Source organism: Lynx canadensis, chromosome A2, assembly GCF_007474595.2.
Source record: "Lynx canadensis isolate LIC74 chromosome A2, mLynCan4.pri.v2, whole genome shotgun sequence".
In the NCBI taxonomy this organism is placed as follows: Eukaryota; Metazoa; Chordata; class Mammalia; order Carnivora; family Felidae; genus Lynx; species Lynx canadensis.
Genome location: NC_044304.2, coordinates 15,480,213 through 15,550,826, shown reverse-complemented (window position 1 = coordinate 15,550,826; position 70,614 = coordinate 15,480,213). Strand labels below are relative to the sequence as shown.

Genomic DNA, 70,614 nt, shown 5'->3' with positions numbered 1-70,614 from the left:
GTCTCCATCAAGGTGGTGTCTAAGGAGCCTTCGTGGGGTCCACTCTCTCCCCTGAGAGCAGGGCCTCCAGGGGCTTCTTCATAGACATCTGTGTCCTACTCACTAAGACCTACCCAAGACGTTAGGCCTTTAAATACAAAGGAGATGTGAAGAAAGGCTTTCATATCTCTTGAAGAATAGGGAAGGGTCTCTTTTTCCCTCGTGAACCATATCAGGGCCCCTTTCTAATTGGGAAGCTCGGCCAAGCTTGTAGCCCAGTTACAGTCACCAGACAAGACCCCTTAGGCCAGCTCTGCACAGTAGAAACGTACAGAAACCCCAGGCTAAGCTTGGTTAAAGAAGCAAAAAGAGGGGCGCCTGGGTGGCGCAGTCGGTTAAGCGTCCGACTTCAGCCAGGTCACGATCTCGCGGTCCGGGAGTTCGAGCCCCGCGTCAGGCTCTGGGCTGATGGCTCAGAGCCTGGAGCCTGTTTCCGATTCTGTGTCTCCCTCTCTCTCTGCTCCTCCCCCGTTCATGCTCTGTCTCTCTCTGTCCCAAAAATAAATAAACGTTGAAAAAAAAATTAAAAAAAAAAAAAGAAGCAAAAAGAGGGGCACCTGGGTGGCTCGGTCAGGTAAGCGTCCAACTTCGGCTCAGGTCATGATCTCACGGTTCATGAGTTCAAGCCCCACATCGGGGCTGTGCTCACAGCTCAGAGCCTGGAGCCTGCTTCTGATTCTGGGTCTCCCTCTCGCTCTGCCCCTCCCCTGCTTGCACTCTGTCTCTCAACAATAAATAAATGTTAAAAAAAAAAAATTTAAAAAAAAAGAAGAAGAAGAAGAAGCAGGGCCAAGCATCAAGGGCTAAGCATCTTCTGGGGCAGGAAGAAGGCCTCCAGATTTTCAGGAGCCTCCTGCATTGACTCAGGTTATCTCCGGAAGGCTGGAAGGCTTCTATCAGCCCCAGGCCCGTCGCCTGCACCTCTAGGCAGAGAACAGGGCCAAGGGCAAAGCCCGTGTCCTGCGAGGCCACATCCCTTATTTCTTCTCAGCACCAAAGTGGGCACCTGCGTGGGGGAAGGGGTGCGGGAGGGAAGATGGAGGGAGGGAGGGAGGGAGGGATGTGAGCTGGTCAGGAGGAGCGGGAATGGCCGGCCTCCGTCTCTAGGGCGCCCTGTCCCCACACTTGAGGAAGTAAGACTTCCAAACAGTAAGACCTGAATCTCAGCGCCTTTGACGATTGTCTACAGGGAGCACCCCGGGGATGCTGTGTGCACTGAGAGCATTCTGCAGGTCTCCTCCTCCAATTCGCCATGACCCTGACCCTTCCCCCACCCTCCCAGCCTCGGTTTCCTCATCCGCAAACATGGCTCTGCCTTCGCTGTGAGGTCGAAGGAAGGCGGCGTCCTGGGTACTGACCGGCGCACAGCCCTTCCTTGGAAGAGTGGCCACTGGGATGTCATGGGCTGTTTGCCAATAGCCATTAAGAGCCCCATCTTTTCCCCATTTAGATGCTGCTGGGCACCTCTTGACCATAAGAGGTCATCATCGGGGTGTATTTTTCTTCCTCTCTGGGCCTGCCTTGCAGGGTCTAGATAGCTTCCGAGATCCCAGACGACAAAACCGAATCGGGCTGAGACACAGCCCCGACTCGGCTGCCCCAACCTAGCTGTTTCCACCGCATCCGGGATGAAAGGCAAATTCTAACTACAGGAGAAACGAAGGGTCTGATTCTGGTCAGAAAAGTAGACTTACCTTGTTTACTTCAGCAGATCCAAGTTAATCGTCTCTTTTTTGTTAGGTATATGCAACAATACACGTGCAATACTAAACATCATTAGCGTGGCATCGCCGACTTGTCTAAGGTCAACAATTGTGACCACCAAGCTCCGTGGACCTTGGAACTCCTAGACCAGTGTACCTTGAAGGGCAGTCTGTTAGCCCCACTAAGAAGGCTTGATTTCAACCACCGACTTGTAAAACCCAGACTTTCTCTTTGAGAAAAGCAAAATTAAACCAGTTAGATATTTCTGTGAGGCGTTTATGAGGACGGCAAAAAACGGAGCAATTTGATGTGATTCTGTCCTTGATTACATTTGGCTACAAAATCCCAAATGACTCTCTGGATGATGGCTTTACCCAGTATTTTCGTTAGCCTCTTTGTCTCATTTAGAGAAATATAGGCTCTTATGTGGTTTTTGAAAAGCCTATGTCCTGTTGTGTAAGAGACAGAACTGATGTGCTCACCACAGGTTTATTCAAAACAAATGATGAGGGCACCTGGGTGGCTCAGTCGGTTAAGCGTCCGACTCTTGATCTTGGCTCAGGTCATGATCTCACGGTTTGTGAGTTCAAGCCCCGTGTCGACAGCAAGGAGCCTGCCTGGGATTCTCTCTCTCCCTCTCCCTCTCCCTGTCTCTCTCTCTCTCTCTCTGCCCCTTCCCTACTCATGCTCTCTCTCAAAAATAAATAAATAAATAACATTTAAAAAACCCCCACAAATTCAGGGTTGTCCCATATCCTCCTTTGTCTTAGTTTCAGAACAGACACATCCAATCATAAAAACTCTTACCAGTTAATGAGATCTAAAATAGTGTGTTCCTCTCACTTCACCACAAACCCTGAGGCTCTTCCGGTTTTTCAAGTTTGTAAAGCCCTCTGTGCTGGCATTGGCCGCCCATATGGGGCACTGCTCGGCAGAGACCTTACCCCTGGGAACCCACACAGAGAAATCTCTCCTCCACAGCAGGTTCCTTCCCACACTGCCGCCCCCCAAAAAAACAGGCAAGATGACAGTGCATTTCCACAAAAAAAAGGGTGGGGGGAAACTATTCCATGCTCATTGATTACAAGAACAAATATTGTTAAAATGTCGATACTACCCAAAGCAATCTACACATTCAATGCAATCCCTATCAAAATAACACCAACATTCTTCACAGAGCTGGAACAAATAAGCCTACAATTTGTATGGAACCAGAAAAGACCCCGAAGAGCCAAAGCAATCTTGAAAAAGAAAACCAAAGCAGGAGGCATCACAATCCCGGACTTCCGGCTATGCTACAAAGTTGTAATCATCAAGACAGTGTGGTATTGGCACAAAAACAGACACTCAGATCCACGGAACAGAATAGGGAACCCAGACATGGACCCACAAACGTATGGCCAACTCATCTCTGACAAAGCAGGAAAGAATATCCAATGGAATCAAGACAGTCTCTTCAGCAAGTGGTGCTGGGAAAACTGGACGGAGACACGCAGAAGAATGAACCTGGACCACTTTCTGACAGTGCATTTCGAGGAGCCTGAGGAACATGGCGATACTCACTGTGAGTTCTGTGGGCACCATGATGGGTCAGATGCAAGCTTGCTTCTAGGAAGAGAAGGCAAAAATCAAAAAGAGGTCTGTCTTATAAATGAACAGTAATAAACGCCTAACGATGGAGACTGGAGGTTATATCTGTTTGTCCTCGTGCAAAAAATATAAAAATCCCAGGCGAGAGTTACAGTCCATATTACATCGACACCAAGCCAAATATTCTAGATTCCAAAATGATCTTGGTTGTCAACATAGAAACGAGAGAAACCTCTCCCCTAAGAGCCCTTTTGGGGACTTCATGTTTTCCCAGCGTTCTTTTTACCTGAGTTCATTTGCTCTCGACTCCACTTCTCAGGATCTGTTTTGCTAAATGCCCCCTCCTTATTTTACCAACCAGGGGGCTCCTGAAGATCACAGGACAGAGGTTGGCTTGAGACCTCTCTGGGCCCCAGCACCTACCTACATGCTTCATTTGTAAGCCCAGGATGGGAAAAGGGGCCCTATTTCCTGGAAGTCCCAGATTTGGTTTAGCAAAAAAAAAAAAAAAGGTAGTTCCCTAATGCGAAGGGCCTCCAAGCTGACTTCCATAAATCTCGGCTGTTGTGCGTATGTGTTTTGAATCTCTGTAAACCCACCCCTGTATGACTAAGGGAACAATAGCTTACTTCACTCGAGGACGTGTCTCAGCCTGAGCCGGGCATTTCTTTTTATATTTTTAGCAAGGAAAAGTTCCCAAGAAACACGTCTAGTACCACACCCCAAGTTTTCAGAATAAAACAATTCTCCTTCATAGATTCAACCCTCACCTGTTGGTTTCCTTTCTACAACACAACATCGTGACTCATCCTCCTTTTCTGAGAGTGTGGTGGTTTTGAGCACCTAACGGTGGTACAACCACTTTGGAAAAACCGTTTGTCAGTTTCTTAAAAAGTTAAACATAAGGGCGCCTGGGTGGCTCAGTCGGTTAAGCGTCCGACTTTAGCTCATGTCATGAGGTCAGAGTTCGTGAGTTCAAGCCCCATGTCAGGCTCTGTGCTGACAGCTCAGAGCTTGGAGCCTGCTTGGGATTCTGTGTCTCCCTCTCTCTCTGCCCCTCCCTTGCTTGTGTTCTCTCTCTCTCTCAAAAATAAGTAAATAAACATTAAAAAAAAAAGTTATAGATACACCCAGCACGTGACCTAACCATCCCCCTGCGATGTCCTTCCTAAGAAAAAGGCAAGCATTGTCCACACAAAGACTGATGCAGGAATGTTCATAGCTGCTCTATTGCAATAGCAATTACTGGAAATAACCCAAATACTGGATACCCTATCCATTATCAGGAAGGGATACGTGGACCGTGGGCATAGCCACACAATGGAATCAGAATGAACAACTGATACTCACAGTCATACGAATGAATCTCAAAATAATTATGCTACATAAAGAAGCCAGACCAAAGCACGCATACAGCGTGATTCCACTTACATAAAATTCTAGAAAATGCAAACTAATCTAGCGTGAGAGAACACAGACCAGTGATTTCCTGGTGAGAGAGGGAGAAGAGGCGGGGAGGGTGTGAGGTGAGCGAGGGCACAAAGGCTCACCAGGAAGCCTTCGGGGGTGACACATATACTCATGATACTCATTACGTGCAAGTTTCACGGGTATACGTATGTCAGAGCTTGTAGTCTGCACTGTAAATGTAGTCTTTTGTAGTTGGACCTCAGTAAAATGATTCAAGTTAAGAAAAGAAAGTGAGTGAGAGCTAATGGAAATTTTCTGGCTTCTTCCCTCCTCAGAGTCCTATCTGGCCTTTAGCAGGTGGGGAGGAAGGCAGCCAGAACTTCTTCCTTGAAACCTTCTTGCCAGCTGCTTCTTGAAAATGCCTTGGAGTGCCTTGTGCCATTCTCACAGAACTGAGGGCTCAAGATGAACTCGGGTTTTCAAGCTTAGATTAGAGAGATAGACAGATAGATAGATGATAGACACATAGATGATAGATAGATAGATAGATAGATAATAGACAGACAGATAAATGATTGATAGATGATAGATGAGATAGATAGATAGATAGATAATAGACAGATAAATGATTGATAGATGATAGATGAGATAGATAGATAGATAGATAATAGATAGATAGATAATAGACATATTATAGACAGATACATAGATTGGTTGATTGATAGATTGATAGATGGCAGATACATAGATAGATGATAGATAGATAGATAGATAATAGGTGGATAGATAGATAATAGATTAGAGATAGATAAATAGATAGACTGATAGATTGATAGATGATAGACACATAGATGATAGATAGATAGATAGATAGATAATAGACAGATGATTGATAGATGATAGATGAGATAGATAGATAGATAATAGATAGATAATCGATTGTAGACAGATAGATTGATAGATTTATAGATGACAGATACATAGATGATAGATAAATAGATAGATAATAGGTGGAGAGATAGATAATAGACAGATTAGAGATAGATAAATAGATAGACTGATAGATTGATAGATGATAGATGGATAGATAGATGACAGATAGATGATAGATGAGATAGATATACAGATAGATAATAGATAATAGACATATTATAGACAGATACATAGATTGATTGATAGATTGATAGATGACAGATGATAGATTGATAGATAGATAGATAGATAATAGGTGGATAGATAGATAATAGACAGATTAGAGATAAATAGACTGACAGATTGATAGATGATAGATGATAGATGATAGAGACAGATAATTTATGTGTATATGCACATGTATTTGTGTTTCAACACACTTTCCTGGCACTGTCCCCCGAGGGCCCCAAAACACGACCCGCAACAAGCACCTAGTGCCCTGATCTTGGTCTCTAAATACCTTCTTCCACCGAAAGGAAGCAGGACTCTGGAGAAATGTCTGATTCACACAGCTAGGGCAATTGCAAGATGCACCCAGAACTGATTTTTGCATCAGGAAGCAAGCAGGTGTTCAAAGGACCAGGAGGACCCGCCAAAAGGACACAGCTGCCAACTCGATGGGGCTCCCGCCAGCCAAATCAGAGGCAACTTGGGCACCAAATTAAATCACGATGGCCATCCTCGTAGCACGCCCAACTACGTGAGGATCCAGGAGTCCGTACTAATGAAAATAAATGAAAACATGAACAAAGAGGTGAAAAACCTCTTCTCGCAGTGCCAACTAATACATATATAAAGGAATCCTGGGATTAGAAACTCGCCAATGGCTGCTGAAATTAGCGGGTGGATGTTTGATGAGGAAAGGGTGTTTACCTCCTCTCAGAGGGCGACTCCCCAAATTACATACGATCCCGTTGACTTTACCATCCTCTTTTTTTTCCTCCCTGAATCATGCTCTGAACCAATAAATCATTTTTTTGAAATGCCCAGTTAACTTTGGATCTTCCTCACTCAGCTCGTTTAATTTTATTACAGCTTGGGGAACAGAGAGATTGGTTTTCGAGACATTAATTAGCCAGAAAAAACCACATATATTTCTAGTAGCTGCATAAAAAGACTTGAATATTCGGGAGCCTGGGGGGCTCAGTCGGTTGAGCACCCAACTTCGGCTCAGGTCATGATGTCACTGTTCATGGGTTTGAGCCCTGCGTCCGGGCTCTGTGCTGACAGCTCAGAGCCTGGAGCCTGCTTCAGATTCTGTGTCTCCCTCTTTCTCCGCCCCTCCCCTGCTCATACTCTTGTCTCTCGGTCTCTCAAAAATGAATAAACGTTAAAAAAGAAATTTAAATAAAGACTTGAATATTCGCTGGATAACATCAACGAAAACAAGCTCCCAAGGAAAGAAGCCACATAAAGAAGAAAGAGTGGCTTTGGTTATGGTTCGTTATAGCTAGTTAGTTTTAGGTTGAAAATAAAGACTGATGATGATGATATTGGTAAGGGTTTGGGGAAGAGACCTCCACATTGCTGTGGGGAGTATAAATTGCGTGTCCCCGTGCTCTCCAGCCTTCAAGGGCCAGCAAAAAAAAAAAAAAAAAAAAAAAAGTCACCTCCTTAATGAAGCCCTCCTGGGTTTCCCCGATGCTGGAGACAGGATGGTTGACATTTGCACCTCTCCTGCCCTCTTGCCCTGTGCAACCTTCTCGGAGTATTAAGCTACATCTGTCAAATTTACAAAGCACAACAGCCCTGACTCAGCACTTCATCTGCTGGGAACATGTTCTATTGCTGTTTTCACAAAAGAGCCTAAATAAAGATACGTATATGGAGATGTATGTGGCAATTTTTTTGCAGAACAAAAAAAACCGGAAACAACCTAAATACCCAACAATTGGCAATATTCTGATACAGCTTTCAATAAAACACAAGGAGCCCGGGGGCGCCTGGGGGGCTCGGTCAGTTAAACGTCGGACTCTCGATCTCAGCTCAGGTCACGATCTCTCGGCTCGTGAGTTCGAGCCCCACCTCGAGCTCTGTGCTGACAGCGCGGAGCCTCCTCGAGATTTTCTCTCTCTCCCTCTCTCTCTGCTTCTCCCCTACTCACTCACTCTCTCTCAAACTAAATAAGTGAACATTAAAAAAAAAAAAACCTACAGAAGTCACCCATAAATGGAATAAAATAGACCTCACGCTGATATAAGGAGGTCACCAAGAGTATTAGGTAGAAAGGCAAGGTAGAAGACTGTGTTGCAACGGTCCTTAAGAAAAAAAAAATGGTAAAAGTTACACACTTCACTGCTCATCAGTACTGAAACATTTTCTGCAAGGAGCTTGAACAATTATGACCCGTGGAAAGTGAGACTTTCGTTTTTTTTTCCTTTAGGTTATGTAAACTATTTAAATATGTTCCTTTGTGCATGAAATTTTATTTTAAGAACTATCATAAAAATAACTTGCCAACCTTTTTTTTTTTTTTTTTTAAGAAGCCCCAGTTCTCTTCCCTTCCGTACACCTGTTTGCAGATCTCATCCCCAGGAGGTACCCGCAGCTGCCCCAGTGAAAGGACTGGAAGGCAGTCAGGACAAGTAATCAAATTCTCGGCAGCTTCGTTTGCAACTTTGAGAGCCTCCATCAGCTTTCCGTGAAGGTTTCTTTTTCTGCTATGATAAATGCGTTTCTGGCTCACGGAGACACTGCTAATAGGGGCCCCTGGGTGGCTCAGTCCGGTCAAAGCGTCCGACTTCACTCAGGTCATGATCTCATAGTTCGTGGGTTCAAACCCCGTGTCGGCTCTGCGCTGACAGCTCGGAGCCTGGAGCCTGCCTCAGATTCTGTGTCTCCCTCTCTCTGTGCCCCTCCCCGGCTTGTACTCTCTCTCTCTCTCTCAAGAATAAACGGATGTTAAAAAAAAATTTTTTTTTAAAAGAAAGACGCTGCTGACGGCTCTCCACGTATCCCCTCTCTCCTCCATCAGAATACTTTCCAAAGATTTCATTGCACCAGTTGCGAAGTCTCCAAGCTCGCTTTCATTTTCTCTTCGGCCCTGAGAAGGAGGCAAACACCCACACACAACAAAGCGTCCTGAAAGCAGGCCCCTCTCCGGTCTGCTGGGAGTGCTCTCTGGCGTCTGGCTCAGTGCGGCCCCAGTATCTCCCCGGTGGTGCTCCCGGTGGCCCCATTACGGTTCTGCAACCGCTGGGATCTGCGAAGCCTGCCCCTGTGCTGTAGCATAATGGGCTGAGGTGGGGGGAGCACGATGGACCCCCGTTTGAAAGCCCCCGTCTGTCCCTTGGTCCAGCCCTTTCTGCCTGGGAGACCTTGGCAAGAAGTGACATGCCTAGTTTCCTCAGCTGTAAAATGGAGGTGAGAGCCCAGCCTCCTGCAGGGCCCCGTGGCAAGGGTCAAGTGCAATGCTCTTTGCGGAATGCAGAGAGCTCTGTGGGAAGGAGAGGGAACATGCTTCATCCCCCCCACCCCGGCTCACCCCTGCAATGTGTCTTGACACCTGAAACACCTGCTGGCTTGAACTCTGTATGAGACATGATCCAAGTCGACCAGAAGCTCACATTCAAGGGTAATGAGCTCCTCATCGCTGCAAAATACCAGCAAGGCTAAATGCTAACGAGTCGCTTTGGGAATTAGGAGCAGAAGTCATGACTCCAGTGCAACTCGGGAGGGCTTCCCTGAGGGGGTGACATTTTTGCTGACCCCTTGAAGGCTGGAGAGCATGGAGACATGCAATGAGGGGAGGGAACCCTGCTCGAGGACAGGGAAATATATCAACAAAGGCATGAAGGCCAGAAAACAGGAAGTGTGTACAGGAACCTTGGTGGGGGTGGGGGGGAAGGGAAGGCTGCTAATTCATTTAAAAAAAAAAAAAAAAAAAGAACCTATGAGAAAAGTTAGGCTGGCATCCATTACTGCCCCCGGCCATGCGTTTTTGCTCCCTGCCGTCCTTAGATAATCACCACGAAGATCATCACGGAGGGGCACCTCTTTGGCTCCGTGGGTTGAGCCTCCGACTCTGGTTCGGGTCATGATCTCACAGTTCGTGAGTTTGAGCCCCGCATCGGGCTCACTGCTGTCAGCCTGTCAGCGCAGAGCCCGCTTTGGATCCTCTGTCTCTCTCTCTCTCTCTCTGCCCCTCCCCTGCTCGCTCGCTCTCCGTAAGTGAATAAATAAATAAAACAAAACCATCGCGGAGCGTCTGCGGCTGCAGCATTTTCCCGTCCCTGCTCCCTGTAGCCAGTGAATTGGATACAGATACTGACGGGAGTCAGGAATTCAGGTCTCATTTCCACGTTTGTCTGACTCGCTACACTGAGATTGAATCATCTATTTGTTGGTAGCTCTGCCCGCCACCCCACCCCGCCCCCCACCCCCCGCACGAAGTGGGGTCTCTGAGCCGTCTCTCGGGCCTGCCTGCTCGCCAAGCCTGGGTCGGGCGCCCGCCTCCCTGCCCCCCAGTAGACGCTGCAGCCTGTGAGTGGGGAGTCCTTGAACTTGGCTGGGAGGGGTGGGAGGGGGCGGGGGGGTGGTGTGGAGGAAGCCTTCAGAGCAGATAGACGGATATGGAGAAAAGAGGCTTCGAGCTCCAGGGGCTGAAAGGGCAGATGGACTTGGGGCCTGTCAGCAGGGGGAGGAGGAGACGGGCCCTGGGGGGCTGGTGGTTGCCCCACGTTTCCAGCTCCGGGCTCCTCGGTGGCCCTTCCGGCCAGGCAGCTACGGCAGGTGCAGAGCAATAGCGAACAGAGAACTGGAGAGTGTTGGGGTGTTTGGAAGGACACAGCCGTAGTCACGGATGGGTCACTGAAAACGAAGCAGCTTTGCTTTTCTTCCGATTATAAAGGACATTTTGCACGTTTCGTAATGTACCAGAAAAAACAAAAAAAAAAAAAAACCCAAAGCAAATGTATACGGGGAAGAAAATAAACACCACTCAAACACCCCTTGCTTGGGTCAGCCTCTGTTCACTTTCTTTGCACTTTTTCCCACACATGCACCCTTAGTGGGAAGGGAATCGGACCACACAACCCATTTTCTATCTTACGTTCTCTTTCTGGTCCACGTTTCACGCCAGTGACCGCGGGGCTGTCATCGGACTGGATGGCTGGGGGGTGTTCTGTTGTCTGGCGATGCCACACTTCACTTAACCAGTCACCGCTTAGAGCGGAGTTTGCTTGTTTCCGATTTTTCCCTGCTACGGAGAAGGCTGCCCCAAACATCCGTCCCGCGGGGCTGCCTCTCGGACCCGAGGACCTCCTGGGGGCTTCGCTTTCCCAGTCCTGACCCCCTTCTTGTCACCTGTCCCGAGCACCTGCTTCTCCCTCCTGTAAGTCACAAATCACAGAATTCACTGCCTCGAACCTTTACTTCACACGTGTGGGTGGGAGGGAGTCTTCTGACTCATCCCTGGAAACCTGGGCAGGCCACTACCGGACTCGCCTTTGCCTTCCTGGAAGCTTCTAGCAAAGTGCCTGGGGCTCACGACCACTGAACAAATGAGTGAGAGCCTGGGTTTTAGAAGCCATCGAGGAAACACAAGAGTGGGGGGCACAGGAGACACCGAGAAGGGTGATACTCACTGTGGAGGGCAGCGGGAGATGCTCCGGGAGAAGGTGGGTCCCACCAGCTCCGTCGGGGGGCAAGGGCTGGCCTGCTCTCTGCCTGGGATGAGGGGCAAGGCTTCTACGAGTGTTGTGCAGGCAATATCGGTAAAAACACCAGAGAGGAAGTCAGGCCACCCCTACCTGCGTTGTCACTGGTGGGGTGGCCTGGGAGGGTGGGGAGCAGGGAGTCACCAGCTGCAACCTCAGCAATCAGCAGAATCGATGATTTGCAACCAGAAGTGAAAAGCCAAGACGTGCTGGGCTAAGGGAAACCATCTTCTCTGAAGACGCACACGCAGACCGATGGTCTACACAAAGGTCTTTTCCTAGACAGCACAGCCACACTCCAGGGAAAAGGGGAAAGGAGGGGCTGTGGAAAAACAAGCCTTGCCAGGCTACCGGTGTGGGTGTGCAAGGTTTGCTCGGGCGGTGTTGCCTGGGCAGGCCGATGTGGGACCGTCACCCCCAGCTCCATCTACTACCACGTAACCCCCTTTTGGCCTTGACAGGTGGACCTCAACCCGCAGAGCTGGGCCAGCCGATGCGGTAGCTACTGGCCACGTGTGCCTTTTTCAGTTCAAACTAATTGAAATGAAACTAGTCCCATAGTCGCACCAACCACATTATAAGATCTGGATAGCCACCCGTAGCTGGTGGCTTCCATGGCAGGCAGCACAGATGTCTAAAAATCCTGTTGAACGGTGGCACTCCTTTAGAAAATCATGGATGTGATACACACCCAGGAACACGGGGAATGCTGGAGGGTCACAAACACCTTAAAACTGGGGTCAGATACGGTAAGATTTTATTTTCACGTAACTACCATACATCAGGTACGTAGACCCTGACAACACGTTTCATCTGATTAAGGTTGGGTGTTTCGATGACATCTGTTTAAAAAACCTAAGCACACACAGGGGCAGCCGGGTGGCTCGGTCGGTTGAGCGTCCGACTGCAGCTCAAGTCATGATCTCACAGTTGGTGAGTTCGAACCCCACGTCAGGCTCTGTGCGGACGGCTCGGAGCCCGGAGCCTGCTTCGGATTCCGTGTCTCCCTCTCGCTCTGCCCCTCCCCCACTTGCACCTTGTCTCTCTCTCTCTCAAAAATAAAATAAAACATTAAAAAAGCATTTAAAAAAAAAAGCCTAAGCATACATGAAGTTCTATTCTTAATGAAGCTCACAGGTGAAGTTTTCCGGCCCACCGCTATGGTAGGGCCCTCCGTCACAACACGGTCACACCCCCTTCTGGGCCCCAGGGTCAGGTGCTGTGCCTGGTAGTTGAAGGGTGTTTAGGGGATGATCATGGCCTGGAAGCCACAGCCCGTAACTTCTACTGTCTGTAACAGAGAAAAGACCCCAGTCCGTTCCTTGTCGTTATCGCAACAGAGGCCTCTGTCTCATTTTTGTTGCGGGGTACAATCACGAGTGAAGACCGATTTCCTCTTTGCGGTACTTTTCTCGTCCTGCGGACCCACCGGTGCCCTCTGGCAGAGTGGGTCTCCCCGGACGCGTGGCCCCTCCATCACCGTCCATTCATACAGAATAAAGTGACGCATTCGATGCATCTGGACTGATTATCTAAATGGGAAAGGCCAATGAACAGCACATCCGAAAGTTACAGACCGTGAGCTGTAAGAACGAAAGCAATGGTTGATTCAGCAGCCTCGAGGGAGCCGTGAGTTCCCTGCTCTTGGCCCATATTCGTTGAACGTCAGGCCTAAAAGGGTAGACCAGCCAAGGGCTCTGGCTCTCTCACTTCTACATTGGCAATTGTTGATGGAAAAGGAAGGGGCAATGGAGAGGGGAAAATGCTCCCTGGGCTGATCTTTGGCTGTCTTTCGGGCAGGCGGAGCAGGGCACTTGCTTGTCCCCAGGGTGGGACCGGGGCCTGGGGGAGTCCCAGGAGGCTGAGACACTGCTATAGATGCAAGAGCCTCCCGGGGCGAAGAAGATGTCGTGTTTCCACGTCCTCCCGACTCAAGCTGTCTCTTCGCCAGGTAAGGGCATCCCGGGTAGACACGGCCGGCCACCAGGCAGATGGGCGGGGTGAGGCTGGCGAGAGGAAGGGAAGTCGGGGAGGGGGTTCAGGGAAGAAGAGAGGGCTAAACGTGCCGTCGTGGGGAGACGTCCTCCTCTGTGTGGACCCTCGTGGTCCAGGTGTGGTAGGGAGGCTCGGGCAGCACCAAGGCGCGGCCGAGAGGAGGCCAGAGGCTGGGAAGGCAGGGAGGCGTGAAGAAGGAGAAGAGAGAGCCGACTTCTCAAAGGAGCCAAGACCAACGTGATTCTTTTGGCCGCCAGCCAGCGTGGGTGTATTCCTTGCAGGGAGCACCCCTGACTTTTCTGTTCCCTCTCCCTGTTTCGCCACGTGCAGCTAGAATTCAGAGCTGGGTGCTTCTGAGGTTGCCGACTCCCTTTCACGGCGGGCATTTCTCTCTTTGTCTGCTAACTCCGTGAGGACGGGGCCCGTGCCATCTTGCCCGTGGTGCATCTAGGGGCTTACTAATCATCTTTTGACTACATTAATGGAAAAGACAAGCCTCACGGAAGTGCTGGGGGTGTCGAACAGTGGCATCCAATGATCGAGCTTTTCCACGGTGGCGGGAACGTTCTAGATCTCTACCGTTCAGCGGGCAGCCGCCAGCCACAGGTGGCTGATGCGGTCTAAACGGCAGTCAGCGTGCCTAAGAAACTGATATGTTGCATTGCACTGTATTTACTTTATTGCCGTGGGTTTAAATTTAAATTCAAATAACTCCACAGGGCTAGTGGCCACCATAGCGGCCAGGACAGGACAGGTCGACGCTGCAGCTAGTATCTGTACCTTGGGATGGCTCAGTCTGATACAAGACGGGGGCAGCCGGCCCAGGGCAGACCACTCTCCTCTCCTAGAGCACAGAGGGGCTTGAAGGGGAGTCCCTTCTGCCCCAGCAGCCTTAAATCCAGCACAGGCTTTCACACCATTGGTTTTGCAGGACACCTGTAGATTCTTTAAACTGTTCATGTTTGGAGAGAGAGACACAGAGAGACGAAGGAAGGGGGAGAGGGAGTGGGGGGGAGAAGGTGTGGGGTCCACACCACGCAGCAGCAGAAGGAAAGAGAGGGAGGGAGAGACGTGTGACCCACAGGAGCTGGCGAACGATGGGATGTTGCAGGGTTGGGGGAGCAAGGTCATGGGGAGTCCCTGGAAACACGCAGATGCCTCTGACGGAGAGGGCACGTGAGCGGAAACGTGGGTTTGAGCAGACAGCGACGCACATGGCGTGGCGTGTAAAATGGCAGAAACGCGGGAGTGGTGAGGGGTGATGAGGTAGGGCTCACTAAGGAGGCGACATTTAAGACCCGAATCCCAGGGCATTCCCATGAAGGTGGGGATTGGGTTGGCCATTCCCAGCGGGGGGGAACAGGTGGCAGGAAGTGTCTGTAGCCAGAGAAGCAGGAAGGGCCCGATCTTGTGGGGACTGGAGGCCAAGAGGCCGTAGTTTTGATCTGATGCCCGGGGTGACGGAAAGTCCCCGAAGGGATTCACGTAGGCCACGTCGCGACCCAAGTTCCACTTCTAACAGATCACAGGCTGTTGTGTGGGAAACCTCAGGAGAAACGGCGAGGCCAGGTTTGTGTGGGGGCCGTCGGCTGAGCACCCCCGGCCAGAGGCATCACAGCTTCCCCTTAGCTGGGCCACTGCAGGAGCCAGAACCCCCCGGCCCTGCCACCACTGTCCCTCCACCGACTTCCGCCTCCGGGGAGGCATCTGGGTGAATTCAGAGTCCTCACCTCCTCCCTCCCTCCCCACACCCCAGATGCAGGGAGGGCCGATCTGTGCAATAAACGATGACAACTTCTACAGCCAGATGTGCTGGAGGCGCTTTTTCTTTTTTATAAAAAAGACTATTTTTTGCAGCACTTTTAAGTTCACGGCAAAATCGAACGGAAGGTACAGAGAGTCCCCACGTATCCCCTCTTCCACAGAGGAGCCCCAGAGGGTACGTTTACTGCAGTCAATGAACCCACATGGACATATCATGATCACTCTACATCTGTAGTTTACTTTAGCGTCCCCCTGGTGTTGCACACTCTATGGGTTTGGACAAATGAACCCTGTGATGATACGTAAGCGCCTTTACGGTATCGTCCAGAACAGTCTCACTGTCCTAAAAATCCTCTGTGCTCCCCCTGTTCATCCCTCCCTCCCCACGAGCCCTGGCAAACCCTGATCCCTTCGTGGTCTCCCTAATGTGCCTTTTCCACAGTGTCCTACAGTTGGAAGCCTCCCTCGTGTCGCCTTTGCAGATTGGCTTCTTTCGCTGAGTAAAATATATTTAAGTGCCCCACCCGTCTTTTCAAGGCTTCCCGGCTCCTTTCTCTTTAGCACTGAAAAATACTCCACCATCTGGATGGACCGCAGCTCGTTTACCCGTTCACCTACACCAAAGGACATCGTGGTTCCTTCCACGTTTGGGCAGTTACGAGCAAAGCGGTCGTAAGCGTCCATGCACTGGGTTCTGGGTGGACACAATCTCCAGCTCCTCTGGGTAAATACCAAAGAGCTCGACGGCCGGAGGAGACGTTAAGAACACGTTTAGCTTTTTAAGAAACCCCCAAACTGTCTTCCAAAGCGGCTGTACCCATCTTGCATTCCCGTCAGCCACGAGCAAGCGTTCCTGTCGCCGTGTGGTAATGCCGCGTCGTTTTTATTGACAGTTTGCCGACGACCCATGATTATTTGCTATTTGACTGTATTTATGGGGGTCTCATCACCGGGCTCTCTACTGTGTTCCGTTGATCTATTCGTTTATTCTTCCCACCAATACCACACGGTCTGGATTACTGACAGGCTTTATAAACTTGGGGGCTTTTGGGTGACCCTAAAAAAAAAATCAGACCATTAAACTTTTAACTTGTTTTCCTTATAAGAAATGTGAATAAAAGTGGGCCCCCCCCATCCCACAGCTTCATCCTGTCCCCTGTTTTCTCCATGATGTCGACTCTCGCCCTGTCCCTGACCCCATGATGCACTGATACGTGATACATTTTTGAACGTTCAAAATGGCTGGTGTTTTTTAAAAGTCAGAAAATTTCCAGGGCATTAAAATAGCTGTGTCAAAATGTCCTCAGTTTCAAAATGGCCACATCAAAACAACCACATGAAAAGATCAGGTCCCTGCAACGGAGCCCAAAGTAGACCTTCTTGGGGGTGGGGGGGGGCCGTTGGCCTGAGGCCTCCGGGCCCCCGTTTCCCTCTCAGCAGCACACCTGTCAAGCACGCAGTCCCTTATTGAGCCTCCGGCGGGAAACCACGAATTAAGTCGCCATCCTGGGCCTCAGATTATTTGCAGGGTTCCATCTAAGAAACAGTCATCCAGTGTTTGCTGCGAACCACATTTCGAAAAAGTATGTCCCAGAACAACCTATCGGAGTCCGACGGCCCAGAGTGTGGGTAGGTGCTCAGCAAAATGTGAAACGGTTTGCAGAACGGGCAAAGCAGCATTTTGAAGGTTCGGAGGAGCCCTGCAGAAAAGAAACCTGCTTGACAGTTTTTAAACTCGCAACTTGCTTTTCAGTAGTGTTGAGTGGTTTCTTCAGCGTATCTCATGCTGTAGGACTTTGGGACCCCTAGTCTCGTCTCCCTCTCTGACGTGTATTGATGAAGCCTTTTCCCCTGTACGCCAGACGACACGAGAGGGAGACGTCTGCTGTCCACCAACCAGGGAGCTCTGAGGAGAGGCTGGGGGACAGGTCCCCTTCTCCTCCTCGGTCCTGCCGCTACCACTGAGACGACCCGTTCTTCCTTCCTGCTGCCTTCAAAGACTTTGCTCATTTCTCGTTCCTTTCTAAGGCTCCTACTGCCTACCTAGTTTCTCGAGCCAACCCCCAACCTTCCCCCAGATGGCCCAGAAAGAGAGTGAAAGGTCCACACTTAGCAGAGCAGTGCTGGGCGACGGCCGTGGACCGTGTGTCCCGGGAAGTACTTTCCTTATCCGTAAAATGTGGGGCTAGCAGCCCCTGGGAGGGTTGCCGTCGGGGCAAAAAGAGCTAACTCGGGCAAGAGCCCAGCCGGGGCCCCTGGCCCATGCTCCGCTAGCAGTAACTGCTGCTGAACGCTGTCGTCACAGCGTTACCGTTATATCTGGGTCTGTCCCACGCTGCGCTTACTCACAGCGTGTTCTTTGTCTCAGAGCCGCAGTTTACTCTTTTGTAAAACAGGACATTGGTATCTATGCCCTAGGGTTGCTCTAGGGGGCTCCCGGCATTCTTCAGGTGCCAAGCAATAGTGCTGGCTGTTTTTCTGTTAAGAGACTTCATTTCTAAACACTACAGAGAAATCCCATAAATGACAATACAGGAACATCACTCAAATTCAACGGAATTAGCAGGCCTTGGGCTCCCCTTTCTCCTCCCCCCACCCCCGCCCAGCTCTCTTTCACCCATCATGTCCAACCCCCCCACCCCCTTCCTTCCGGCAACCATCACCTTCCTCTGTACTTATGGGCCTCTTTCTGCTTTTTGTTTGTTTGTCTGGCCTCCCCTTTCCAACAACCTTTCTTCCTGTGGCTCCAAGGTCTCTCGGGCTTTCTTGGGGCTTTCTCTCCTGTTCTTGGGGGAGAACGGGTCAGGCTTCCTCTTGCCTGTGATCTCGGCTCTTTTCCAGGAAAAGAGAAAATAAACAAATGTCCTGGGCACCTAGTTTGTGCAGGAGCTTTACAAACATCATCCCATGGAATCCCATAACAATTCTACAAGAAAGAGTGCGTCCTTTATAAAGATGAGGACGCAGAGTCTTTGAGCGGCTAGCTGAATTTCCTGAGGAGTGCTCTAAAGGAAATAAACAAGGTGTATCAGTTGGTTATTGCTGAATAACCACTCCGCAGTTTAGGGGCTTACCACAATGTTTATTATTTAGCTCTTGATTCTGTAAGTTACAGTTTAAACCTGGGCTCAGCTGGACAGTTCTGGTCTCAACCACCCTCAACTGACCAAAGCCAGGACGGCTCATATGTCTGTGTCCACTAACAAGCTGACCAGGGCTGGCTGTACAGGATGGCCTGAGGTCTCATCCACGTGGTCCCCCATCCTGCGGCCGGCCAGCCTGGGTCTGTCCACACGCTGATGCTGAGGTCCTAAGAGAAAGAGTTAGACGTGCACAAGGCCTCTCAAGGTCTGGGTTCAGAACTGGCCACTGTCACCTCTGTCACATCCTAATGGCCAAAGTCACAAGTTTAGCCCAGATTCAAGTAGTGAGGAAGGAGACTCTACCTCTGGATGCAGAGAGCTGCAAAGTCCATTCCAAAGGGCAGGTAGGCATGAAGAGACACTACTGATTGGGGACATCAATGAAATTAACCTACCACACAGGCTGATGTGCGAGAGTGTGGCTGGCTGATGGGAAAGGGAGAGGATAGGGCTACTTTGGGATAGAGGGCAGGACAGAGAAGCCTTCTCCAAGGTGATGATATTTATGCTGAAGTATGAAAACAAGAGCCATTCTAAGATTCAGGGACGGGGCACCCGGGTGGCTCAGTCGGTTAAGCATCCGACTTCAGCTCAGGTCACGATCTCGCGGTCCATGAGTTCGAGGCCCGTGTCGGGCTCTGGGCTGATGGCTCAGAGCCTGGAGCCTGCTTCCGATTCTGTGTCTCCCTCTCTCTCTGTCCCTCCCCAGTTCATGCTCTGTCTCGCTCTGCCTCAAAAATAAATAAACGTTAAAAAAATTTTTTTAAAAAATAAGATGCAGGGAGGACCTTCCTCTAAGAAGTTATTATGAAAGATACAATCCCTACAGCCAAGTGTCCGTATCCTGCACACAGATCTACTGGGAAGACATATACTAGATGAAGGACCGAACAGCGGGCTCGCAGGTGAGCAGCATAGCATAAACATGGCATCATCACGTTCCCTTCACCTCCCTCCTCCGCCACCTGGCTACTGAAAGCCTGAAGGTTTTTTTCAGTGGCTTTTATTTTCATAAGTTAGCTTTGGTTCCAAAGAAAAAGATGTCTCTTAAAATAGGGACATGCAAGAAAGAACGAAGCAAAAAAAGTGCCTTCATGAAGAATGCAGACAGGGGAGAATGATAACAAGAAAGGGGGAAGAGCCAGAAGGAGAAGGGTAGAAACAACCCTGACATGCAGTAAGCCGTTGGTAGATTCTTGAAGAATCCATGAATGGATGGGGTCACTGTCTACTGCGTGAGAAAAAGCAGATGCCAAATAATTAACCTAAGACAGAATAGGAAACCATCATGAGGTATGCGCATATATGTATACACACATGTATGTATGCAAATATACTGGTGTGTGTGCCTAAGCACATACACACGCAGATGCACAATGGAGGAATAAGGGAGATAAAGAAAAGCACAGAGACACATTTCTACTGATAGGGGTAAAAAAGTTAAATGGCTTTGGAAGATTGTGTTACGATTGAGCAACGAGTTGCACATGGGAGACTGTAGGCAGGGGGATGATTTTCTAGGAGGCATGAATGACTTGAGGACTGCTCAGAGGTAGGAAGGATTTGTTTTTGAGTTTGGGGAAGAATTAAAGTGAGTGGAGGTAGGGACGTCTTCAAGAGAAAAGCGGACTTCATAGAGTGTCTGTTACTGTGAGCTTTTGGAAGAGAAACAGAGGATGATTATGAGCAAGATGTTGTATGAAGAAAAGAAAGACAATCCAAAACTCTGGGCAAAACAAAAGGCTTTTTAAGAAACGAAATGGGGGCATCTGGGTGGTTCAGTCGGTTAAATGTCCGACTTCGGCTCAGATCATGATCTCACAGTTTGTGAGTTCAAGCCCCTCGTCGGGCTCTGTGCTGACACTCAGAGCCTGGAACCTGCTTCGGATTCTGTGTCTCCCTCTCTCTCTGCCTCTCCTCCCCTATCAAAAAAAAAATGAATAAACGTTAAAAAAAAATTAATAAATACCTAGGTAGAATGTGGTCTCTTTCTCACTAATATTTATTCTCCATCCCGGCTTAATCTAATCCTGGCCCTGGCCTTCACCTAGGGAGATCCTTCTAAGGCATCACAGCCCCACAGCCGGTACCACCAAGGACTTGAACCTCACTTGCCTTTAGAAGCTTGTCAGGCAGACGCAGTCCCTCACCCACCACCTGCAGACTTTGCCATAGAGCATTTGTTTCCGTTGATCTTTCTCCTCTGACTCCCCTCCCCCAGCAGCCTAAGGAGAGACCACAGACGCAACTGTCTAAAGCACCTCCTGGCATCTGTTTTCTCCCTGTTTAAAGGGCAACTTCTCTCTTGCCCAGTGGTCGTCAAAGTGTGTTCCCCGGATCAGCAGCGGCGCCCAGACATTCGTTACAGCCGTGGGGCACGTCACACCCGCCGGGTCAGAAACTGTGGGGCCTGGCGGGGCCGTGTGTGTTTCAGCAGGCTGTCCAGGGGATCCTGCTGCCCGCAAGCTGCCCCCGCTTCCACGTCTGTTCGCTGCACACGTTGCCTGGGGTTCCCAGCGATGGTTTTGTTTCACGAGTCATTTTCACAGAGGCTGGAAGCATTGCCACCCTCAAGCCTGTTTTTTGTAAAATGTCTAGAGCCTCCCCCGATTGACTCTTTTTGGAGGCTGTATAACATGGGCAGGCTAGAAGGGTTGTGTCACACCTATCCAGCTCTCTACTCCACACCTCCCCCATCTTTGGAGATGATCTTTAAATCCGCTCCTTGGCTTCATCCACACACATACCAGAACCGCCTACAGAAAGGACGGATCTCCTGCCCCCTCCCTCCCCAGCCCCTTTGCGCCCCATAAGTGCCCTGCTTTCTCGAGACTTCAGCTCTCACCCAGGAAGATGCCCTCTGGAGATAAGTTCCCTTGCGGTTGAGGGTAAGTCAAGAAACTTGGGCTGCTAACTCCTTGTTATCTATCACCTGGCACCCCTCTGTCACGACCAGGAGCGATGAGCCCCTCAGATAACCCAGACAAGGGCCACGGGCTTACATCACTTCCTCAGATGGGCAACCGATGAGCGCAAACCAAAATCCCAAGCGGCCGCTAGAGAAAAGATGTCTACGGGAAAGAGCTGGCCCCGGGATTGCAAACCCAGCCTTCTGCAGAACGTGAAAGCCATATTTCAGCTGTTAACTGGAAACTGCCCTTCTCGTTAGTAAGCGTCTGGTAGGGACTACCTTACTTTTCTTTGTTTTTCATCTTTGCCGCTGCAATCTTTGGGGGGCTTCACTCCGTTTACCAAAGGTGTGTGGGTGTTAAAGCCACGCTGTGGAAAAAAACACATGCACAGACACACCACAGGCTTTTTTTTTCCCTCCGTTTCTACACAAGCAGATGCTTTTATGACTTTCCGAAAGAAAGAAACTGTCTGTTACTACTTGCTTTTTGCAATACCTCTTAGAAAAGAAGCATCGCTTCTACAAACCCAAATGAAAAAGACAAATAACCCCAATTTGAAAATGCGCAAAAATATGCAGAGGCTTTTCCCAACCGAGGGAAGAAAAACATCTGAAAAGATGCTCTAACTCATAACCGGGGAAGTGCACATTAAACAGCAGTATTTTCACTCTTCAAAAGGCAGAGCTCTACAAGTTGAATGCTGAGCATGGGGGAGGGGCACCAGGCGCTCTCACACTCCCAGCGTGTGTGAATTGGTTCAGCCATTGCAAGGAGATGATGGGAGGGTGTGTTAACATACAAAGTTTGCGTCCCTGTGTCTCGGCCATTCCAGGATGGTGCCCTCTTTAGAGAACATCCACGCGTGCCCTCGAGGCTGAATCACAACAAAGGTACTTGTGTTGGTGAAAATGGAAAACAACCTCCGTGTCCATCAATAAGACATTGATTGCGTAAAGGATGGTCTATTCATTCTCTGGAATTCGATGCAAAGGTTATAAAAGAATCCGGTGGATCGAGGGGCGCCTGGGTGGCTCAGTCGGTTGAGTGTCCGACTTCAGCTCACATCATGATCTCGTGGTCTGTGGGTTCAAGCCCCACGTTTGGCTCCGTGCTGACCGCTCAGAGCCTGGAGCCTGCTTCCGATTCTGTGCCTCCCTCTCTCTCTCTGCCCCTCCCCTGCTTGCGCTCTGTGCTCTCTCGCTCTCTCTCAAAAAAAAAAATTGGATGTATATATACATATTAGCATGGAGAGATCTCCAGGTTGTTGAGATCTCTGAAGGGACAGAGCAAATCGTAGATGATAGATTCGATGTGATGGTATTGCTGTTGGGAACAAAACAAAACACCAAAATGACTATCTGTCTAGGAGCATAGACATGTTTTATCACTGCAAGGAAAAGACTTTCATGCCCAAATGATCACACTGCTTACCTCCGGAAAGAAGTTACGGGGTGGGGGGTGGGGGGGGGCCAAGAAAGAGTTTAGCTTTGTCTATAATCACTGAATCTTTCCCTATGACAGTGTATTTAGGAACAGACTGCATAATGATGTAATTAACATTAAACATTTTAGTATTCTAATAAGTGTTCCCATCTGTTGGGGGGCCCAAAACCTCTGTAGCTTGTCTTGAGTGTAGACTTCGAATTGGTGCAAATATATGATTAGTTCTCTGCAGAAAGTTATTACCAAACTATTCCATTTGTCAGCATCTCCCTTCGCTCAGCTGGGAGTTAAGAACAGAGGTTGGTTCTCTGGGTCCAACCACAAACACACACACACACACACACACACACACACACACATACACACACACACATACCCTGGGCACAGCAATTTCCACCCTTATGCCACATTGGGCTAACTTTCAGGATATCTAAAACCACATCCAAGCAGATTTCTCTGATTAGCTGATAACTTTGTTTACAGATTTCCGGGCCACCTGACTGGCAGCTTGTAATTTCTGAGCTGCGAACTGAAGAGACGCCCGGCTTGGTGCCTAAGTTTGTGGGTGTAGCCTGACAGCAGGCACCTGGTTTCCTGACCCCAAACCACATGACTCCCCACAAGGCCTCGCGAGCATCCCTTGTAACATTCTAGCCCATCCCTCCCAACAGCCTGGGCTTCAGAAGGGGCACTGGGGTGTTAACAGAAGTCCTACGGGGTTACTGGTCTGGCAGAAGTCATCCAGAAATATCCTCATTTCAACACTCCAATTTATACCCCATTTCAGAAGGCAGTTGTATATTTGGGGGCAAATGTCTAAGACCAGAGGTCACACAAACTTGAGTACTTTTCTGGGCGGAACCGCACTCCACGGGCAGACCCGATGGAGAAGCCAAAAGAGAAGCCTTGAAGAAATGGTTTAAGAGGCAAAGAAGAGGGGGCGCCTGGGTGGCTCAGTGTGTTGAGCTTCCAACTTCGGCTCAGGTCATGATCTCGCGGTCCGTGAGTTCAAGCCCCGCGGTGGACTCTGTGCTCAGCTCAGAGCCCGGAGCCTGTTTCGGATTCTGTGTCTCCCTCTTTCTCTCTCCTCCCCCGCTCATGCTGTCTCTCTCTTCTCAAAAGTAAATAAACTTTAAGAAAATTTTAGAATAAAAAAGAGGTAAGAAGAAGACTTCAGTGTCATCTTGGGATCTACGAGACTTTGGGATGACCTCCCCTCTCTGGATCTGACATCTCTAAATTTTTTTTTGTTTCGAGGAGATGGGGATTTTAGGGTACCAAAAAGAGACCCGTCAAAGCCTTCTTGGGATCTTCGTTTTTTTCTACCAGTGCAGTGGCCAAACCACCTCCAGACATTCCCCACGCGGCCTCCCGCCACCTGCCCCCAAGGAGGAGATCATCGATGATAGGAGCAAATCGTAAGCTCGGAGTTGGACACATTCCCTTAAAAAGGAGAGGCAAGCCACGGGAGGTACGCTCCCTCTTGTGGCTGTGTCCTTACCACAGGCAGGGCGCAAGGGGATATCCGACACTCACGTCACCGGAGACATTGGCAGTATTCTCCAAGAGAGACATAAAAGAGGAAAGAAACGTGATTGGTAAGCAAAGAGGAACTTATCTGGCAGGGCATGGCATCTTCTTGGCACACATGCTTTCTTCAGCTTTTCGACCAGCGTCACCCAAGACCGGCTGGCCTGGGGGACCCTCTGTCTCCATGACTCTGTGTGTCTCTGCTCTGATCAGGACGCGTAGCTTCGACGGCTCTCTTGATGAGACGGCTTTGCAAGCGGTCGCGTGCCCACAAGTCACCTGGGGATCTTGTTAAAATGCAGGTTTTGACTTGGCAGGTCTGGAGGGAGCTGAGAGCCTGCATTTCTTCTAAGCTTCCAGGCGATGTCCATGCGGCTGGGCCAGGACCACACTTGGCATGGCACGAAGTCGGAGAACGCTCTTACTTCTTCTTATTTCTACATTTGGAGCAAGACACGCTGCCTCTTGGTGGCCACCTGGCAGAGAACAGTGTCAGGGTCCAAACAGTGTACCTAAAGGGGTTTGCAAACTGTGGTGGGCAAGGAAAATGTTGACTGCTATTGCTTTCTGCTATATAAATTACTCACTTACCCTGGCTTCAGAGAGAGCTGGATTTAGTCCTCTGGCCACTTACTAAGTAGCAGTTTGGGCAAGCCACACCATTTCGTTAAGCCTCAGTTTCACTAGCTATAAAATGGGAGGGTGTTGTTTCAGTAAAGACACAGTCATAGATAGTCTGAGTCAATATATAGTTATATATTCATCTTCTCTGTGTTTATCTGTGTGTGTGTTTAACTCACTAAAGGTTTCTGCTAAATGCTGGGGAGCCGCAACCAGAGGTTGACTAAAAATCCACTCCAAAACTGTTAAATCCAACAGCTCTGTTAAGAGTCGTCTGGTTTTCTAAGGTTTACAGAGCCCGAGAAACCCAGAATGATTTACAGGTGGCCACCACAACCTGATGAAGCTACTGGTTTCAGTCCGGAGTCACTTAGCCCTGAAATTCAGCAGAAAGCTGGGGAAATCCACTCGAAAGAAAATTGCTTCACCGAACCCTTCCCATCACCAGAGTTCTCTGGAACTTGGAATCCATTCCACTGGGGCCAATGTTCATCTAAAGAGGTGCTAAATGGTAACAATGTAAACTGCAGGGCTTAGTACTTAATTCCAACCTCTCCAAAGGGCTCTTCCAGCCAGGCTGACAGGTGCTTTTCAACTGGCAGATCCCAAGAAAAAGAACTTGCATAGAGGGAACTGAGCAGGAACCATGGACAGCGCCGGCGGCCCAAGAATGCCCGTATGTGCCAGCCCTAAACTGTGCTGTGCCGGCATTGTCTTGGGCGCCCGGGTCGCACCCTTGCCTTGAATCCTCAGTCACCTGGACAGGTGGAGACGATTAGACTTCCATTTTATAGACGAGCAAACTGAGGAAAGGAGAAGTGAATCGACAAGCACACTTAAAAGGTAGAAAACTTAACTGCCTTACTTGTATCTGTGTGATGTAAATTTTTTTTTAAGTTTATTTATTTTTGAAAGAGAGACAGAGCCTGAGCAGGGGAGGGGCAGAGAGAAAGGGAGACATAGAATCAGAAGCAGGCTCCAGGCTCCGAGCTGTCAGCACGGAGCCCAACACGGGGCTTGAATTCATGAACCTCAAGATCACGACCTGAGCCTAAGTTGGACGTTAACTAATTGAGCCACCCAGGTGCCCCCACGCGCGATGTAAATTAAGCTGTTAGCCTGTTTAATTGGGTCCGTTCGTTGTTTGGGAGTTGTCCCTGCTATAGACAAGCCTTCCACGATACATCCAAAGGTGTGTACACGGAGTGGGATATCACAGCACGCTATTGGTTACATTGAAAACTGGTAAACAACCCAGTGTCAAATCAAAACTAATCTATATCCAGACAATGGAAGGACTTGGAGCCACAAATACATTTTCAAAGACTTTTTAGTGACATGAAGAAGCTCTAATGAGAGGATTTGAAATAGAGCAAGTTATTTACCTGTTCACTTAGTTACTCACAATAGTTGTCGAACATTTGCTTTGCCAGGACCGTGCTGGGAATACAGCCAGTGGATGGGGCGGACCTGACCTTGAGGGGCTAACAGTCTGGTATGAAAATTGCTGGGAAGGAAAAGCCCCCTCCTGTCAGTCGTTGTCTTCTCATGGGAGTAAGGGTGCTATTTAGTTTTCTTCTTCACTCTTAGGTTATTTCCAAATTTTCTATATTAAACATGTGCAGCTTTTTTTTAAAACAGATTCATTGAGGTGTAATTGGTACACTATTAACTGTACCTATTTAAAGTGTGCAGTTGGGGGGCCCCCTGCGTGGCTCAGTCGGTTAAGCATCCGACTTTCACTCAGGTCATGATCTCACGGTTTGTGGGTTTGAGCCCCACGTCGGGCTGTGTGCTGACAGCTCAGAGCCTGGAGCCTGCTTCAGATTCTGTGTCTCCTTCTCTCTCTGCCCCTCTCCCACTCCTGCCCTGTCTCTCTCTCTGTCTCAAAAATAAATAGACATTAAAAAAATAAAATAATAAAGTGTTCAGTTGGATAAATTTTGGTACTACATTCAGCAGTGAGACCATCAGCCCAGTGCAGGGTGTGGTCACATCCATCACTCTCGAAACTTTCTTTGTGATCCTTCGTGATTAATTCCCTCCTCTATTCTCGCCCCGCCTCTCCTCCCCGGTCAACCATCAATCTGCTTTCTGTCACCCTAGTTTGGTCTGCATTTCTAGAATTTTGGATACAAAATTGGCACGTATTCTTTTTTGTCTGGCTTCTTGGACTGAGCGTCACTATTTTGAGATTCATCCAAGGGGCTACGTTGTTGTTTCTTATTCTTGCTGAACCATTTTCAACGACGCAGATAACAGTCTTGTCCACTCAGCAGTGGGTGGACATTTGATCAAGATCATATGCTCTTCCGACTGAGCCAGGCAGACACCCCCCCCCACCTTTTTTTTTAACTACATAAGAAATAAGTATCTACTGCTCTAAAGAGAAAAAAAATTTTAATTCAGAAATAAATAGAGGAAGAAAAAGTAAATTTCTCTTTTATTCCCTTCCTTTCCTAGTTCTTCATACATATTTATTATTAAAAAATTGGCGTGCATTCACTGAGAGGCTTTTCTTTGCATGTGCATTTGGGTGTGTAAGTGGGATTCTGTGAGATCTTCCACTCTGGTTCTGGGGTCACCCAATGCACAGTGAAGCCTAGAGATCTTGCCTTAATGCACATAGCTCTACCTCAATCTTTTGAATCGTTGCTAAGAATCCTACTTCAATAATTAGGATTATTTAACATGGGGTTGTTTAACACGGTTAGGCTTTTTTTTTTTTTTTTTAAGTAGGTTTCATGCCCAGTGTGGAGTCCAACGCAGGGCTTGAACTCATGACCATGAGATCAAGATCTGAGCTGAGACCAACAGTTGGACGCTTAACCCACTGAGCCAGACTTTTATATGTACATCCCATGAGAGAAGCAGGTCTCCTCAAAATTCTAAATGAATGTGACACTCGGTGAATTTCCTTTTTTTTCCCACCCAGAAAGGATTCCATTTCTTTTGGTCGATCCTGGTGGCACCATCGGCTTGCCCACCCTCCTGGAGAGTGAGAGAATGTTCACTGACAACGTGATGATGGTTTGGCCACACGTTTAAACAGCTCTGCCGTGTGCCGTGTGCATGGCACATGCTTCTCCCGTGTTTGTCAGACCAGAATTGCCTTATCCAGTCCACCATCCGGTCCTGTGCCTGGTGGCAAGGAGGCTCTCTTGAGTTTAGTTGTTCTGAAGGGCAAAAGGGCTTCACCTCTTCAACTTTCAGTTTTGGAGATGAGTAAAATTAGGGGTTTCTTTTTCTCATGTCAGGAAATTTACCACATCTGTCCAATGTGGTGAGAGATGCTTTCTTGTTCGAAACAGACAACGATGTAACCCATGCCTGGTGAGCATTACAGTTTTGTCCTGTCTCCTCTGTGGGCTTTTTTCCCCCCCTCTTTTTCTTGTGACGGTCACAATGTTACTGGGACCACATGAGATGTCACTCTTTATCCTCTTTTAGCAATTACGTGGGGCTCAATCATTTACACTTCCATAAAATCATGACTCCTTTGAGATGTAGTCGTATCTCCTGCACTCGATGTTGTATCGTAAACATGTTCATGTTATTAAATATTAATCCAAGAGTTAAATCCAAATCTTAACTGGTGATGACTTCGCAATATTTCCGATATAGACATGCCATAGTTGATCTAACCATTCCGTTACGACTGACGGATTTTTACTAGTAGGTGAACATTTTGAGCAGCTAAGTGAATAAAAGTTATTTTTAAAAACTCATTAATTGAAACCAGGGGAAATTAGGTTTTAGTGGCAACACTAAAATTAAGTTAGTTATCGGGTCTTCGTTTTCTTTTTTTTACTTATCTTCTTTTATTTTTTAAAGGTTGTCGTTTTAAGTCATCTCTACAGCCAACGTGGGGCTCGAACTCACAACCCCGAGATCAAGAGTCACCCTCCCCTGACTGAGCCAGTCAGGCGCCCCTTTACTTATCTTCTTAGGATAATGCCTTCCTCATTATTTCGAATAAATATTCACGCTAGCCATTTTCACATGACTCACCTTACAGACTTTGATCTTCAGAAGATGTTGTAAAATCTCTTCCTCATTATTTGATAACAACTTACAATGACCCGTTACTTGCCGATCTCTGACAAGTGTGGTGGGTTAAAAGTCTGTGTATGTTCAGCCATTCCATGGGGCACCTGCGGGTCACAGTTTCACACAGAGTGTCCCGCTGTGTAGGACAAACAGTGTGTGTGTGAAGAATAAATCAGAGACATCCTGATGTAACCCCCTAAGTATTTCAAAATGCATTTCTAATAAATTAGTAATGCTTGCCCATGTCACAAAAAAACAATACACCTAAAATTAGCAATCATACTCTTACATCACCTAATAGCCAATATATCTTCAAATTCCCCAAATGTCCCTCCAAGTATCCTTCATAGCCTTTTGGTTCATACCAGAAACCAGTCTCAAACTACATATTGCATCTGGTTGTTACGTGCTCTCGTTGTCCTTTTTTTTTTTAATGTTTATTTATTTATTTTGAGAAAGACAGAAGACGAGCAGGGGCGGGACAGAGAGAGGGAGAGAGAGAACCCCAAGCAGGCTCCATGCTGTCAGCGCAGAGCCCGACGCGGGGATCGGTCCCACGAAACCGTGAGGTCATGATCTGAGGCGAAATCGAGAGCCGGACGCTTGACCGACTGAGCCATGCAGGCGCTCCCCTCACTGTCATTTAACCGAGGCACTAGTCTCTCATTATGGAATCTTCGTACTGCAGCCGGTGGACCAGATTAGAGACCCCCCCCAAACACACATACCTGCTTGCTTAACCTGTAGTATCGTTTAACTTCTTCCTCTCTTCTCTGTACTTCCCAGAAGTTACATTGACAGGGTGATTAGACCCCAGGTAAATTTCTTTGGCTAGACCGCATCCCAGGTGATTCTGGGACCTCAGCTACACGACACCAGGAGAACGTGTAGTATATGATTGTGCCACCATTTCTGATGCTAAGATCAGCCATTAGTTAGGGTGATGGCAGTCTGAGCCACGCGTTGTACAATTGTGTTTCTCTCCTGATGATCCAAACCTCATCGCCGTGGTGTTACTTTGGATCCGTGTAAATGCCCGGATGCCATCAGCTATCCACCTAATGTCCTTCACACAAGCTGATGGTCCTTTCTAGGATCTACACTCTCAGTGGGATTGCAAGACGATGATTTTCTAAGCCTAGCATCCTTCCACAGTTGGCTGGCGTTCGCCCGTAAAATAGTTGCATCTTGTCACCTGGAGCTGGTTGGTTACCCTGACATATAGCTCCTGCTGCAAAGACGTGAAACGTGCTTCCCCTTAGTTACGTAGTTTCCAAATAAGGAGTCGGTACCGGCTGCCTCAGATGATTTCTTTTGGCTTTCTCTCGAGGATCACTATGGATTCGCGAATTTTCATGTATTCACTGGGCGTGTTTTTGTTGAGCTATTCTTGGCCACCAGGATAAGACTATTCTCATCAGAACCCAGCCCAGCCTAAACTAAGTTCAATTTAAGACAAAGTTTCAAAACAAGCGTGGGTCCAAATATAACCTTCACACATTCTGGAAAGAGGAAGCGCTACTTTCTAAGAGACCAGTGGCGAGATAACCTAATACGTTATCGTTATCGTTTTTACTCGTATTTACGTTCTCGCCTCCTCTCCAAGATGCGGGAGAATCCAAATGTGCGCCTGAAGGGAGGCTGCACACTTGTGTCACGTTCCTGACGGTCGGCGACCTAGGCGTGAGCTGTGACCAGTGTAGCTCAGACACCCTCCTATTCGAGACGATCGACTGAGCCGTACTTTAAGATGCTTCCGAGCCACAAGAGCCACTAATTTTTTCTTCACCTGCACCCAGGCTAGGCTCTTGTCTTTCTCGTGTAACAGATGGTAGAAACAACAGGTTCAGAGCCCATCCTCACCACGTCCCGGTCTCCCCACCAGGGTTTGTGGAAGAAACAAGGAGGGGACGCGACGTTGTGGTTTTTGTCGCAAGAACCACCGGGGAGGGGGTATCGTGGAACCCTCTCTCCTCGACAGCCAGCATGACCTCGCCGGTCTGCCTTTTCATTTTGTCCTGGGTCACCGCCAGCCCCTTCCCTGGGGAGCAGATCCACCTGGCGAAGAGAAGCCGTGCATCCCAGCCTCCCCGGCTCGTGCAACGCGGCGTTAAGACCCGCTATGCCCCCCAAGAGCAGAGAGCGCGTCTGTTTTCCTTACTGTTGCGACCCCACAACCTAAGGTGCGCCCGACATACATGCTGGGTTTCAGTACACACTTGATGAACACCTCGATGAACTTGGCGTCCAAAAGTCCACAGCCGGCCATGTATCATTTTTGCCTTCTCACGACAAATGAGCTCCAGAAAACAGTGATGATCGTAAAAACCACCGAGTGGGGAATAAACCGTCTGGCCGTGACGGGGCCCCTTAGGCAAGTCGTGGGGCTGTCTCAGCCCTCCGCCGTCCCCCAAGACAGGTGCGTAATAAATGACATGAATGTGCCTCATGGCTTCCAGCTTCTGGAAAGAGAGGTCTCGCTTAGGAAGGGGTGAGGAAAGGCTTCCAGTCCGTTACACCGAGAGGGATGACTGGGGAAGCCTAAGAAAGTGATGGACCTCAAATCAGTTATATGCTTTAGCTTGTGTTAGGCTGTGGTCTTGCCCAGGATCTTACTCATCTGTGATTCTGTTCCTGTGTCGACAAATAAACAGGCATCACACACACACACACACACACACACACTTCTGTACAGGTTGAAGCTGTTCAGTAAATGGTTATCATCTGAGGCTAGCAGCCACTTAGCAAAAAACCTTTTAGGAATCAGGCAGATATGTTGGGCTAGCTTCTGGCTCAGAAAAAACAAACACTTAGCAAACCAAATAGCACTTTGGGGCTTTTCTGAGCTTTCACATTTTTATCAGTGTTCTCGAATTCACTCACCATCCATCTTCCCTTTTAACATTAAAAATAAATCCCCCTCCCACCCCGCCTTGAACTTTTGCCCTCTGTAGGTTTGATCTCTGGAGGGTGTTTTTTTTTTTTTCTTTCTGCTCCTCTACATTCTTTCAAAATAACTGTAATACCCACAAGTGGTGTCTGTACCGAGATTAAGCGGTTTGTAAGAAATACTCCTCTTGGGCCCTCTCTCTGGTTTCCCAGAAATGATGTCTGCCTCTCCAGCCCCAGCGCACTCCTGCAAGGCCAGCGTGCTTGGACCCTGTGCTCAACAGGGTCCAAAGATAATCCCGAATAAAAGACCCAGAAGAGGGGCGCCTGGGTGGCTCCATCAGTTAAGCGTCCCACTTTGGCTCAGGTCATGATCGCACGGTTCGTGAGTTCAGGCCCGCGTCGGGCTTGGGCTCTGTCTCTTCTCCTCCCCTGCTTGTACTCTGTCTCTCTCCCTCAAAAATAAGCACTTTAAAAAAAGACCCAGAAGAAACATGCCCAAAGGAAAGATGAGCAAGAAACCAAAACCAAAACAACGATGACAACAACAACGGTTGGCAATGGATTGGTCCAGAAATCAGCGGAGAGGTTGAAGCAGTTTAACAGGAAGGTGGGAAAAGACGAACCGGGTTCGCGTGTTGCTAACCGGCCCCCCTGCTCCATATTTAGTGTGTAAACCCCGTGAGCTGAGGCCCCTGATGAGACCAGCCTTCCCTGTGCCCCACTCCCCCCACCCTGGCCCCAGGAGCCCCTTCTCACATGGCTCGTGTGCTCCCCGTGCTTAGAAAGGTGCAGGGCGGTTTTTTTTACAGAAGAATATGAGCCTGGCCTGGCTACACTGCCAATATCTAAAACTATAAAAGGTTAATTTCAGGCAAAGAAAGGCTTCGCCTGCCAGAGAGAAGAACCCCGTGACTCTATCACCAGATAAGTAGATTCATCACAGTTGCTGATGCACTTACGCTCACGTCCCGCAAAAACGCGTATTAACGTAAGTTTGTGATAAATGCTCATCCCCCGTCTGATTTATCTTAGGGCCCCGGAGTCCTTTCCTCTTCTTTTCTGCTCTTCCCCGCTGACACACACGTACACACACCCCCATACACTCGTGCACACGCATACACACACATTCACACAAGCGCCGTAACACACACGCCTGTATGCAACACACACGCGCACACCCCCACACAACACACCCCACACACATCCACACACAGCGCACACACACACACATGCGTGCACACACTCACACACACTTAGACGCGCCCACACAACACATACACACACATGCGTGCACGCACACACACTCAGGGACACACACTCTTCTTTCGTTCTCCTGGTATAATTTCTTGAATAAAGTACTACCCATAGGTGCAAAGTTTTAAGTCCACGTTAATGTTCATTTTCTCCCTCTAAAACAACAGTGTCTGGGGCGCCTGGGTGGCTCAGTCAGTTAAGCGGCCGACTTTAGCTCAGGTCATGATCTCGCGGTCCGTGAGTTCGAGCCCCGCGTCGTGCTCTGTGCTGATGGCTCAGAGCCTGGAGCCTGTTTCCGATTCTGTGTCTCCCTCTCTCTGACCCTCCCCCGTTCATGCTCTGTCTCTCTCTGTCTCAAAAATAAATAAAGGTTAAAAAAATTTTTTTTAAATAAAAAATAAAAAAAAATAAAACAACAGTGTCTGTTTCTCATGCCACGATCCTTAAAGACCATTAGCACCATATTCCGTGATTAATATACAATTAATACGTCACTCCCTTTCGAGCTTCCCAAATTCTTGTTTTCTCTTTTTTCCAGTTTTTGGTTAAATTCCAGTTAGGCGGTGGGATGCCTGGGTGGCTCAGGCAGTTAAGCGTCCAACTCCTGATTTCAGCTCAGGTCACCATCTCAACGGTTTGTGAGTTCAAGCCCTGACTCCGGCTCCACACTGACGGTATGTCTGGCTGCTTGGGATTCTCTCTCTCTCCCTCTCTCTGTTCACGCTCGCTCTCTCTCTGCTCACGCTCTCTCTGCCCTTCCCCTGCTCATGCTCTCTCTCTTTCTCTCAAAATAAGTACATAAAACTTTTAAAAAGTAAAAAAATAAGTTCCAGTTAGTTAACATACTGTGTAATATATTAGTTTCAGGACTAGCATTTAGTGACTCATCACTTACATACGACACCCAGGGCTCATCACAGCAAGTGTCCTCCTTAATACCCATCACCCATTTGGCCCATCTCCTCCCCCCTCCCCTCCAGGAACCCTTAGTTTGTTCTCTGCCATTAAGAGTCTGTTTCCTGGTTTGCCTCTCTTCCCCACCCCCAACTACATTCATTTGCTGTGTTTCTTAAATTCCACACATGATTGAAATCATATGGTATTTGTCTTTCCCGGACTGACTGACTTTGCTCCGCAAAATACTCTCTAGCTGCATCCACGTCGTTGTAAATGGCAAGATTTCGTCCTTTCCTTACTTATCAAGAAAGAAGTGAACTTCATTTCAATCCTTTACACTTTTTAGTGAGTATTTCATGTAAGGTTCTGCGAAAGATCCACATTCCTTCATTTATTAACTTCTCCCACTTGAAAATGAAAACTTAGTCCAGTGGTGTCTTTTGTCAGTGAAAGATACGAGTGTCAGCATAAACCGGGGACCCAGGTCGCAGGTCCTTCTGATAGGTATGGTGTGAGCAGAGTAAAACAATTCGATCAGGCATGCAGGTTAATCACAAGATGAACGATTACTTCTGCACAGCAAACTCTTCTAAAATACAGGCACACACCCGAAACTAAGATCACACTGTATGTTAACTAACTGAAATTTAAATAAAACCAGAAAAAAATAGAAAATAAAATACAGGAAGAGATCAGTTCCCATTTCTGACCTGTAGGCTGAATTGTCAACTTCTACTGTCCAATGAAGCAAGATCCTGCATTTTGGGTTTGTTGGGGGTTTTTCCTGCATCTTGTTTTTCAATTCGACTGTCAGAGCCCTGTTTATTTTCACCTGGGAATAATTTTTACGGGGAACAAAATTTCCACCTCTGTCCCTACTTCTCAGAGAGCTTCCCGGAGGCTCACTGTCTATAGTCGGTGGGCTCATCTCAGCGATGATGAAGTGAATCAACCCTCTCTGAGAACCACAATTTATAACGTGAAGTGAGCAAACACCGATCTCTGAAGTCAACATCCCATTTAAAAAATGCAACCTCAAGGTGCAGATCAACCATTCTTAGAACTATTTTTTTAATGATAGCCTTACGAGAAAAGTCTTCGCTCCTTTAGTAGAGACTGACTCAACCTTTTGATGATGAGACAAAAGAGGAATCAAAATTGAACACAATTCCCTTTTCCTTTGGATCTGAACAAAGGCCCTTGCAGAGAAGTAGCACCTACACCTCCTCATTCTCTCAAGGTTTCTATTTCTTTTCAGTTGAGGCGGCTTGTGTGTGTGTGTGTGTGTGTGTGTGTGTGTGTTTCTATAGCCTATATAGCAGACATGTTGCGTTTACAAAATATGAGGTGTGAGAGGCGCCTGGGTGGCTCGGTGACTTGAGCCTCTGCCTCTTGATTTTGTCTCAGGTCAAGATCTCACGGTTTGTGGATTCGAGCCCGGCGTCAGGCTCTGTGCTCAGAGAGCCTGCTTGGGATTCTCTCTCTCCCTCTCTCTCTCTCTCTCTGCCTCTCCCCTGCTCACGCGCTCTCTCTCGAAAATAAATAAAAAGATAAACTTTAGTAAGCCACAATGACAACAGAAACGAAATACGCCATGGGATTGCCACTTTAACAAAGGATAGAAACGATAATTAGGGGTAGAAATTGGTTACCTCCGTGACCCGAGGTAAAAGTGTCAAAGCAGGTGTATCGTGTCGTTCACAGATCACGCTCCGGGGGATAGAAGCCCCTATATGACACGCGGAACCCTGAGCGTCAGTGGAGTGACACGGACCAGGAGGGCACCGTGGGCACACAGAGCCGCTGAGGACAGACTTCCAAGGGACCCCGTTGTGAGCGGTGAGCAGAGGGGGACCCAACCCTGAGGGTGAGGAGGGACAGAAAGGAGAGAGCAGTGGAAGCCAAGGGAAGTGTAAAGAAGGAGGTGGTTCAACTCGGAAAGGCTGTGGAGGCACCAGACATCAGATTCAGCAACCAGGAGATCATTCAATGATCACATGATCACTCGGGCGGGGGGGTGGGGCTTGGGAGAAATCCGTGTCCGGGGGAGGCGAGGGGGAAAGCCAGGCTGCGGGTGACTGACAGGTGGGGTGTGAACAGCCACCAGGGAGCTTCTCTCCGGGGGTTCAGCAATAAACAGAAGGAACAGGCGAGGGCAGCCAGTGATAGGAAACGTTTGAACACAGGGAGGGTGGGTTTGGGGTTTGAACACAGGGAGGGTGGGTTTGGGGTTAATGTTTGTTGTTGTTTTGGTTCATTTTTTTAAAGTTTATTTATTTACTTTGAGAGGGAAAGAGAGAGAGAGAGAGCGAGGGAGAGGTAGAGGGAGGATCCCAAGCAGGTTCCATGTTGTCAGCACGGAGCCCGATGCGGGCCTCGAACCCACGAACCATGCGATCACGACCTGAGCCGAAACCAAGAGTCAGAGTCTTAACCAACTGAGCCACCCAGGCACCCCTGTTTCGGACCATTTTTATGGTGCAGGAGAACATGAGCACGATTTTAAACTGAAGAGGAGTCAAAGAGAGAGGAAGAAAATGACAGCATAGGAACTTTCACGCAAAAAAAAAAATCTTTAAGGATAGTTGGTGGAGTTGAGTCCCTGCAGAAGCAGAAGGGCTTGAAAGGGGCCAGAAGTGGATCACAGCCCTGGACGGGAGTCCCTCTGAGAACCAGTGAGGCAAGGAGAAGTACATGGGTGTTCTAGAAGATTGGATGAGAGCCTGGATTCTCTGGGTAGCCCCTGTGATACTTGCCATACATCGAATAATTGTGTCTTCTATTTCTGGAAAAAGACTGACGATAACGGGGCACCTGGGTGGCTCACTCGGTTAAGAGTCTGACTTCGGCTCAGGTCACGATCTCATGGTTTGTGAATTTGAGCCCCACGTCTGCTCTGCGCTGACAGTGCGGAGCCTGCTTGGGATTTTGTCTCTCCCTCTCTCTCTCTCTACCCCTTCCCCACTTGTGTTCTCTCTCTCTCTCTTTCTCTCTCTCTCAAAGAATAAATAAATAGGGGCGCCTGGGTGGCTCAGTCGGTTAAGTGTCCGACTTCAGCTCAGGTCATGATCTCACGGTCCGTGGGTTCGAGCCCCGCATCAGGCTCTGTGCTGACAGCTCACAGCCTGGAGCCTGCTTTGGATTCTGTGTCTCCCTCTCTCTCTGCCCCCTCCCCCACTCATGCTCTGTCTCTCTCTCTCTCTCTCTCTTTCTCAAAAATAAACACTAATAAATAAATAAATGAATAAATAAACTTTTAAAAAAAGACTGACAATAATAAATCATGATTGATAATCATTGTTCTCAAAGTAAGTCACACCAAAATTGAAATACACCTTTCCCATCAAAGACATTCCCCATAAGGCAGTAAAGAAAATGACCCTAATGCTTGTACTGTTCACATAAGGTATAGCTTTGTATCCAAAGACGTATGCGAGCTTCCTGTTTGATTCTGATTTTGCTATAAGATACCTGAATGGGAAGCGCCCAGTGAACCCAATTCAAATCGGACAGAAATTTGACGTTCCTCCTCAGAGAGGTCGTGAACAAGGTTATGAAACAGTCCAGGGCAGGTGGAGCCCTCCCGTTGGCTCTCCCCCCTGACCCCCCCACCAGACCAGTGTGGAAGGCCTGGGTCTGCGAGGCCATCTGGAGAAAAAGGAAAAAAGCAGACAGCAGAGGGCTCCAACCAAAGCGAAAACATCTAAAACATTAGCAATAGCATTTGGAGTGAAGAATTAAAAAAAAAAAAAAAAAAAGGACGTGGTTCTTCGGGTGGTCTCTACCCTGGAATCTCTGACCTGAAGTTGCTTCTTTAAAGGGAACAGAAATGAGGCCTGGCCCCTAGGAAGGCGCCTTGACCGTGGTGAGCGCATGAACACAATGGCGGCTGTGACAAAGGGTGTTTTTGCACCGGCTTGTGATTTTATTTTCTCTTTACGTCATCGAATGACATAAGGAATGCCCACGTAATAACACGATTCAAATACAGCAGAGGCCAGCCATCCCCCCGCCCCCCCACGCCTGTCCCCAATCTATCAGCCAGCCCAGATTGGAGCGTAGTTACTTTTTGGCTTTACCTCTCCGAATGCGTGTGCGCATGAATAACCAAGTAAGCGAGACCTCCCCGTGACCACCGGTCCCCAGCGTGACAGTTTTCGACTTGTTGTGTATTACAGACACCTTTCCCCGGCAGCTCACATGGACTCTTCCTCATACTTTTGTGACAGCGGCGGAAGATTCCACTTGTCTGCAGCATGCTTTAGGCATCCCCCCAAAAGAGAAACACTCACACCCCCTCAAGATCGTAACCACATCAAAACCACAGTAAACATCTCCGTACACACATCTCTGCACGCTTGTTTTTTCTTAAGCGCTTAGACGTGAAGGCAAATCTCTGGGTCAAAGGGCGTGTGCATTTTCAGTTTTGATACGAAGTTCCAGTTTGTCCCCCGCCCCCCCAAAGGAAGCCATATTAGTTTATCCTCCTGTCAATTTTTTTTTTCAATGTTTGTTTGGTTTTCTTTTTTTTTTTTTTTTCCCTCATGCCCCAGGCCATACTGAGCCTTCATGATCCGGAAGTATTTCCACCCTTGTTGATGAGGGAACTCACTTTGAATGGAAATGCAGGTTCATCAAGGAAGCTTACCCTTCCAGAAACGCAGAAGGGGAATCGTCTGTTGGGAGTGAAGAGGGAGAGACAGAAGGATATTTGAGGACCAGGAAAACTTTAAGAGACAGGCCCGTGGGTGAAGTGGGGACGGGAGCTGACCCAAAATGTCTTAAGCAGCTGAAAGGCCCACAGAACACTGGGGACAGGGAGGGGGGAGGTTAAAAAGCATTTATGAAGCCAATACAGTGGGTTATGGGCCGACACGAATTTAAAGCTGGAATTGCTCAGGTTGGGGTTGTTAACAGTGACTCATCTGGTGAGAAACAGAAACTTCTTGTGCTCGGGTGATGACACAGCCCTTCCGAGCCGGGACCCAGAGAAGCGAGTCAAGGAGAAAGGAGGACAGAGAAGAAGAAAAGCAAAGGTTGAAACGACCGGGCGGGGGAGGAGGGCTGGAGGGCAGTGACAGAACGGAGCAGCGCTCAGATGGCCGCTGAGGACCCCAGAGGGACGTGTCTGAGTTCAAGCCTTGAGCGCCGCGCTGGGACAGCTGCCGGTGCCGAGGGGGTGTGGGAGCAGAGCGGGTGCTAACGTGACGCAGGGCTGCAGCTCGCAGAGCCCGGAAGAGGCAGTACCAGGGACGGCAGGACAGGCTGGGGCCAGATGTCACAGGCCACCAGGAGTGTGTGCGAGCCAATGAACGATCCGGGGGGTGGTGGAAGGCGGTGGATGGAAGACAGGTGGCAGTGGGGTCCCTGGAGACAAAGGCCGGTTGAGGGAAGCTCAGTTTGAGGGTCTGTAAGTGACCACAAAGGAGGCACAGACCACCCGTCCTGCCCTGATGTGACTTAAGGGGAGGAGCCGTGGGAAGAAGGAAGCCCCCCCTCTTGGACAAGGAGCATCTGAGGAAAAAGCTGGGGCTCTTGGGGCACCAAGAAATGGAAAGCGTATTCTAGAAGGCACAGAGCCTGCTGGGGAAGGCAAGTGTTGATGAGGATAGATAACAAGCAAGTTAGGGGCCCTGAAATGCTTGGACTGTGGATCAAATGTGGATCAAGGGGTTTGGGAATCAGAGCATCAGAAAAGGGATGGAAGGAAGGAATAATCCACGTGGCGCTTCCGGGCGAAGGTGCCCTGGTGCCCCGCTGTGGCCGTGCCGTCGGGAGGTGTGACAGTGACACGTTCTGGAGGGGCTGGGAGACCGTGCTCCTGGCTGCTGTCCTCCACAGATCCATCCGGGTCCCAGCCTCGCCGTCAACTAGCCGCTCAACCCCGCAAAAGTTACCTATGCCCACTCAGCCTCGATTTTGTCCCTTCGAGAAGGAGAGGAATCATGGTATCTATCTCATGGAGTTCTTTTGAGGATTCCATTAAATACTGCATTTAAGGGGTGCCTGGGTGGCTCAGTCAGTTGAGCATCCAACTCTTGATTCTGGCTGAGGTCACGATCTCACAATTTTGTGGGTTCGAGCCCCGCGTCAGGCTCTGTGCACTGACTGCGCTCAGAGCCTGCTTGGGATTCTCTCTCTCTCTCTCTCTCTCTCTGCCCCTCTCCCGCTCATGCTCTCTCTGTCTCTCTCCAAATAAAGAAATATACTTAAAAAAATACTGCATTTTAGATAGGAGGCGCTTGTTACTGGGACACAGTAAGTATACAACAAATGACAGCTATGATTCCCTTCGCAGAGGGTTTAAATATATATCCATTTTAAAGAAGCAAATATTCACAATATTATAAGTTCTGAGTCTTTACAAGACACATTGAGCATATGGACAGTCTCTCAACACACAGACAGAAGAACCTGCTTATTGGATACAAGCAGAGACCCTAGTAAAAAACGAACTCCGTGATCTCCCCAGTGTGTCGCACAAAATCACACGTAGAAATTCATACTTTAAATTTCTTAAAATGCACACGTGTTTCTATACTGTGCAGACAGATACTAAAGTTTGTGCTGTCGTTCGGTTTACGCGCACATCTCACTGTTGTGAAGAAAAGACCAAATTTTATCAGCTGAGGGCGATTCTAGACCATTTATCTCCGATCTAACCATAAGGGCATCCATCCCGTGTGTTCCACGTTCAAAGTCATCCGCCCTGCCCCCCCCCCCCACACACAGGTTGGTTTGTAGAGGATTTTATAAACGGCCCCTACCGCGTTCCCCCGCCCACCCAGACCTGAAAGGGACAAACTCCGTCTGGCTTACTGTTCCCTTCCCCACAATGCATTTCACGGTCTTCCACGAACAAGTGCTGGAGGTGACCACCACCTGTACTTAAATGACCTTAAGTGACCTCAATTGCTTTGAGGTGAACCTGGAGATCTAACGCAAACGGATATGTGCATGCGGGGCTGTGGAATAAGGATTAGGGGCATGCCCCCAGGTTTACAACCAATGTCTCTTGGACTTCCCGAGAAGGCATTCTCCACAACCAATTCCTAACATTTTCTTTGGGTAGGCTTTACTTGTTTGATGGTTTGGGTGTTCGTTTCCTGTGGGGTGTTTCAGTACATGGAGATAATCGCTGAAAGAAATCTATCCTTTGGGCTAAGAAATTGCTGTCATCTACATAATCGTAAAGCGAGTTGTAGTATTTTATGGTGAACCACTTCCTTGCCTGACCTCTTTTAATGCATGTGATAGTGATTTCACTGGTCGAATTTGTCAGTGTCCTCCACTCCTCGGCCAGTCACTAGAGCATTCTGAAACCAACCGACTGAGGGAGTAAACAAGCGGAAGAACTGAAAAATAATCTCTCGCCCGCAAGAGACCCACGCAGAGGCCATCAGTCCCGTAAAGTCTCTTTCAATCCTGGCTTCTTCCCTTCTTCAAAGTCTTGGGTACTTTCTCAGCCGTAACTGGGTCACGTTGGGGAAACTGGAGAGGACCGGTTACGTACAAGAAGCCCTCTTCCGGGGCGCCTGGGTGGCTCAGTCGGTTAAGCGTCCGACTTCGGCTCAGGTCATGATCTCGCGGTCCGTGAGTTCGAGCCCCGCGTCGGGCTCTGTGCTGACAGCTCAGAGCCTGGAGCCTGTTTCGGATTCTGTGTCTCCCTCTCTCTCTGACCCTCCCCCGTTCATGCTCTGTCTCTGTCTCAAAAATAAATAAACGTTAAAAAAAATTAAAAAAAAAAAAAGAAGCCCTCTTCCAAAGACTCTGCCTTATTCAAGAGAATCCCCCACAACGATTTTCCCCTAACCACTCCTCACCCACTACAAGGTCGGTGTCTCTCCGACTTTCCCCTTCCCCGCATCATCTTAAGATTTTTGCCTTTTCTGTGTCCCACCTGTATCATGTTTCACTAAATCCTTTTTTCTACTATTTTGTCTCGCCCTCCCCATCCCGAGCTTCGGCAAAAATCTATAGAGGAGGGAAAGCCGGGGCCTCCTGAATCCCCCATTTCTCCCCTCCCATCCTCACCATCACAACCTCAGAATCTTGCACCCACGAGCGCAGGGAGCTCTGTAAATAGTGGCAGAATGAGTGAATCTGTCAACACCGCTAAGAAGCCCACCATTATCTTCCCAGCCCTCCTTTTCCTAGTGTGGGTTGCAAATGCCCCGAAATTGGTGGTGCCAGCGTGTTGGGTTGGTAACCTGCGAACTCACAAAGGGTCTCATTTTCTAAGAATCCAAAAAGACAGAGCTGATCTTCATTTTATTTATGTTGAACTCTGCTGAAAAGTATATAATGACCTCGTTTGGATGCCTCCTATCTACTCCTTCCAGATTCACACACACACACACACACACACACACACACACACACTTTTTAAATGGTCACAGCAATGAAAAAAAAAATAGGGTGAGGCTAAGAAGTTCGCTATCAAAGTAGGGCGGAGTTCTTCTCCCCCGCAGCTCGAATTGTTTGCTCTGGTAATCAACCCAAGCTTGTAAACAACAAGCTCAGCCTCTTCGTGAGCCAAGTTCATCAAGTTAGGGCCAAAAACGCATGTTCACATTTGCTGACACTATTTGGACAGCTTATGTAACAACGATCAACCCAGCTGGGTAGATGGGCTAACTGTGATCGTTGTAACATCCTCGGTGCCGAAGATTTTAGATTCAGATGGAATTTTCAACTAAAACGACTACCTGATGCAGCTTCCCAGAACAACTTGAAAAATCCCCAAGCCACAAACATACTCACAAGTGACACATGTGCATTATCTACCCACTCTTTCTGTCCCCCAGCATTAACGAGCATTTAGCGAACACAGGAGATCACATGAAAACACACTTCAGTTTCCTTAGATAGGCACAGTGCTGAACACCTTTACTTAAATGTCATAAAAGTGGTTATGAAATCCATTCTTTATCTCGCCTCCACAGCACCCAGCAAAGTGACCTTCCCCGTATGTGAACTCATGAATGTCTATGGTAGCAAGAAAGAGCCAGATGGCGAGGATGAACTATTGGACCGGAGTACGCCTAGCCCGTAGTTGGCACTAAAAAATGGACACCATTGTCAAATTCAACAAACACTCACTCAACGGGAATGGGAGAGATGGCCTGAGACAGGGGACGTTGAACTGAGTTTGGAGGGGGTCACGCTGCAGTGGGTGGGTGTTGAGAACCTGCCCTTACGGGCCTTGCAGGGAGACTGAGATCGTGTCCGTGTCCAGATACCCCTAGGAGGCCATGGTGAGGCGGGGCAGCCAAGCTGGTGCCTCCAGAACATTCCACCGTGCCTGGGAGTGCTCCGGGTTATACACAGGGGCTCCCTGCCAGCTGTTCTTCTTGTCCCTCAGGTTCACGGTCCTTCCGTGGTCAACTGCATGCATATCATCCCTTGACCGTGTGCATGAAGGGCTCCTGGCCGCTCACCAAGGCTTTGCCAAGGCTCCTCCAAACTGGAAAACCACACCTTCTTCCACTGCTTTTCAACAGCCATGGGACACTCAGAAGCTCCCCTAAATAGAGGGTGAGGAAACTTCCAGTCACAGGCGTGGGGATAAAGTTGCGAGAGAAAGCCCTGGCAGCTATATTTGGGTGGGTCAAAGTGGTTGAGAAACTCTCACCACTCTGCTCATGAGATTTGGATTCCAGGCCCAGCTCTGCTGCCTCTGCTCCTGGGCCAAACCCTTTACTTCTCTGAGCTGTCTTTCCTCATCTGAAAATGCTGTTTCCTCCTAACTCTTGTTTTGCCTGACTTGAAACTCACCCACTCAGGTCATTGCCACTTCGCCGTATTGGCCATTTAACTTGACAAATGTGTGTTCATTGCCCTGCCTCTCTTTCTCAAGCTCACATCCCTTTGTAAATTCTACAGAATCTATCCGCCACCACTCTGTTCTAGCAATGGAAGTTTCAAGTTTAGTTTTAAAAGCACTGAGCTCCCTCCTCGGGACAACCAAGCCTCGTGCATAATGTGGTACGTGCTGTATTTTGAATTAAATGAAGGTGGCAAGAGATGAAAAGCAAAATGAGATTCTCAAAACCAGAATATGATTTAACACCTCCCGGGCCAGAATAGTTCACACCTGCCCTCTGGTTTTTCTCCTGAAAACATATTTGTATTCGCTTTATCACAGACTCCCACTTCAGACGCCTCCACCTGGCCCTCTGAGGACTTGGACGCGTGGCCTTTGCTCTCCATCTCTGTATCCGTAAATTAAGCAGATAGAAGCAGGAGTGTAAAATCCTTTCTGGACTCTTCTCTGTTTTAAGTCTCCCAGATTCTCAGGAAGGTCCCCACTCTGTTCTCCTCCTTCTTCAGGGTCTACCAGGCTAAGCTGGCTTTTTAGCTTGTTCGTTCCCTCCTTAGTGTATCTGGGTCACGCTTCTGTCTTCTGAGCCTGCTGAAACGCCCACTCAACTGCCTTCACCCACCCAGCCCCGAGTGCCTGGTATCCGTAATAATCTGTTTCACCTTGCAACTTTGCCTCTCCTAAGATTTCTTCCCTCCCTCCCTTCTCTTTCTTTCCTTTCTTTCTCTTCCTTTCTCCCTTTCTTTCTCTTTCTTTCAGCTTTTTTAAGGTAAAATTGACAAAGAAAATTCTAATATATTTAGTGTGCAACTTGATAATTTGTTATACATATGCATTGAAAAGGATTCCCTTCTTTGAATTAACCAACAAGGCCACCCCCTCGTCACCTCACACATTTACTCATATTTTTCTTTCTTTTCTTCTTCCTCTTCCTCTTTCTCTTCCTCTCTTTCTTCTTGGTGAGAACACTTAAGCTCCACTCTAGCAAATTCCAATGATCCAATGCAGTGTTATCAACTATAGTCCCCATGTTACCGTGTTATACGTTAGATCCTCGGAACTTACTCGTTTTATAAATGAAAGTTTGTACCCTTTTGCCAGCATCTCCTTATTTTCCCCCACCTCCCAGCCCCCCGCCAAGCACTTTTCTACTCTGTTTCTAGGAGTTTGACTTTTTCTCCCCAATTCTCCATGTAAGTAATACTACGCATTATGTCTTTCTCTCGTGGTTTATTTCACCTAGCATACCTAATACCCGGTCGGTCCATCCATGTTGTCCCAAATGGCAAAATCTTGTCGTTTTTTATGGTTGCATAATATTCCAGTGCGCATATGTATGTGTGTACCATATTGTCTTTATCCATTCATCTGTTGGCGGACACTGGGTTGCTTCTATATCTTGGCTATTGTAAATAATGCTGCAATAAACACAGGAGTGCATATATCTTTTGGAATTAATGTTTTGGCTTTCTCTGGGTAATACCCAACGGTGGAATCACTGGCTCATAGGATATTTGTCTTTAATTTTTGAGTAACCCCCATACTGTTTTTCACAGGGCACCGTGTACCAATTTACGCTCCCACCAACAGTGCACGAGGGTTTCTTTTTCTCCACATCCTGGCCAACGCTTGGTATTTTTCACTGGCCTAGCCACTGGGACAGATGTGAGGTGTTACCTCCTTGCGGTTTTGATTTGCATTTCCTTGATGATTTAGGACAGCGTTTCTTAAAGCGTGGTGCCCGACCACTCCTATGCGATAAAAACTGCAGATTCCAAGCCCCCAAGCTAGACTTCCTGACTCCCACTTTCTGGCGGTGAGACCTGGGAAGCATTTGTTCAGCAAGCTTCCCTGGTGATTCTAGGCATAACAGTTTGAAATTTGCTGCTCTGTCATCAATCTTTTTGCGCTTATTTGTTAACGATAAAGGTGCTATTAGTTTAACCAGGACTGGGAGGGCGGGGGGAGGGATGAGCGTGGCGGGGAGACGGCCGTTCAAAGCTCTATCCTGGCACCTGGCAGCGCTGGGGCTGCCGGCCTATCCCAGCCACGCAGGCTCCCCGGGAGAGACAAGAAGTCAGTCCTGGGCGCCCACGCCAGGCCCCCTGAGACCACTGAAAGGTGGGGAGTCAGACGTCCAAGCCACCGCCCTCGGCATCACCAAGCCCGGGAAGAGCGCGCCAGCCCTTCCCTGCAACCCGAGGCTCCGTGGACGGGGGTCTGGGAGGACCGGCGGGGTGGCGCGCGCCCGACCTTGGGGGTCCTGGCTACCTCTCCTCTCCCGTTACCATTGGCAACGGCACAGGCCGCCAGAGTCGGCGTGGCGCGAGTAGGTGGGACTTCCGGGCTCTGGAAGCCAATGCGCATGCGGCAGTCGGCGGGTCAGGCGGCACTTCCTGTCGCGTGATCTCGAGGACCAATAAAAGTGTATCACTTGGGGTCACGTGTCTCCGTTCCCATTAGCAACCGGAGGCTTCCAAACAAGCTGCCCGCCCTCCGCATCTTCTGCGGCCCAGCCACCCTCGGCGATCCCCGCGCTTGACGGGGCTCCGCCTGGCCTCTCCCGCTCCTCCGGGCTGCGACTCCCGCCGCCGCCATGGTGAGTAGCCGGCCGGGCGCCGCCGCCCCGCGCGGAGGAGACGCCGAGCCGGGGCCGAGGGAGGGCGTGGCTGCCGCCGGGCCCAGTCCGGCCCCTGGGCCTCCCGGCCGCCGAGGCTCCGTTAACCAAGGCCCAAGCCCCTTCGGCGTACTGGCCGCCTCTCTCCCCCGCGTCGGGTCAGGCCTCACCCCTACCTGGGCGGGCCCGGCCCAGTCACATCTCCAAGGTCGGGGGAGCTGCGGGGAACTGCTGCCAGCCCACGGCGCAGGGCGGGATTCTCGCTCCGGTCCTAAAACTCCCAAGTTTTCACACCCACACCCCTTTGACGGCAGGAACAGTTGTGTACTTTAACGAGTTGAGGAGCGAGAGCGTGATTGAATCCAGCTTTCGGATGCGAGAGCGACTTTAAGAGTCCAAGCCCTCCATTGTACAGCTGAAGGAACTGGGGTGGTGTAACTTCTTTTGTTTTGACCTGTTCCGAAGAGGCCAGGCCTGTATGCAGAAACAGATCCATTCCTCTTTCCAGCGGATATGGCATGGCAGCCGTGCTTAGAACAATGCACAGTCCTAAAGTTAGGTTCGGAAGAAAGCATGATGCCAGAGCTGGGGGGCACCATTGCCATGGGGCACTGAAATACCTCGGCAGTGAAACGAGTGTAACATTGTGTGTCAGCTGTACTCAAATTAAAAAAAAAAAAATTATTTTAATGTTTTATTTATTTTTGAGAGACAGAGTCTCTCTTGGGGGAGGGGCAGGGAGGGAGGGAGACACAGAATCTGAAGGAGGCTCCAGGCCCCGAGCTGTCAGCACAGAGCCCACCGTGGGGCGATGTCGGATGCTTAACCGACTGAGCCACCTAGGCGCCCCAAATTTAAAAAGTTTTCTAAATAAATAAATAAAAGCCCCTGGTAATTCTAGAAAGGAAGGAAGGAAGGAAGGAAGGAAGGAAGGAAGGAAGGAAGGAAGGAAGGAAAAGAGAGAAAAGAAAAAAAAGTTGCCGGTGAGCTTTACAAAAGCAATTTGAGTAGGTATGGGTTTAAGGGCTAGGTGATGGCATAGCAAGGGTAGAAGGGGTGGGGGGGTGCAAGGGTAGTTAAAGGGAATCTCAGGGTTGAGGGGTTTTGTGTGGTTTTGAATACGGTTTATATGTATAGTCTTCCCTGTAGTCTGAAGGGGGGAAGGAACCCATGGAATGTTGAGACGGGGGAATAATTGGTTAAATAAAGTCCTCCGGGAGTTTGAAAGAACCGATTAAGGCCCGATGAAGACGTGACCTTCAAAAGGAGGAAAGCTCTTTAAGTTCATTTGTTGCCACCTGTCTGTTGCTTGTGAGGCCCCGTGCTTAGTACCGGGGATGGCGGTACCTTAGGGAACCAGGTGGGCAAGGTCCTGACCTTCAGAGACCCGTGTCCTAAGAAAGTTGAGACTGCAGACGGGAGCCGTGTGGATGCAGAAAAGCCACCGTGAGGGACTGGGGGCTGAAGGAGATCATGCCCCATGGCCTTGGTGTTTGCTTCCAACACTGTGGAGAGGGTGACAAGTCTGAGACAGAGGCTCGTAAGTTAGACCTTAGTCTCCCACAGGAAGGCCATGGTAGATCATTGCTCTTAAAATAAAGATCGTTCCTGACTCATAGAGTCCCTACATTAGATATTCAATTGTGTAGTATCCTTTTCTTTTCAGCGTGGCTATAAACTGAAAAAAAAACAAAAAACAAAAAACTTCACTAATTTCTAGCTCATAGTTGTCCAGCTCTCAGCTGGTTTAAAATAAAGACCACTTCGTGACTATTTCAAAAACCCAGTACATTTCTTAAAGCTGCATTAGCCAGGGTAAGGTTAAGTCGCTACCATATATATCAAAACAAACGAATAAACAAACAAAAAAACAGTGGCTTCAAGAATACCTAAGCGTGTTTCTCACTTAGCAGCCGTTTCCCTGCTCATCTAGGTCTGTAGGTCAGTGCTGCTCCACAACATTGGGTCGGGATAAGGGTCCCTTTCATCGTGCTGTCCACCCAACCCCCAGAGCACTGTCTGTGAGGTTCAGCTGAGCCACTCCCCCGCTCCAGGTCTCAGGGAAGTAGGTGTGGCAAAGACCCGACTCCAAAGCCCATGCTCTGGAGTAGGCTTCACCTCTTCCGCTCACATCCAGTACCGAGCAGCAATCGAGTGGCCGCAGGAAGGGCTGGGAAGCGTCCTCCAGTTGGGCAGCCATTTCCCCGGGAGGAAGGGAAGAATGGAATTTGGGGGACATGTAGCGGTCCCTTCTGTATCTTCATCGTTGGTTCCTTCATCACACCTCCAAGACTAACATCTGCTTTTCTCTCCTTTAGGCAGAGTTGGGCCTAAATGAACACCATCGAAACGAAGTTATTAACTACATGCGTTTTGCTCGTTCCAGAAGAGGCTTGAGACTCAAAACTGTCGATTCCTGCTTCCAAGACCTCAAGGAGAGCAGGTATCAGAGGACCCAAAGGGAACCCCAGGGGAAACCTGGATCCTCTCTGGTAGCCGGTGTGGGGATATGGCTGCGGAGGCCATACAGTCCTTTGCCGGGTTATCATGATCGGGTCCCCCCTGAGAGTGACTCCACCAAGCCCCGTGGATAGGTGAAATTCGGGAAACCGGGTTGTGGTGGGAGCAATCTGTTACCAAACGTACACATAGGATAATGATGAGATTGCAAAGTTTCGAAAGGGCCGTCAGGAAATGGCGAAGTGCTTGTAGGTTAATGATTGCCTTGCTGTATTAAAGATCCCAGAACTTGGATTACCTGAGCTATTAATGAAAGGATTCGAGCCATAAAGCGTGGCAGTTAGCAAGAAGACACCTACGCCGTTGATACTGAAGAACTGGGAGGGGGGAAAACAGCAGGAAGCCACAGCAAGCTTGCGCTGGTACGTGGGTATACGGCAAGAGATGATCATTAGTTTGGTTGAGCCTGTCGTGGGATGTAATTAAAGTCCGTGGAAAATTCATGTTTGATCTGGAGAAACATAGGGAAACCAATGAAAGGAAAGGACTAAGTAGTAAAGAGACCCCAGATTACTCGGGGATCAGACTTTGGCACGGCTAAATGTCAGATGAGATGGAAATGAGAAAGGCCTCCGCGTGAGCGACAGGTGTCGCAAAGCCACGCGCGGCACACGATAGGGGACGCCACCAGCTGTAGACCGTTACGTGTTCGACCCACCGATGTAACCTGGTCAGCTGGTCTCCTGACCCCCAGCAGATGAAAGCAACAATTGCACTGGCCCGGCTGTGAGCCACGGAAGATACTTCATCACTCACTTTATACAGCGAGTGCCTTAATTGCTGTTCATAAGCATGAACTTGGGTTGCCAAAAAAAAAAAAAAAAAAAAAAAAGTGGAAGCAGATTTGGTTTGTTCTCTCTAAAGAATAGAGGAAGATGGTTGATGTATTGAATAAGGGTGTTCCCCAAAAATAGTTGAAGTTGTGGTTTTTTTAGACTGGCTCATTCTGGCTAAATGAAACAATGAAGAATGGTAACAAATACTACTAACTTGAGTATAACTCTGGTCAAACTGGTGGGCTCCTTAATTCTGTCCTTTTGGAAGTGAGGAGTGATGGGGCCATCACTCCTGTCCCCTGAGCGGCTGAGGGTTGGGGCCAGGAGGGGAGAGACGGTCTTACTGTCAAACTGTCCTTTAAATTAGGAGCTTTTTCGGGATTCGGTTGTTGGGCATGTTGCTGAGACTCCCGGAAATGATTGTGGGCTTGAGTCACCCCCACCGTGGGACCAGGGCCATGTCACCCCTGCCCTCTGAGCCTGCATCCCCCGCCCCCATCTGGAACGCCAGGGGGTTGAAGAAAATGGCTCTGAGGTCCCTCCCAACCTAAACCTTCCCCGTGGGAGAGTGGGTTTTAATGCTGTTGTTGATGATGACTTCCTTTTTAGGGAATGGTCAGTGCTCAGAGGAGCTGCACCTAAGATAAGTTAGTTGTTTTTTGTTGTTTTTTCATTTGGGCCTCAAGAATGCCAAGAGAAAGGGGCGCCTGGGTGGCTCAGTCAGCTAAGCGTCCAACTCTCGGCTTCGGCTCAGGTCATGATCTCGAGGTCTCGTGAGTTGAAGCCCCGTGTCGGAGGCTGCGCTGACAGTGCGGAGCCTGCTTGGGATTCTCTCTGCCTCTCTCTCTGCCCCTCCGCTGCTCATACTGTCTCTGCCTCTCTCTCTGCCCCTCCCCTGCTCACACTGTCTCTGCCTCTCTCTCTGCCCCTCCCCTGCTCACACTGTCTCTGCCTCTCACAAAATAAATAAATAAACTTAAAAAAAAAGGAATGCCAAGAGAAGCAGCACATAATTATTTTCTTATAATCATTTGCTACCATTGGAGTAGTTCATACAATTATTGAAATGCTAGACAAAAGGAAAGGAAAGGAAAAACACTACCTTCTAGGGGACTCTTGAAACTGCTAAATGTGAGAAGACTGATTTTAGCGGAGATTAAAATAAAAAAAATGTTTCAACCGAGAACGTAAAGAAAAAAGTAAACGTTTGGGGGAATGTTTCTGAGCACCTACTTTGTATTAGAGGGCACGTACACCCGCAATTGGGTCATTCAGACGGACAGCAAAAGTGAACTGAGCTTCAGGTATCTTCAGTACGGTTTATTCATAAAGAAGATCGTTCCCGAAGAGATTTTCCCAATAACCCCGTCACCCCCTCGGTTGACCCGAATGTGGGTCTCTTAGTCTTGTTTTGTTTTGTAAACGGTTTGGGTCGTTCATCCGGAAGTCTGGGACTGTGGTTGTTCCGCAGGCTAGTGGAGGAGACCTTCACCGTGGACGAGGTGTCCGAGGTCCTGAGCGGGCTGCAGGCCGTGGTCTACAGCGAGGTGGAGTCTGAGCTCATCAACACGGCGCACACCAACGTGTTACTCCTGCGGCAGCTCTTCTCCCAAGCCGAGAAGTGGTACCTCAAGCTGCAGACGGACATCTCGGAACTTGAAAACAGGTGACACGTTCGTCTCTGCGGCTAGGACGGTAGAGGCCCCAGCACGGTCTCAGAAGTTAGCGGACGTCTTCGCCGCTTCTGCTCTCAGGGCCGGGGCCTGAGGAAGCGTGGGGTGGGCAGCAGGACGGCCTCTGGGTACCCACCGAGTGATCTCTTAGGTGCCGCTCGGTGTCCCCTTCAGAATTCTGTTTCTCCGAATCCCGGGTGTTATAGAGGCGTTTGAGATTCATGGAATTGCTTTTCGGACTGTTACTAATGATCCCTGCCCATTTCTTTATTGGTCGCATTGTATTATAATGAGTCTTTAGGCATAATAGGTCGATGAGGGGATGAAGATTATGAAACACCTGAAAGATGCATTCGAATACCGTCAATTCAGACCGGGAGGATTGCGGTTTTTTCTATAATTACATTTTAAGTTATACACTTACTTTAAAATAGGAAATGTAAACAAAAAACAAAACTGTTTTGTAATCTCGAAGGTATCAAAGAGCTCATTAATTTAAACAAGGTAAAATGGGTGCCTGGGTGACTCAGTTGGTTAAGCATCCGACTCTTGTTTTCAGCTCAGTCATGATCTCACAATTCACGGGTTCGAGCCCCACGTCAGGCTCTGCACTGACAAGAATCTGCTTGGGATTCTCTGTCTCTCTCTTTGTCTCTCTCTCTCTCTCTCTGTCGTGTGTCTCTCTCTCCTTCTCTGCCCCTACCCACCTCCCCACTCGCACATGCACACCCTCATTCTCTTTCTCTCTTAAAATAAATAAATAAACATTAACAACAACAACAAATAAAGTAGGGGCGCCTGGGTGGCTCAGTCGGTTAAGCATCCGACTTCTGCTCAGGTCATGATCTCATGGTCCGTGGGTTCAAGCCCCGCGTCGGGCTCTGTGCTGACAGCTCGGAGCCTGGAGCCTGCTTCGGATTCTGTGTCTCCCTCTCTTTCTGCCCCTTCCTCTCTTGCTCTGTCTCTCTCAAAAATGAATAAACGTGAAAAAAAATTCAAAACTAGAAAAAAAAAAAGTAAAATGAAATTCAAAAGTCTAAGAGAAGCCGGGCCAGAAATGAGGAAAGACTGACCGCCCCCAGGCACGGCAGCAGAGTGGTGAACCACCCTGGGATGGCCTTCCTGAACCGGGGAGGAAAACCGGTTCAGTCCACTGGCCGCCAGGGAGAGCTGCTGAGAAAACTTGGAGAAAGCGCCACAGTAAGCTTGGGAGAGTGGTTACCACGTCCCCTCCCAGGCGCCGGCGTGGGCCACCCCCGGGATCCAGACTGGGACCACACCGGGGCAGGGAAAGGGAACAGTCAGGTGGTTGGTTCATTCCCGAACCAGCTTTCTTCCTCAGAGGTACAGCATATTCCTTCCCAGTAGGGGTGATAGTCTTTTTTCAGTAGGTATCACGGAACTGATCCCATGTCTCCGAGGCTACTTACTCTATGAGAGCCAGTCTGCGTTTCTTGAACATTCACTAGCTAACGATCGATGTAAATCATGTCTGAGAGCAGTCTCCCTCTAACACCTCAGAAATACGGAATTGAGGACAAGTTGTGCCAGATTTGAACTAACACTGTAGTTTCGTTCTGGCGATTAGAGCGTATGCTCAGTAGGCGCACGATCCTAGGTGCCGTGGAATATTCAAATCCGGTCCCTGGGTTTGGACTCTGGGCCATTGGTAACTAGGAATCATTTTCGACAGGGTGCTCTGTTCTCTCCGGCGTGTTGTGGGAGATCGGTGCCAGTGACTTTATTCTTCTGTGTCTGGGATGCAAATCTATTTTAAATGGATTTTTTTTCACATCTTTATCTTCCAGAGAATTATTAGAACAAGTTGCAGAATTCGAAAAAGCAGAATTTACGTCTTCGAATAAAAAGGTAATTTGGCGTCGTCCTAAGCCCACACCCTAGTGGCCGGCGTTTAGTATCCTCGAGGTGCTCAGAGCGGTTCAGAGGTACAAGTGCAAACCCTCAAAGGAACGCGTTTAATTCAAGAGCAGAATTCAAACATTCCTGTTTTCAGGCAAAAGAAGGAGAGCTTTGGAAAAAGTAACCGTGAACACTTGCTTCTGTCTCCCCCCTCTACACACACACACTCACACACACACATTCACACACTCACACACGGAATCCCTGCCGTCCACCCCGCTCCCTGCCATATAAGCTCTTCGCCCAGATGGCGCAGAGCACGGGCATTCGTCCCGGCTCTGGCTCTCTCGCCGAGTGACCTTGAGCGGGTTGCCTGAGGCAGCCGGGCCCTGTTGTGCTCCTCTGCCCAGTGGAGACGACCCTAGTAGTGACCAGTGACCTACTTCTCTTTTCACTCATTCTCGGTATTTGCAACGAGCCCTTAACCAGCCGCACCCCGAACGCTCCCTGGCGCCTGATAGAAGGATACCGCCGAGCTGAATCCACGGACATACGCCATACCCTTCCTTACAAAACAATTTGCCCCTTATTCCCCTGGAGCGCGTTTCCGGGTCAGAGGGCATGGATTCACTTGTTAATGCGCATCGCCAAACTGCCAGGGTACTTGGGCCAAGTTCTCCTTCGCCTGTGGGGTAGCCGCACTCGTGCACTTTTCCCAGACCCGGGCTCCTGCGCACATCTGTTTCAACTCCCTGAAACCGGGGAAAATTCCTGTCCGCAGAGGCTGGGACCTCTGTCCGCTCTGGCTTCGAGCACCTTCCCTTCTTCCTTTCTTCCCGCCTTTCCCTTCCGTCTGTAGCTCTTTAAAGGATTTGGGGAGGGTGGGTTTCATGTGCGTTTCTGATTTGTTTGGGCGCTGTGGGCCAGGCACTGTCGTAGTCACGGGATGTAGCAGAGAACCAAACCAACAGAAACCCCCACCCACCCTGCGGAGCCGACATCCAGTGGACATGTTTACACGGTGTTTTCCACTTAGAAAGTGCAATGTCGAGGGGCGCCTGGGTGGCTCAGTCCGTTGAGCGTCCGACTTTGGCTCAGGTCATGGTCTCATGGTAATGAGTTTGAGCCCCACCTCAGGCTCGGTGTTGATGCTGTGGCGCCTGCTTGGGATCCTCTCCCTCTCTCTCTCCCTCTCCCTCTCTCTGCCCCTCCCACTCTCTCTCTCAAAAATAAATAAATAAACTTAAAAATTTTTTTTAAAAAGAAAGAAAGTGCAAATGTTGAGTGATTACATGTGATTTCTTCTGTGGTGATTTTGGTTTGGTTTCTTTCTTCTGTGTCAGCCCATCCTAGATACCCTGAAGCCAAAGCTTGCTCCACTAAATGAGGGCGGAACAGAACTCCTGAACAAGGTAACGCTGCCCTCGCTTGGAGAGAGGCAGACCCTCTCGTTCGGTGCCTGCACAACTGTAGGGGGGAGACCCTGAGGGAGGGGGGTTTGACTGGGGCTCGGGTCCATGGAGGATAATCAGTCCACTGTAGTCACTTGATTTCGTGGTTCCAGTGGGCCAGGAGAGGGCACTCACCTTCCAGAAAGTCTGAAGCAGCTCTTAATTGTGTCTTTTGATGGCGAAGCGAAGGGCATGGCATTTTGGACAGTGTTTATTGAAGGACATTTGAAGTTTACAGTCTGCAATAACAACGATGGGATTTTTTTATTAGGAAGGTTAATAAAAATTAATTACTAATCTACGAACAATTTTCATGGCTCCTGTGTTCCCCACATTATGCTGGATGCTGTTAGATAAAAAGCAGTGTAGTCCCTAGTCTCCCTCCAAAACCTTGTGGTCTCATTGAGAAGGGAGAATTAACAGTCTAGAAACAGATAGGAGAATGCTAACGTCTGTGCCTCAGGGTGGCAGAGAAGGCAGTTCCGGATCCAAGTGGTTGAGGACAGATTTGGGGGAAGGTGGTTCCTGAGCTGCGCTGAAGGTTAAAGGCAGATTAAATTGTCTGTGGGAAGAAAAGGCGTGGGCAGCAGTGAGGGCCGGAAGGGGAGCTGGCGTGATTAGGCACGGAGTGCGGTGCTCTCGGGCCCGATGCGTGTGTTGAGCGTAGGGACTGGCCTCCCTGCCGACCCTCGGATGGAGCTGCTTGGAGCCAAGGCCTCTGGCCAAGTTCAGTCAGAAGCGCCTAGCGGCTTGGGTGTAGAGCGTTGCACTGATAAAGACTGTGTTTTTAGGGGGTGTCTGGGGGGGGGGGCTCAGTCGGTTAAGCGTCCGACTCTTAATTTCGGCTCAGGTCATGATCTTACCGTTTGTGAGATTGACCCCGCATCAGGCTCTCTGCTGACAGCGTGGAGCCTGCTTGGGATTCTCTCTCCCTCTCTCTCTGCTCCTCCCCTCCCTCTCTCTCTCAAAATAAATAAAATTTTAAAACTTAAAAAAAAAAAAAAAAAAGAAGGCTGTGTTTCTAGGATAAGTGCAGGTGTTGGCCGTGAAAAGCCCCAAGAGTTGCAGGATCAGCTAGGTGAGAGATGGCAGGAGAGGGAGACTTTGGAAGAAGGCTGAGAACGGAGGCCTGAAGGGAGCCTGAGAGACTGTGAAGGAGGCTTAGAGACCGCAAGTGACACACAGCTGTGGAGGCCAGTGGGCTGGGTGGGACTGGATGTCACCGGGAACCAGGGCACGCAGATGTTTGAGCTGACAAATAATTAAATTTAGTTTTGAAATTAAACTTTGAAGCGAAACAACTTCAAGTATTGAAAAGACCGTAGCTAAAATAATAAACCTTAAATTTACTCACAAAGGAAATTGAACGACTTCAAGAAGAGAATGAGAAATTGAAGTCGAGGCTGAAGACCATTGAAATACAGGTAACCGAGAAATACTTCACCAAAATTCTTGAAAGAGCTGCTTACAGAATAAATACTGAGGGTGTTTTGTTTAAATCTGATTACAGGCAACACAGGCATTAGATGAGAAGTCAAAACTGGAAAGAGCACTGCAGGACTTACAGCTTGACCAAGGAAATCAAAAGGTGAAAGACGTTTGAAATGCAGTCGATGACACTGTAATGATCTTGTGACAGTTGGTAACCACGCTTATCACGAGGATCACTTTGAGCGGTACAGAAATCTCGGATCAATACGATGTCTGCCTGAGGCTGATAGGATATTACATGTCAGTTACCCTTCCATTTTTTGAAGAGGCGGGATAAGTTTAGCTATCTTTGTCGTGGTTTTCTAATAGAATAAATAGACTAAAAGTGCAACCTTAACGTGAAGCCTTAGTTACTGTTCGTTCTGCCCCTCCTCTGCCACTCCCTGAGAGGGATGCCACCACGGTCCATCCCTGTCCAGGGGCCGGGAGAGGGCCGAAGGGGCATGCCTGCCGCTCACCCGCCTCACGGTCCCCAGAGCCCGCCAGCATACAAGATATTCTCAAGTTTATTTTTTTTTTTAGCTCTTCTCCCTTTTACCTTGACCTTCCAACTACAATGGGGGGAAAGGAAATGACGAAAGGAGGGGTTTTTAGTTCATTGGATTGGTATTTGGCGTTATTATATAGAACTTCTGATTAAGTCGGCCTTTGGCGAGTGTGACAGAATAGGGTGAATTTACTCGGTCTGCGTCTTCAAACCCGCCTCCGTCTGGTGGTACTTGTGTAACGCACCCAAATCCGGTGGTGGCTCTCCAGGCCTGTCCGAGGGGCGTGACCGAGGATGGCTCTGCCCGCGGGAGGTTCTCGCGTGCACAGGTGGCCTTGCCGTGGACGCTAGACGCTGCCACAGACTTCCTGTCAGCGGGGCCTCTGGAGGGAATTTTCAGCGTAGCTCCGGCGTTTCCAGTGGTTGTACCGTCATTGCTGATGTCCGCCAAACAGTCCCCGACTTGCTTCATTGCACTTCTGTGGTTTCCTTATGGAAAACTTCAAACTCATACAGAAGTAGAGGGTATGGTGTCATGCACCCCGGTGCCCGTCACTCAGCCTCCCGGTCCCCTAGGGTTGGCCAGGCTGCCTTCCCGCTTCCCCTCCATCGCCCCTCCCTTCACGTTTCTTTGAGGCAAATCTCAGCCGTGACGTCATTTCATCTGGAGACGTCTTTAAAATAGGATAATTCTGGGGCGCCTGGGTGGCAGTCGGTTAAGCGTCCGATTTCGGCTCAGGTCAAGATCTCATGATTCATGAGTTCGAGCCCCTGGTGGGGCTGTGTGCTGACAGCTCGGAGCCTGGAGCCTGCTTCGGATTCTGTGTCTCTGCCCCTCCCCGCCCCTCGTGCTCTGTCTCTCTCAAAAATAAACATTTACAAAATAATAAAAAAATAATAAGTAAAAATAAAATAGGATAATTCTTAGATGGCTACAAAAATAACAAAGGAGAGATCTATGATTTTCAATCCTGTATCAAGGACTGTAGATTTAGAAAACAGAGCTAAACACTCCAGAGCAGCTTCATAATTTCTCAAAACAATTGCAAACATTTTTGGATGAAGAATTTCTCTTAAAATTACTTTTAAGATCTGGGCAAAAGAAAATATGTGCACGCTTTCACTAGCCGTGCAGAAATAAAACCTTCGTAAGGACCAGACTTCAAACGTGAGTGAGGAGTTTGTCGTTGGTAGTTCTGTTCCGTCTTCGTATTTAGCAATTATCGACCATTTTCCTGGCCTAGTAATACAGCTTTTTCCGTTATAAGTTTATCCAGTCAAAAACAAGATCCAGCTGCTTTTTGTTGTGCCGACAGGGTGCGCAAACATGCATATTGCTTTAAAAAACAGGGGCGCCTGGGTGGCGCAGTCGGTTAAGCGTCCGACTTCAGCCAGGTCACGATCTCGCGGTCCGTGAGTTCGAGCCCCGCGTCGGGCTCTGGGCTGATGGCTCAGAGCCTGGAGCCTGTTTCCGATTCTGTGTCTCCCTCTCTCTCTGCCCCTCCCCCGTTCATGCTCTGTCTCTCTCTGTCCCAAGAAAAATAAATAAACATTGAAAAAAATAAAAAAAATAAAAAAAATAAAAAACAAAAACTTAAGATCTTCTAAATTTAGCAAACCATATAACCAGTAAGCATGAATTAGGCTCTCATGATATTTTAATGTAAATAATGACTAAGACCTACGTCTATTAAATTTCTGATATAAAGTTTTTGTATTAAGTTGATTATTTTACCATCTGTGTTACTCCACATTTCTTCAGGATGTTTTCTAAGTTGACTTTTCAAAACGGAAACCCGTCTGCGCTCCCTACGCCGGGGCGCACACAACCTTGTCAGATTTGAGATCTCACCTCTCTCCTGTCCCTCTGTGGAGTTCCAGCAACGCATACATGACAATTCGCACATTTGGAGATCAGCGGCCACTGAGTGTCTGCCGTGTGCAGGACAGCGTGCTCTAGGGCCGAGGGTGACTGGGCGCGCCGGTGACCCTCAGGGATCTGGAGCTTACCCAGGCCGGCCGGGGAGGCCGACGTGCATGCCCAAAACATTTGCTCTCATGTCACGAGGTTGAACGACTGTCGTAGAACAGTTGCCGGTTCGGATGTCAACATGAAATTATGTCAGTGCATGTGTTTTCCGTAGGATTTTATAAAGACCCAAGACTTGAACGACCTGGAAAACACAGTTGCTGCTTTAAAGAGTGAGTTTCAGAAGACACTTAACGACAAGACAGAAAACCAGAAGTCCCTGGAGGAGAATCTGGCAACAGCCAAGCACGACCTACTCAGGGTCCAGGAGCAGCTGAGCATGGCTGAAAAGGTCAGACTTGTCCGCGTGTGTCTGCCCAAGTGGGGAGGAGGGGGAACTGAGGGAGATGCTGGAGGACAGCTGCGGATTTACCTTGTTTTTTCTCAAGGTGTCAGTCAGCGCGTGTTAGAGATCAGTCATTTCTGGGCATTGAGAGAATCTTCTGTCTTTGGCACTAAACTGTCTGTGGAAATAAAAAAATCTCCACTCCTTCCTCTGGTTTGGTAAAATACTCCTGCACGGACGGCTTACGTGTGCTGCCCTGTGCCCTGCGATGCCCAGCCCCACGTTGCCTGGCAAAGGGATAGGTGACTTCTCTTTAAAGGATTCTATGCCTCGGGGCACCTGGGGGCTCAGTTGGTGAAGCGTCCGACTCTCGGATTCGGCTCAGGTCACGATCTCACGGTTTGTGAGTTCGAGCCCCGCATCAGGCTCCATGCTGACAGTGCAGAGCCTACTTGGGATTCTCTCTCTCCTCTCTGCCCCTCCCTTGCTCGCTCTCTCTCTCTCTCTCTCTCTCTCTCTCCAAAAACAAACAAACAAACTTTAAAGGATACTATGCCTTGTTCTTAACTTACATGAAATGCGTAGAAAACTGTGTTCTTCAGTTTAGGGATGAGACTCTTAAGCATACAGGGGCTAAAATGGAACTGAATGAAAAATCCTCCTCCCGGAATACTGACACTACTTGGGGATTTGGGGAAAAGCTCATGCTTATTTCACCTGAGAATGAGTTTACTGTCTCAAACAGACGTCCCACGTCTAGGGCACAGTATGCTTCAGTCCTACGCTAACACTGTACACGGTTATGGGTTGACAGTGTTGCTCTTTGACTTCTCATTTGAAGGAATGCACTTTTAAGTTCGAACAATCTTACTGTTACGTAAGGAAATTTTAAAAAGAAATTAGAAAATAACATAAGCAGAATGTTAGTAAAAATAAAGCCAAAATACACGTTTTTATCAGGTGGTTCTTCCTCTCCTTCGCCGTTTCTCAGTAACGGGCTGACCTTTTTCACCGCACAGGAATTAGACAAGAAATTCCAACAGACAGCAGCTTATCGAAACATGAAAGAGATTCTCACCAGGAAGAATGACCAAATCAAAGACCTGAGGAGAAGACTGGCCAAGTAAGCCTTGCTGATCCCGCGCGGTCTCGGGTTTGCGTCACCGCCGGGTTGATGTTTGTTCTTCGTGAAATCTCAGCCTGTGTCCGGAGAGGTCAGGCCAGTGGGTAGTTAGCTGCTCTGTCATTTAGTCCAGAAGCCTGCGTCTGAGGAAAGCGTTGTCCGTACTGCCCGCCAGGGCTGGGGCTTCAGACACACGGCCACGCTAGGCCGCTCTTGGCAACGGTCATTTAAGCGGGATATCAGAAAGGAAACCCAGCCAGCTTACGGGCGGCCTTGGCGTTTCTCCTCAGGAGTGTTCTCACAGGGGCCTAAGACCCGGCCACACTGTGCCCTCCGTGACAGTTGAGGTGCCAGAGAACGCGGTCCCTGCAGATGGGCGCCGTAGCCGGCGTGGCCTAGGAGTTCATGTTCCGCGCGACACCCAGGGAGGGCCGTGTCCGGTTCCGGGAGCTCACCACGCGGGGGGACGCCTGCAGCCGTGGCCCCCGCCACGCGGTCACGGTGCACCCACAGCCGTCCCGGTCCGGACGTGGTCTGCTCTTCAGGCTCATTTCTGTCCTCGGCGGGTTCACCTGGAAACTCAGCGGACATGTTACCTGGATTCCAGGGGAACAGAGCTGGGAAGTAAATCCAAGATCTAGTTCTTTAGAGAAGGGGGTTGGTTCACCTTCTCGCGCGGTCGTATCAGCACCCCGCGTCCATCTGACAGTTCGGGTGGTGACTGAGTTTCTGCTGTGCTCAGCTGCCGTGGGTCTAAGCGCCAGCTGTAGAGACTTAGAGTCCAGAAGCGTCTTCACGCTCGGTTGCCCCTTTCTCCCCCCTGCTGCCAGAGCCGCCTCCGCGTCACCGTCACACTGCCTTGACCGGGCCCGGCTCCCAGCGGAGCAGTGACTTCGAGTGAAAAACGCAACGCTGCTGGTTTGGTCAGCAGAGATGTTTCGCGTAAACTCTTTTGGTAACGACAACGACAAAAAGTATCATGACGTTATGGTCTTCCCTGAATTTTCTTACCTCTTTCCAGATACGAACCCGAAGATTAAAACCCAAAGAAGATTTCTTCCGGAAGCTGCCACAGCATAAAAGTACAAGCCGTTTCTCACCTCAGACACGTATTTTGAAGCGGTTTGTTATATTCCCTCTCTTTATTTTTCTAATATATAGACTTCGCTTCTACTATTTAGAACTAGACTCCCTATTGCAGCTACCTGATTGAGCAGAGGGGAGCCTGCTGCCTGATCCCGGCCGGCCGGCCCAGACCCCTCTGCGAGCATTCCAGGGCCTCCGTTCCGACGCGGTGAGAACTCTTTGTGGTAAAGAAGAGATTTTAGAGCGGGAAGAAGAGCCTTCTCCTTCCGCATTAGCACAAAGCATACACCATTTCAGTAAATGTTAAAAATAAAAACAGTTATTAAAGGTAGTTACTACAAATAAACCTTATTTTTCAAAATCTAATTCATTTTCTCTGTTTCATCATAAAAAAAAAAAAAAAAGATACAAATGCCCTGAAAATGTGACCAGCAACTCTTATAGGCAGTATTTTTACCAGTGGAAAGGAAAACGAACAGCAAACATGAGGATTCGATTAACTTCCGTCTCTCTAGCTAAACGCTGTGTTTATCAGAGGAGGGCAGACATTTTTTGCAACCCAATTTACCGTTGGATTACTGGGTTACTGACGGAGCAGTCAGATCCATCCCGTGCCGCCCAGTTAAAGTATCTGGGCTCACTGGGGCGCCTGGGGGGCTCAGTCAGTTGAGCATCCAACATCAGCTCAGGTCATGATCTCATAGTTCGTGAGTTCGAGCCCCACATCGGGCTCTGTGCTGACAGCTCGGAGCCTGGAGCCTGCTTCGGATTCTGTGTCTTCCTCTCTCTCTCTGCCCCTCCGCTGCTCATGCTCCGTCTCTCTGTCTCTCAAAAATAAGTAAATGTAAAACAAACAAACAAAAAAAAACGAGTGAGAGAAGGGAGGGACAAATCCGACAGGCCAGCCTCCATAGTGCATTCCTTCCGCACCTACCTCTCACCACGGATGTCACTCAATCTCTGTTCCTTCTAGAGCTTTCAGTGAGGATTCCAGTGTCCCCACATATTTCTTTAGCCCAGAATTGATACTCTTTCCGAAAATCTATTCCGTTACTTAAGGACCGGGATATTTGGAAACAGAACTTGCTAGTCTATTGGTCAGAAGGCATTTAATCATGTTCTCCCTGCGTCTTCCTTAGTTTGATGCCCACAGGGAAGGAAGAGGTGTTGAGAATCCTGTATCGCTAAGTAAGATTTCAACTTGGTTTTCGGTAACGACTTTGAAATATTCTGTATAGTGTGTTCCAGATCAATAATAAAGTCAAAAGCATTGCCGAAACCTTGAAACCTTAAAACCTAACTGTCCCACGTGCAGATAAATAAATACGATATTCTTTGACATAAACCAACATGACGACTCTTCCACATACAAATACTTCGTGCCCTGCTTTTGCTGCTTTTCGCGTGTCTGTTTAACTCCTGCCGTTAGCAAAATGAAGTTTTCAACGTTTATTTTTTGCACGTTTACCTAGTTTTGAGATTTCCCTCATTTGACCAGGAAAGCAAGCCTCTTTGGCCTATATATTCTGGGTTCCTAAGAATGTTGGCTCAAGCCTTGACTGAACTTTTGATTGTGCTGAGCTGTCTAGATGGTGCATTCCTGGCTGTCAGGACGCAGCTTTGGCTCAGCTTAAAAATTCAAGGCCCCTGCTCAATTATGGCTCAGACCTTTTGATGACAGAAGAAGCATAAAGGGGTTTTGTTCAACATTTAAGGGCTTGTTTTTTCTCAGTATGCAGTACATTCTGAGTCTAGAGTGAGTAACCCTATTTGATAAAAAACTTTGCTCTTCGTTATGTCTATTCTTACGAACCGAAACGATCCGTAGAGATGCTTACATTTTTAAATGGCATGCACACATTGGACACTAATGATTCTTTCGCTGATGTAGAAATGCTTATATTCTAAAGCTTTTCCGTTAGAAGTTCAAGGCCTAATTTCTCTCACGTAAGCAAGTCTTTTGAAAGTAAAAGACAATAGCTGGGTGTTGTATGGAAACCAATTTGACAATAAATTATATTTAAAAAAAAAAAAAAAAAGTAAAAGACGATAAGAGGGTGCCCGGGTGGCTCAGTCGGTTAAGCGTCCGACTTCGGCTCAGGTCTTGATCTTGAGGTCCGTGGGTTCGAGCCCCACGTCGGGCTCTGGGCTGATGGCTCAGAGCCTGGAGCCTGTTTCCGATTCTGTGTCTCCCTCTCTCTCTCTCTCTCTGCCCCTCCCCCGTTCATGCTCTGTCTCTCTCTGTCTCAAAAATAAAATAAACATTAAAATAAATAAATAAATAAATAAATAAAAGTAAAAGACAATAGCTGGGTGTTGTATGGAAACCAATTTGACAATAAATTATATTAAAAAAAAAAAAAGTAAAAGACGATAAGAGGGTGCCCGGGTGGCTCAGTCGGTTAAGCGTCCGACTTCGGCTCAGGTCTTGATCTTTCGGTTCATGGGTTCGAGCCCCACGTCAGGCTGTGTGTGAATCAGAAGTCCTGGGAAGCCGGTGTAAGCAGCGTCCCCTGCGTGCTCTGGCCAGCAGAGGACAGCGGCCCGCCCAGCTCCTCGCCAGGACTAACGTTGCCGCCCTCGCTGTTCCAGGAGGGGGGCTCGCCCACCTGCTATCCGTCCCAGGAGGGAGAGGCCCTCCCTCTGAGCCTTCGTGTCCCACTTCAGTGCGCCACGGTCTCCAGCCTCCCGGGAACCACTCAGCAGTGCCTTAGGACTGGATTCACGGGTCCTTGCCCGGGTGCCGAACACCGAGTCCCAGAGGAGAAGCCCTCTGTCGATAGCTCTCCTTAGCCGGCTTCTGTTCCATCGCCCACTGGGCCAGCATCCTCGAGTTCCGTGCCCGTACATGCCCTTCCGGCCCCTGGCGGTCCGCACTAGCCAGCTCCTTCAGCGCTTTGGGGGAATGATTCACTTTCTTTCCAAGCAGGACAGTAATTCTCTCCACAGGCCATGCTGATACTCGCCCCTGTGGTCTGATCGAGGAGCACTGAGTGCAAGTGATGGCAGATCTTGGGGGGACAGAGGTTATCTGGCCGCTCTTCTCTTCGAGAGAGGCCTCCAAACGATTTCCAGTCAAGGCAGCTGCCCTCTACGACGGCCATGAGCCACTTGCTAAGACCCAAGCATTCAGGGGGGTGGGGTGTCAAGGCTCCTGAGGGCATCCGCCCAGACGGGCCCATGTCCCATCCAGAGTCCCCTTCCTTCCTAATCAGGGCGTGGCTTGAGCCAAGGGGACTTTCCAGGCCTCTGAATACGGTCCACTTCCTGATCATGCCACCCGGGATCCCACCTTGGCCTGAGTCTCGGCCTGTTCTTCTGCATGTGCCATAGGGCATCCTCACTGTCACGGCACCTCCAGTGGTGGCAGTTGGTCGACCAGAGCCTGCTGCTGTCTTCCTCACCCTAGTCCTGCCCCGGTTGGAGTTTGGTGACTGGCCCAGCAGCGTGCTGGAGTCTTACCACCCCACTCAACGTCAGCCCTGGGATCCCGTTGTCCTCTGGCTGGCATCCAGGTCCAGTAGTTGGCTTTCCCCGAGACAAGAGTTTTGGTTCAGGCAACTCACTTGGGAGGGGACCCCAGGAAGCACGGTGAGGGCGCGGGGGCACGAGGCGGGAAAGGGCGTGCTCACGTGCAGGGTGCCACGGTGCTCCGCCAAGCCCCATCCCTCTCCGGAGTGGGGGGTCAGGGCGTCACCCACCAGCTCCCTGCTTCTCGGGTTGCGCCTTGCTCCCGGGGCATCAACTCCCGACACTTCTCGTGCCTGGGTTGAGCAGGCTCCGGTGTCCAAGAAAGGCCTCCAGGTGAAGAGACACAAAGAACCTTCCGCCGGTCACCTCCTGGCGAGGAGAAGTGGATGTCTGTGGGGCATTGACAGCATGTGGTCCCACGATGAACTGAGGAGACCGAAGGGTAGACGCCATGGATGTTCTATGCTGTCAGTCCTTCCTTATCAGAGGGCAAACTCACACCCTGCTCGGCCTCTTCAGCCCAGTGCGCTCACGTGGCCAGGCCACAGCTGCCTTTAAATAGTAACAGCTCTTGAGAGAAAGGATATCCCCGGACTGAGCACCAGACCAGACCTCGCCATTGGGACTCAAGCGTGAGGGCCCCTTATACGAGCTCAATCCCAATGTTTGTGAGACTGAACCTCCACTTTCTGCACAAGCATTGCTTAAGCCATGGAAACCCTTGGGTAGACTGTTCAAGATATCAGATGTTACCTATAAGTTTTCTAATACCAAAATGTCCCCCATACCGGTGACCAAACTTGTTGAAAACTCAGCCACGAGAAAAATCTTTCATACAGAGCATAATTCCCGTCCTTGTTAGGCCTGGATAAGTAGGAAATTATGTCTTTTATTTATTTCTCTTGCCTTATTGCACTGGCCGGGACCTCTAGTACAATGTTGAATAGAAGGCAACGGAGGCCATGCTTGCCTCGTTCCCTGCCTCCGGGGCAACACTCTAAATAACTTCATGAATAAGAACAACGTTTGCAATATTCCGTACTAGATTAGAGACATTCTTTTCTATTCCCAGTTTGCTAAGAGCATTGATACAAATTAGAAATGGGTATTGAAGTTGGCCAGATGTCTTTTCTGCATCTATTGAGGTGATGGACTTTCTCTCTCTCTCTCCCTCTCCCTCTCTCTCTCTTCTGTTAATACTGCAAAGTACAGCACTTAATTTTCTGGTGTTCAGCTGTCCTCAGAGTCCTGTAACCATGTCACCTGGTCACTGATGGGTGCTGTAGGCACACTGGCACAGCAGCCCCTCGGGCAAGTTTGAACCACAGCTCATCTGAGTCCTAGCAGGACGTCTTTCTATTCTCCCAGTTGATGAGGGGAGAGGGGGTGCGAGGCTAGTGAGGAACTACTCTAAAGCCACCTCCCCCTCGCCTGCCCACCTCCCCTGGGAGGGTTCAGATGAGCTCACGATAGACCCACAAGATGAACTCAGTCTAGCAACGCGGCGTCCCCCAGCTCGTGTGGCGGCCATCCTGCCCCTTCGGACCCGAGGGAGAAGGACCCAGGGAGCCGGCACCTTTGCGTTGCTCTCTTCCTTTCACTGTCTACACTGCCTGATTCTAAATTGTATCTTCACTCTCTGACTCAGCCCCACCTTGGCTGCTGCTGCGTGCTTTGTAATCCCCTTCAGGATAAAGAAAGGACCATGACCCCAGCTGTTGGCAATGTCACTGGTCCTCAGCTGTCCGCCCTTTGCAAACTGCCCAACTAAAGGGAACCACGTGGCCTGGGTTTACATGCCCGACAGGGCGACAGCATCCGACAGTGGTCAGTGCAAAAGCATAAAGGCCAGGCCCTCCCGCCCCCTTCAGAACACCCCCTCCCTGGGTCAAGAGCCTTTCCACCGGGCCTGCCCGGGACCCTCCCCAACTGGGGTCCTGCACACCGACCTCTGTCTCAGTCTGCTTCCCGAGGGGCCCGGCCCGCAGCGGTCACAAGGCACTATCCTTTCATATCTTACTGGTTCCTATTAGTCGACATCTTGTTTGGGGGGTTTGCATCCCTATTCCCGTCAGAGACGGGTGTGGGATTTTCCTTCCTTGTAAAACAGCTGTTGTTGGAAAGCCACCAACGGCGTTTCCGAACCGGTCACTGGTTCGTATTCAACAAAACCTTTGAACCCTTTGACCTGCGCTTATCTCACTTTGTAACTAAAATCAGTGATCTGTTATCGGAGTTGGGCCCCGCCCCCCAAGGAGAGAACAGATAGAGAAGTGGGCGGGGTTGATAAGCCCCCCGGCCCCCCCCCCCCCCCCGCCAGGGTCCCCCAGGACAGCTGCCCTGCTAACTCAGTAAAGGTCTTCCGGCCTGGCTGCGGCTGCTGACACGGTCCAGAAGCTTGAAGCGGCAGGTGCGAGGCTGGGGGCGCGTGGTCTGAAACGTGGGCTCTGCCGGGGGTGCCGTCTCGCAGGCGTGTCCTGGGTCGGGCTCCAAACAGCCCGTGCTGTCTGTTCCTCAGTCCCTTCGGTTTTATATTTTCTGCCTCCTGGCACTGTACATTCTTGCCACATGTTTTGAGATTCTAAAATCACATCTTTAGACCTGCCTCAGGGTCCACGGTGGGTATTGGCTTGAGATAATTATTACGTCTTTTCTAGACAAAGCAACCACCTCCTTCTGCCCCCTTTTGGAGATAGAATTTACATACAAGAACATGCCCCCGTATTAAGGGCGCGGCTCGACGCGTCTGGACAAACGCGGGGACCCGTGTATGCACCACGACAGCCAAGACGTAGGCCATTCTCATCGACCCCCAAAAGTTGCACGGCTTCCCGTACGGGGACTCTCCTGGGCCCTGGGCTCTGGGTCCCTCACGGATCTGCTCTCTCTCGTGATAGCTCAGATGGTATTGTACCATATGCTCTCTCTTATATCTGGCTCCTTCTGCTCTGCAACTCTTGCTGGTAGACCCATCACCTCTATCTCTGCCCCTGTCTTCACATCCCCTTGGACACTTGTCATCGGGGTTAGCGTCCTCCCTAACCAGGATGCTCTCATCTCCAAACACCTAGTTACTCCTGCAAAGGCTCTTTTCCAAGGGAGGTCACAGCCCTGGGTTCTGGGTGGACATTTTGGGGCGGGAGAGGGGGGGACGGCCATTCAGACCATGCGGTGTGTTGGAAAAGAAGGTGCTAGGGTAAAGGAACGACAGTAGAGTCGAATAAAGAAGAAAAAGAGAGCTGGGGGTGTCGAGCGCAAGCTCAGTAGGCCGGCTCCCTCCTCGAGGGGTCGGTCCTGGCCGACGAGCACCCCCAGGCTGAGGGAAGAGCGGACAAGGGCCTGGGACAGGAGAGGCCCGACCTGTGGAAGGGCGGCAAGGAGCGGGCGACAGGGAAGAGCTGAGACTTTCCTCGGAAGGAAACGTGGCACGGGTGAGCTTTGGAAGGAGAAAACCCGACCGGCCTGTGGCTGCGTTGAGAGCGGACATCCTCCGTCAAGACTGGGAGCAGGGGACAGCTTAGGAGTCATCCAGGTGAGAGCCCGGGGCTTCGATCGAGAGAGGAGCGGTGAAGAGCGGTTGAGTCTGGGTGTTTTGAATCGAAGGCAAACTTGGAGCAAAGGTGCACGGATCCTAGTGTCCGGCTCAGGGCACATTCGTGGGGGAAACGCTTGGTTTAACCGGCACCCAGATGAAGGCTCGCCCATTCTCTGCCCCGAGAGGCCTCCTGTGCCCCCGCCTCCGCCGTGGCCCCATCTCTGCCCAGAGGCCGCCACTCTCCTGGCTTCCAGCATCCAAGGTTCCCGTGGCTGCTCTTGAACGTCACGTACACGGAGTCACCGCGTGTACATCGTGTGTGCGTCACCCACACACCTGGAGCATGGACGGTCCTTGTCACCCCAGCTGGTGTTTGCTCACGTGAACCTTCCACGGCTCACTCACCACCTGGCAGGTGCCGGGGAGGTGAAGTGCAGGAAGCCTGTCTGTGCCTCGCAGACATCCCGATGAGGACAATGGGGAGACGGCAGACGTCCGTCTAGACAGACGTCTGAGGCCCGACGGGGGCCGGAGAGACAGCGTGGGGGTCACAAGTGTGTAGATCTCTTGAAGCCACGAGATCGCTGCGCGGAAGAGGCGAGCGTGGGTGAGAAGCCGGGGCGCTGCGAGATTGTGAGATCACGGAGAATAGAAAGACTCAGCAGAGGAGACCAGCAGCCACGGCAGGGACCCGGGAGCCCACGCCGGGGCCGTCCAGGAGGCCTCCGGGGAGATGCGCCCCAGGAAGCAGTCATCACCCCGGGCAGACACAGCAGAGAGGGCAAGAAGGGGATGCTGAGAGCCAACCTTGGCCTGAGCCACAAGGGGTCACGGGTGACCTTGACAAGACAGTTCCGTTAGACGGGGGGAGGTAGGCCCGGTGCAGGTGACAGTGCGGTGCGTCCGGGGAGGAGAGAAGCCTGGAGTGAGTATCGATGCCTCTTGAGGAGTCTTGCTGTCGAGGAGCCAATATAAAAACAAGAACAAACAGGGCAGAAGCCGGAGGGGGAAGTGGTAACAAGCAAAGGGACTGTGTGAGGGCCCGGTGTGGTTGGTCTTCTCCCCCGCAGAGCGCACGCCCGACATCGTTTTGTCGACTCTGAATGTATTTTAGCGAAAGTTGAAAAGGTGGGAAAAAGCGGGCAGAAGGGGATCATTCACAGAGGAGTGCTCGGAATGGCGGGAAAAGGAAAACGGAGGGGGAATCTGTGTTTAAAACAACTTTTTTTAAAACATTTATTCATTTTTGAGAGAGAGACCGAGTGTGAGCAGGGGAGGAGCAGAGAGGGAGGGAGACACAGAATCGGAGGCAGGCTCCGGGCTCTGAGCTGTTCGGCGCAGAGCCTGACGTGGGGCTCGAACTCATGAATCATGAGATCATGACCTGGGCCAAAGTCAGATGCTCAACCAGCGGAGCCACCCAGGCGCCCCAGGGGGTATCTGTGCTTTAAAGCTCCACAGATGGGGCACTGGGGTGGCTCAGTCGGCTGAGCATCTGACTCTTGAATTCGGCGCAGGTCATGATCCCAGGGGCGTGGAATCGAGTCCCAAGTCGGGCTCTGCATTTAGCATGGAGGCTGCTTGAGATTCATTCTCTCTCTCTCTCTCTCCACTGCCCCCCCCCGACCCCCACTTGCTCACACACTCTCTCTCTAAAAAATATATTTTTTTAATTAAAAAAAAAAAAAGCTCCACAAATGATCCTGATGGGCAGCTAGGTTTAAGAACCAATGTGCTCTGGAGACTTTAACGTGCCCACATCCCCCGCCCCAGGGGTCCCACAAGAGCATGTGGGTTTTGACTTAAGAGGCCTGGGGAGGGACCCACGGGTCTGCCTTTCTCACAGGCTCCCCGGGGGTGCCCCTGCTCATCCACAGACCACGTTCTGAGTATCAACAGACCAAAGAAATCCAATATAATCTGAACTATTGAGCTTGTGAAATGAAGCATGTGTGTTTCCTGGCAGAGTGCGATTCGTAGGGCCACCTCCTGCTATGAAAGGAAAGCACAAGCACAAAGCAACACAGCAGGACACAGGACAGGTCCTCAAGGGGTCACGGATCGGGACAGTGTGGCCCCAGGTCTGTTCTGGCCCTGGAAAATATTTTCACAATGCCCCGTCTGTTCTTCCTCAGCAGATCACGCCTTCTTGCTGGTCTCGGCTGTTTGTTCCCGGCACAAATATGTGGGGCGAAGAGATAACCTTGGCCAACACCAACAGAAAGGACGGAGGGGCCTCTCCACCGCTCCCCGGGGCCCGGTGTTTACAGAGCACGCGGCTGCCTCTCCCAACGGGTGACCAGCCGAGTCGTCGTGGGGAGAGGCCGCAATATGTTCCCATAAACTCGTTTCCGCATCTGTTTTCTCTGGCCTGAAAAATCCTGTCGGTTCCACTCAGGCCTTTCCTAAAGGACGCCCACTTGGTGGTGTTCACGCAAATTAGCTACTCTAGACACGGAAAGTCAGCAATTTACAGACGATCCCTCCGGGTTACTCTGTTGAAGGCCCTGTCC

General features: G+C 49.6%; 2 protein-coding genes across 5 annotated transcripts in view; one reads left to right on the top strand and one right to left on the bottom strand.

Moving 5' to 3' along the window:
• The window catches only part of CCR9 (C-C motif chemokine receptor 9), a 16,257-nt gene extending 4,851 nt beyond the window's left edge, over positions 1–11,406 (bottom strand). The window contains exons 1-2 of one of the 2 annotated variants that reach the window (XM_030305814.1): positions 11,301–11,406; positions 3,307–3,351 (exon numbers count right to left, since the gene is read on the bottom strand). In XM_030305814.1, the coding sequence (XP_030161674.1) occupies positions 3,307–3,327 (21 nt within the window). In that variant the 5' untranslated portion in view covers positions 3,328–3,351; positions 11,301–11,406. The remainder of the gene's footprint in view (positions 1–3,306; positions 3,352–11,300) is intronic. The other variant, XM_030305832.1, reaches the window with a different exon arrangement.
• Positions 11,407–46,190: 34,784 nt separating this feature from the next.
• Positions 46,191–61,461, top strand: LZTFL1 (leucine zipper transcription factor like 1). Of its 3 annotated transcripts, none has more exons than XM_030305797.1 (11): positions 46,191–46,295; positions 48,632–48,756; positions 51,081–51,275; positions 53,091–53,151; positions 54,486–54,554; positions 55,952–56,017; positions 56,104–56,181; positions 58,716–58,892; positions 59,906–60,009; positions 61,031–61,091; positions 61,191–61,461. In XM_030305797.1, exons 1-10 carry the CDS (start codon positions 46,293–46,295, stop codon positions 61,047–61,049), a joined length of 897 nt encoding a protein of 298 aa, XP_030161657.1. In that variant the 5' UTR covers positions 46,191–46,292; the 3' UTR covers positions 61,050–61,091; positions 61,191–61,461. The 3 variants fall into 3 exon arrangements, with proteins under 3 accessions (XP_030161657.1, XP_030161662.1, XP_030161647.1); XM_030305802.1 differs by having other exon boundaries at positions 61,171–61,461; XM_030305787.1 differs by having other exon boundaries at positions 61,031–61,461.
• Positions 61,462–70,614: the final 9,153 nt, after the last annotated feature.

Coding starts and splice junctions, on each gene's coding strand:
- LZTFL1 (XM_030305797.1), top strand. Junction 56,018..56,103: donor TGAAGACCATTGAAATACAG/GTAACCGAGAAA, acceptor ATCTGATTACAG/GCAACACAGGCATTAGATGA. Junction 58,893..59,905: donor AGCTGAGCATGGCTGAAAAG/GTCAGACTTGTC, acceptor TTCACCGCACAG/GAATTAGACAAGAAATTCCA.